At 41.5% G+C, this 60,948-nt stretch overlaps 2 long non-coding RNA genes across 2 annotated transcripts; one reads left to right on the top strand and one right to left on the bottom strand.

Moving 5' to 3' along the window:
• Nucleotides 1-23,582: 23,582 nt before the first annotated feature.
• LOC122178535 lies at nucleotides 23,583-26,789 on the bottom strand. Its single transcript, XR_006178369.1, has 3 exons — nucleotides 26,713-26,789; nucleotides 26,064-26,272; nucleotides 23,583-23,629 (listed from the first exon to the last, which is right to left on the bottom strand). It is a non-coding gene; the product is annotated as an uncharacterized LOC122178535 (long non-coding RNA).
• An 8,694-nt stretch (nucleotides 26,790-35,483) lies between these two features.
• On the top strand, nucleotides 35,484-52,891 carry LOC122179397. The gene is made up of 3 exons (XR_006178680.1): nucleotides 35,484-35,514; nucleotides 52,514-52,650; nucleotides 52,759-52,891. It is a non-coding gene; the product is annotated as an uncharacterized LOC122179397 (long non-coding RNA).
• Nucleotides 52,892-60,948: the final 8,057 nt, after the last annotated feature.

Raw genomic sequence — 60,948 nt, 5'->3', positions numbered from 1 at the left:
TTTTTGTCTTACTTTCTAGTATATTTAAAAAATACATATCTTATGTCACCTGCTTTTGTTCAGCAAGCCTTTGACTCTTGCACTACATTTGCCAGATTGTATAAATTCTTGCTAGCAAGTGTCTCCTCCTCACCTAAGTACTTCTAGACTGACTGACCAAGCCTGTTCTTTACCTTTTCTATAAAATAAGCAGAGTAACTGTTTACCTTTTTCATCACACGTTTGAATCATTTTAATGGATCTCTTTCATATACATATGGGTTTTTTACAATGACATACTGTAGGCACTGTAATACAACCCAGCATTCCATTAGCTCCTCAGTGTTAGGCATAACATAAGCATCCTTCCTATTCATTCCCCAGTTGCCAATTTCCATGCTCTTGATTGCCCTTAGCCTCAGTAATCATCAGATCACTGGCTTTCAACAGTGACCTGCAAGTTTCCAGTTCCCAGCCTCCACTGCTACTTGCAAATTCCCAGTACTCAGCTTTCACCACATTTTGTTCTTCCAACTGATGTTGGACTAAGCCCCTCACCTGCACAGTCTGTGGTCCAAGCAGACAAACATGCCAAAGGCAGCAACAAGAACAGAAGTGCAAAGTGCTTTCACCAGAGTCTTTACCATTCCAGCATTGATCACACATCTGTGTACCCACTGAGAGCAGTCCTGAGGAAAAGGACCTGGAGGTTCTGGCAGATGAAAAGCTCAACACAAACCAGTAATGTGCTCATGCATCCTGGAAAGCCAACAGCACCCTAGGCTGCATCAAAATAGGGGTAGCCAACAGGGAGAGGGAGGTGATTTTTTCCTTTCTGTTCTGCACTCATGAGGACCCATCTGGAGTACTGTGGCCAGCTCTGGGGCCTCCAGCACAGAAGAGATGTGGAACTGTTGGAGTGGGCCCAGAGGAGAGCCATGAAATGATCAGAGGACTGGAGCAGTTTTCCTGCGAAGAAAGATTAAGGTAGAGTAGCTTTTTCAGTCTGGAGAAGAGAAAGCTCCGGGAAGACCTCTTGGTGTTTCATAAAGTGAGCTTAGAAACAAGAGGGGGATCAACTTTTTGCAGTCTGACAACGATAGGACAAGAGGAAGCAGTTTTAAACTAAAAGAGGGAGATTTAGATTAGGTTATATGTTTCTTAGAGGGTGGTGAGGCAGTGGTACGGACTGCCCAGAGAAGCTGTGGGTGCCCCACCCCTGGAGGTGCTTAAGGTCAGGTTGTATAGGGCCCTGGGCAGCCTAAGCCAGTGGGTTTCATCCTGTCCATGGCAGGGGGTTGGAACTGGGTGGGCTTCAAGGTTCCTCCCAGCTCAAATCATTCTGCGATCCTCTGATTTTGTGATTCTGTGATTCTATGATTCTTGATCTGCTCTGGAGTGCTGTCTAAATCAGCGACATCCCTACCTGCTGACCACCACCCAACCATAGTGCCACAACATACTTGCCACTCGCGTGTGCTGCATTACTGGTTGTGTGAGTGCTCCCCTGCCTTTCCCAAGCAAAAGCAAAGCTCAGGCAGTAGATCATCTATAACCCAGCTCATGCTGACAGAGTTCAGCTAATAAACACTTATGCAGCTCTGGCAGCAGGTCTGGCAGACGGAAGATGATGAACAGCCAGGAGAGAGATGAAGCTCCTCTTGTCCACAGCCAGTTCAGCTGCAGCCTGGTGGACCAGTGAGGACATTCTGTGTTGGGTCTCTGGTTCTTATCTCAGCTGCAGCTTCTGCTGCCTGCACAAGCCCTGGGCATACACAGGGAATGGGGCTAGGTCAGTTCAAAAGGGTGACCGGTTCACTGAGGATCTGAATGTGGGCCCCAGCAGCTCAATCAGACTAATTGAAAAATCAATTAGTCATCTGGAGGATATAAAGGGAGGGAGAAGGCTGCAGAAATTGGTTTATTACAAATACACTGCTTCCTGCCATGATGAGCACCCAAGTTATGGCGATGTTATTGGTGATTTGACTGGACAGGATGGGGCCCTTGGTGGCACTGGTTTGTGGGGAAGTGTCTTAACCACTTGTGAAGTCAAATGCTGGCTTGATTCTCTTGTCAACCCTGATCCTGTGTTCATGAATTCACATTTAAATAACAACAAAATCCACATATGTACTGTATGCTAATGCCAGCTTTCACTTAAGCAGTGAGTTATCACTGGGTGCCTCATGAGCAAACGCATGAAGGCTTGGCAATCTCAGAAGACAGCTAAGATGAAGTGGGCAGCATCTTCTCTCCATGCTACTACTTGAAGCAAAGAAATAAGAAACAGACTGAAAGGTCTAGCAAAGCAAAAGCAGATAGTCTCTGCTCTTAATTTCTTGAGCAAATCCCTGTGTAGTGGCACAATCTGCATAAAGGCAGTGTTGGCAGTTTTGAGTATCAAAGCTCCAATGCCTTCCAAAATCCTTAGAGTGGCTTAAAGATTCTGAGACTTCTTAAAAAAAAAAAAAAGGTCAATTTCCTTTTATTTTCCTTTGGGTTTTGGGGTCTTTTGAGGAGTGTTTTTTTCCTCTTTGTTACAAAAATAAAGGTTTACCTTTTGCTGCGAATGAATGCAGAGGGCCTTATGGACTCCCCTGGTTCCAGCTTCTGAGTCTTTAAGGGAAACACGAAAAGTCATTAAGATATGCAATTAAATCATGACCGTGGCTAGCACAGCAAATATAAATGCAAACCCTGCCCTAGAGAACAAAGACCCATTCATTCTACCTAAATTGGTTTTGTAACTTGCTTGCTGCTTCTTTTTTTTTCCCCCATCCTTATTTCTTCAGAACAAGGGGGAACTTTCTTGGCTAATGCCACATCCTGGATAGTAAGAAAAGCCTGTGCTCAGCTGCCTGAGTCTGCCGTTGCTCCTGTCTGCCACCCCTCTAGAAAAGTGAGGTTACAAGCAAATATCAGCAGAGACAGAACAAAAATAAAAAGCCTTGATAACTCTGGTAAAGTCACCATTATGCAACTACAAATGATAGGAGTGGAAATATAGATGCTGAAAATGTTTAAAGGCAGCTGAGGTTGCATTTCTTATTGGAAGTAAGAGGTGAAGGAAGATCAGTCGATGGCAAGCGCTCTTACTCCATATATTGAGAAGGATTTGCCAGCAAAGGATATTAATGACCTGAGAGTGAATTGCAAGACCACAGGGGAAATCTGAACTGAAAATGGAAAAGACAGAAAGCTAGGCAGGGGGATTTGTATCGAGTTAAAGTGTCAACATTTAGAGATGGATGGATCACTGTAGCTCAGACCAGGAGGAACAAAAAAAAAGCTCAACAAAGAAACCAAAGTATACATCAAACCATACCACCGGTGTTTCCCTTTACTCCAAAATTAAAGCTCTGCCAGCCTGACCTTTAAATGTGCAACCAGATTGGTTCAGAGTGAAAAGTAGCAGTTTAAAGAGTGGGGCAGATTGCCTCTGACACCTCTCAAAAACTTTTTGTTCCTCCTCAATATCCCTCAGGCCTTCTTTTTTGTATCCCTGGAGTGTCACTGAATACCATCTCTTTGGTACTTCATTAAATTTAAATAACCCAACACACATAAATGTATGAAGGGCTTTCAGAAGGCAATGCATCCAGAAAGATTGCTGGCCAAGTATATTGAAGGACCAGTGGTGCAATATTTAGGGTTACAGTTTTTTGAAGACTACGATTTGTATTGGAGTATTCTGTTTTATAATCCCCTCTCTGTTCCTATCATGAATACATACTACAAGATGTAATCTATGAAAAGTGTCTCCCATGTTTTTCATTCTCTTATTTAAACATGAGGACCACACATTTGAGACATTATGCTCATGCTGCAATTTACAGAATGGGCTGAGGTGTTGGGTTGGTGTTATTTTCTTACCGCTTCTTAGGAATCATTTAAGTTCTAGGCATTTCCATGGCTGTTTTTGCCCTTTAATCCCCACAGACTGGCTGAGTGCTTTGGCTTAGTCTTCCTCTTCCTGAAATGAGGCATGGTCCTGTTGATCCCCTAATGTGAGCCAGAAGAGGGGTTAGGGGAGGACAGGGAGGTCTGTTCTGCCAGTATGGGGTAGGTCAAGGGAGGACCCTGCCCAGGGGTTCACAAGCCTCAGCAAGCATCAACAAATGTCAGTGGGGGTAATTTTTTCTGCATGGAGGAATATGATTCTACACCTTTGCTTCATACACACTCCCACCATTTCATCAGACACCATTTTGTCAGACTACCTCTCTACTGCCATCTATCCCAGAGCAACAAAATGTAAGAGAATATTGGCAGGAAGGTTCAATCGTACCCCCATCTGCCTCTGACATTGTGGGTCAATATAATAAAATAGGAGGCCTTACCTTCAGAGCAGCCCTCATCGTTAATGTCAGGAAATCAACAATTATGTGATTTTGGGGATGTCCAGCAAGACTCATTTGTGGAGCATTTCTTCCAACAGAACAAGAGAAGGAACAGGATATTCGTGAAGGATGGGATTCAAGATAGGATGAGTATATTTATTAGCTGGCACCATAGCAGAAAGCAGCAGGAGCAAGCATGCACAAAGGTTTTTTAGGCATTTCATTTGGATGTAGAGTTTGTATATGCTCAATTGGCTTCCAATTACTGCAAACCACTGATGGGAACTGAGAAGGGGCTGCAGCTTCTTACGTGCCTTCCAGAGTGAAGAAAGCTGTTTTCAAAAAGAGGAACCATACTGCCCAACTTCACAAGCACCTACACCTGGAGCAGGTGTTATGAAGGCAGGAGCTCTCCCAAGGCGCTTAATGTGTTGGGCTGTCACATCCAGCTGGGGCTAGGGCTCAGCTGGATAGTGTTGGCTGAGTCTCTATTGGCAATTGTTGTCCCAAAGAAGTCACCAAGACTGTTTCACGTGGTTAATTGCTAGCTGACAGAGACCTCTCAGCACGTCTCTCCCATGTTTTTGGCAGTGGTGCTTAGAGTGAAAACAAATAAATTAAACAAGAGAAAAGCAAAGCCCTCCCTCAACCCCCCAGCCAGTGTGTTCCAATGTGCTCAAAGCCTTTGACTGGCAAATATTTGGAATCTATTTTCAGAAAGAGTTCCAAAGGTTTCCCAAAACCCAGATTTGACTAGACTCTCACATTCTCAGTGCAAGGAAACAGAGTGAATAGATAGGGTGTGATACAGACTTTTCTGAAAGTTTGTTTGGATTTCAGGAAGTGAACAAGATAAGCCATACAGCCCCTTCCTGCTTTTAATTTTTTTTTCCAATACATCCTGACAAATTCCTGAAAGAGAGAAATCTCAGATGAGTTTGTCAAGTTCCTTCCACCTCACTTGTCCTTTTAAAAGCCATCCATACATTAAATTGGGAGCTAGCATGAAATCAGTCTTTACCAGCTGAGTCCTTGGGCACATATGAAAGCTGTTTCCTTCATCATTTCTGCAGCACAGAACACTATTTTCTTTCTTTTTCCATCTCTTTCAAAACTTGCAGAGATTGGGAAATAGTTCACTGTATACTATAGAATGCACCGTAGGTATGGAAAAGGGGAGAAAAGAAATAATCCTTATCATGTTGAGCACTGCAGATGTTGAAGCGCGAATGAGGCCTCTGACATCACATTGGACTTGCTGCCATAAAAGCCTGAACAAAGACCAAGCAAGACCATTCTCCAGCCTAGCTGCCCCAGGTTCAAAAAGGACGACTGCATAAAATCCAGTTACAAAAATCTGCCCTTCTCTAGGCAGATTTGTTCCTGTGCATGCTCATTTACTTGGCATAAGGTCTGGTCTTCATGGTCATTCCAATGTGCTCATGGATGTCTGGATTGCCAATATGTGTCTGACTCTGTCTTAATTCAGACAGACCTCTGAATTTTCAGATATCTGATTTTCATGCCGGGGTACCTATATAGATAAGCTGTTTTCTGAGTGTGTCCCCATCTAGGATAGAGTATTTCTAAGTGAGAGAAAAAATCAGGTATCTCAATAAAAAATAATTTTATTTCCCCCCCCCCCCCCTCTTTTTCCCAGCTCTCACTTCTCTGATACTGTACAAAAAGCAAACATTTGTTTGTGGCGCTTTTCAGAAAGCAGGCTTTTAATACTTGATCAGACAAATCTCTGGAATGCTGTATGTTACTGTAAATATGAGGCCGGGCAAACAAATTCTATTTCACTGCTGGAACATGCTGACCTTCCTTTCCTCTTGTTTGTATGATCTGAACTAATTTCTTATTTGAAATCAACAGCACCTAAAAGTATTCCCTAGAATTAATTTTTAAAAGCAACTTGCTGCACTGATTCTACATGTTGAATGGGTCAGTTAGTGCAGTAGAGATTTTTCCCCCAGTAGATGTTACCAGAGCCTAACAGGAAGATGGAGAAGGGCTACAACAGCAAGGGTATTAATGGCACTAAAGAATGTAATGGGTTAATGCATCAGATAGTATTTGAAATATACATGATAAAAGCTTAAAACAATTTTATATTTGCAGCAGTCAGGTGAGTGGCAAAGCAAATCTGTACCGTTCCTGTAATAGTTTCTGAGAATGGTTTTTTTTTTCTATTCTTTTTATAGAGGCCGTTAAGTCATATGCTGATAGTTGGTGCTGCTTTTTTTGAAGATACATTCCTGTTGTGAAACATACAAGTACTGAGAAACTCTTACTGAAGCATATAAGTATGAACATCTGCCTATTCCTACCAATGAAGCTTCTTCTCAGCTTTGGAGATCTTTTAAATGGGGGGAGATCAGTAAATTTTCCACACTGATGAAGAATTTAGCCATTTTGATGAGGCTATCAATAGGGACTATAATAATTAGACATTACATAGGGCCAAATAATACCCAGCTTTTCTGTTTCTTCCTGAATTACTTTCTATATTTGCCCCAATCAACCTAATCCTTTTCCTGTAACCTATCCCTAGTTCAACAGGCTTATTGACTCTGAATCTCTTCATCTGCAAAACAGAACTACTTTTGTGCCATAACAGTGCAATACATTCAAACAAACATTCATGTGGTATAATTTCAAAACTTCCAGATAAAATACATGCTAGCCATAATATCTCTGTAGTGCCAAGGAACCAGCTGTGTTCTGGCTGTATGTGTGCATGCATGGTGCTATTACCACTTCACTAGGAGGTATCCCATGACAGAACTGATGCCAGATCATAAATCTGTGGCCTCCTCAGCAGTGCAGTCCTCTGCAGGCTCAACCTAGGAAGCATTTCCAACAAAGTGTTTTTAAAAAACAGTATATGTGTTTCATTACTTACTCTGCTGCAGCTGGTCTTTTGGTTTTTTCTCTTATTTTTATCTCTTTCAACTCTTCATTTGTCTCCCTGTTGGGAAAAAAGATGAGACAGTAATACATGGAAACCATAAATGACCTCACTTTTAGGATATCTGAAACAAAGATGGAGATGTGATTTGGATAGAGCAGGGTGGTCTAAAGAAAGAGGATCGCAAGGAAAACTAAGAGTTGAAGGAAATGTGGGCCACTCCAGCTAACCAATTATCCAGTATTTTGGGCTGCCTAATTGCAAGTAACATACACTTGGGTCAAAATTTCAGAAGAGAAGTGCATAAAACAAGTGTTAAAATCACTGCAAAAGTATTCCTTCCACGTTTACATATCCAACTGCAAGTGCCCAGATTTGACCAGTACCTGTTGCAAATAGACATATTGAGTAAAGCTGTGACAGCTCCAGCTGTGCCTAAAATGGCTGAGGGTCCAAGGACACTCTTTTCAGTGTGGGTGGCTACACAAAACTCCAACCCATGTGGGAGGCAGTTAGACTGCAAGTCTCAATTTGTCATGCCTAATTTCACCATTTATGGCTGCAATACATTATGTTTGGAGAGGGAGTATCAGCAGCATACCATGCATCAATCCAAAGGCTGAATTCCTTAGTAGATTAAATAGCCTTCATCTCTGATAAGTGATTGCATTTCTGTTGCACATACGGTGCTGTGAAGCACATAATGCTGTTAATAGCTGGGAAAGAGTACAGCATGAGAAAGTCCCTTTCCAGACTCACTTCCTCAGGATGTCATTTGGATTTAGAAATATCTGTGGGCTGCAAAGCTTCCACCCACGTTACTAACTTCAATATTTCCTGGATGCTTGAGTTCCCTTAGGACCAACATATCATGGTATACCAAAAAATATTATACATAGCTTTGCCCTCTAGATCAGCAGTGCCCTCTGGAAGAACCCTTTGTTTTACTGGCAGCAGCAAGTACACACGTTATCCAAAGCTGCAAGATCAGCAGAAATGAAGAGCTTTTCTCTTTGACAGCAGCTGTAGTTGTCTCGGCTGAAATACCTCAGATTAGTATGACAGTTTACCACAAAATATCCCCATCCTGCCCAAAGAGCCTGCCCAAAACATGCCCTTTCTCTCCTTACCTTCCAGTCTTGGCAACGTGTGAATGCTTATTTTCCCAGTGTGTCACATAAGAGGCTTTTAAGAAATGGAACATCTCCTCAGTCATTTCTGCTAACTCCATAAAAAAAAAAATTTAAAGTGCAAGAGGACCAAACTACAGAAATCCATTTATCAAGGGAAAGGAGCAAATTGTTTCTATGCACAGAAGCAATAGAGAGCAGTCTATTACCAAAGTTCTGAGCAAAGTTCTAAAAGCAGCACTGCTTTTAGATCTGAGATAATCGCCAAAGTATTTAGCAGAACAGAATGTTGTATTTTATGGCACTCTCTCTACCTGAAAACTGCTACTTAATGGACTGAGGTGACAGTAAAAGGCGCATTTCTAAAAATTTGGACTTATACTCTGAAAAGTAAGGCATGTCTCTGTACTCTGAAAACAGAAATGAATGTGGAATTAAATTTATTGGCCTAAAAAAACCCCAAAACTTTGCTCTAGCTTCACTTTTGGATTTTTAAAAACCCACGCTAACCTCTTGATGGCTTCCAAGACATTATAATAATAAATAATGTTCTGCAGTTTGTTTTCTGTCACATCCTCCAGTTTCAGATGTAATTGAATGTGCAGTTTGGTCTTTTGCATGAATGTTGAAATTCTGTTGGCGATCTTTGTGGTTCTGTTCTGTTGCAGACAACACCAAGCTGAGTGGTGCGGTTGGCACACTGAAGGGAAGGAATGCCACCCAGAGGACTTTGGCAGCCTTGAGAGATGGGCACATGCAAACCTCATAAAGTTCAACAAAGTCAAATGCAAGGTTCTGCACATGACTCAGTGCCATCTCAAGCACAAATGCAAGGATGATCAGAGGGCTGAAATACTTTTCCTATGAGGACAGTCTGAGAGAGTTGGAGTTGTTCAGCCTGGAGAAGAGAGTACTCCAGGTAGACGTTTTGGCAGCCTTGAAGTGGCCTACAGGAAAGTTGGAGAGAGACTCTATCAGGGTGTATAGTGATAGGATAAGAAATAATGGTTTTGAAATGAACGACAGTAGATTTATATTAGATACTAAGGAATTCTTCACTACGAGGGTGGTGAGGCACTAGGAAAGCTTGCCCAGAGAAGTTGTGTAAGTGTCCAAGTCAAGACTGAATGAGCTTTGAACAATGTGGCCTAGTGGAAAGCATCTCTGTCTATGGCAGGGGGTTAGAACTGGATGATCTTTAAGATCCCTTCCAAGCCAAACCATTCTACGATTCTATGTAAGAACTGGAAGAGGCCACAGGGCATTCTTCTCAAGCTTCATGATGTCTTAGAAGTAACAGCAGGAGTAAAAAGTAGTTACAAATGATTGGCGAGACTGGATTAACTCTCCATGGTCTAGGAATTTAACATAGTCCTACTGCTCATGCAGAATCTAACTTACAGTATATCTGTGTTGCCTTGGCAACAGTGTATACTGTGCTGCTGTTTTACACGTACATTGATACAAGAACCCTCTTCAACTATCAGGCAAAAAGCTTTTGTATTGTTCTGTCCATTTTCTTCCAACAGTAAATTTCCTACCATGGATAAGTTCCCATACCAAAATATACAGTGCTTTTACTGGTTATAGGCCAGGGAGTGGAATTCTTCACTGATTCTCCCAGACATCAGCCTTCTTCAGAATCCAGGAGCAGAAGAAGGTGACCAGGATACACGTATGAGGGCTATTTTACCTGCTGTTTCTGATGGCCTCTGATTGCCATCAGCAAGGGACAAGATGCAGGATATAATAAAGATGTCCCTTAGCCTCACCTCCTTTATGTAGGGGATATGAATGAAGGAGAGGACAAAAACTTGGCTCCTTTGCTTCCCCCTGCATCTTGCTACCAAGGAAAATATTTCCATCTGGAAAGCGCAAGTGTAGTCACTGATACAACTGCATCTTGTCACTTAGTAAATAAATGAAGGCCATTGCCTGAAAATGAACATGAGGTGGTCCTCTACTACTTCAGTATCACTTGAGCACAACGTACACACATAAATATTCTTCACTTATGGCCCCCCACATGTCCTCAACCACAAAAGAGGAAAATGTGAAGAGAAGAAAAGAAGTAGAAATGTGCCAGGCCCCACTTCCTGACTCTCCCAACTGTGGCCTAAAAACACAGCTGAGATCACTGAGAATTACTCTGAATTCTCTCTCAGCTTAATTCTTGCCTCTGTTTGAGATGATCTGAATGCACACCTCTGCCTCCTGTGTAGGTGTAAGTAAGCCACAACCAGGCTATATGCAGCATTCCAGGTCGTGCCTTTCCCATCACTAAGCTGTTTTACTTTGCTAGCAATAACTCTTCACTGGACTGGAGAAGGTGAGGCCTAGAGGTCAGGGCATTTATGTGGAAAGAAGGAAGTTTGTGTCATTCGTCCCATGGGAAGGCTTTCTGTGTGGCCTCAGACACTATTACTCACTTTCTCTCTGGCACACTGGCTATTTTTGCAGGTTCAAATTACTGCAGAGGGAGGAAAGATCTGAAGCAGGGCCTACCAGGTCCTCAGTGAGTCCTGTAACTTACCGGACACTGGAGGAGACAGCAAGAGGGGACCATCTTCTTTGGCTGTGCTCTGTAGGCACCAAGCCAGTTGGCACGTCTAAGACTGACTGCCACTGAAGCAGGCATGGAACAAGTTTCTGTGAATCATAGCAAAGTCCAGATTTCAAGCCCTCTCTTTACAAGATAACATGATAAATCTGAGACAATGCTGAGACTAAAGACCCGAGCTTTAGGTGGCTAGAAGATGGCAGTGGTGGAAACACAAGTGACAAGGGATTTGACACACTTCTAGAATTAGGTGATAGCTGAGCAAGGGCTTTAGGTACTCTCAGGTGCAGCTTTTTGAAATTGAGACCAATGTGTTTTTCTCAGGCCAGACTATCAGAATCAGTGCCCCCAGACTTCACCAGGAGCTTTACCACTCAGAACTAAACCTTTAGTGCCAGCTACAATTCCAGTAGCATTCAAAATGAATGCTCCCATCTTCGTCTTCAGTCCCACACCTGCTCCACTGATGCTTGCTTTGTATTTGGAACAATGATGTTATTGGCTCTAGTGCCCACCTTTACAAAAATGGGGGAGTTTTCCAGTCATTTCTACCGCAAATGGAAGGAGAGGCTCCAGGGAACCTCATACCTTAATGAACCAAAATCCCTGGATTAGCTTCCTCCAGGCTTGTCTTCAGCAGTCATTATGTAAGTATGATAGCTACATAATGCATAGGTGAGACAAAGATCTCATAAGACAGCACAGCAGGGAGCAGAACTAGAGATAGTAAAGTATGCTTTTCAATCCTGCTGTAAAAAAAGAGGGGCACATTGACTGAGGGTCTGTCAAAAACAAATGCTGACATCAAGACTTGTGCCTCCTGCGGAGTTTGGTGCTGGCTAAGTTGTCTCTGCTGGAGTTTGGCAAGGAGTGGTACAAGTGAAGAGGCTGAAAGGATATGCTTATTTAGCACCAGCAGGTTTGTGAGTCCCTGCAGCAGAGGGTTGGCATGTAATACTCCAGCAAATCATGGCATAACATTGATGCTGCCACTTTGGCTTCAGTGGATCTCAGCAGCAGGAGTTATGCAAACACAGTTGTTAGCAGAGACCTACTGTTACTATCTATAGAAAACCAAATGTGACAGAAGCCCTGAGTATCCCAGGCATGGACTTGTTCCTTTTTAGTTGAAGTTCTTCTTAGGTTTTACTCAGACTGTGCACACCAACAGGAGGACGGGTGAGTTGCTCTCCGGAGAACACATCCTGATGTGACTAAGCATCTGAGTAAGCACACAGAAGTGTACAAAGGTTATGAAAACTGTCTTATAGCATTTACTCCATTCTCACGTATGGAAAAGCAGCAAGAGATTTTGCCAAAGTAAAGACTGAATTAATACCCAAACATTTGGTCATTACAGCCTGTTTCTTATTCATATTAATGTTCTTTTTGACAGCTGTGATATCTAAAAAGAGCCTGGCACCCAATTTACCCAGCATACAATCCATCAAAATTGTCATAAAGTAAAAAGGGCACAGCAGAAATGGAGATTTGTCCCTTTGTTGTTTCTGCTATCCTGCCTGGAAATTTGTGGTGTTGCAGAAGCAGAAAAACCCCTCTCAGCCACCACAGTATTTGGGTTAAAATCTCTCTGGGGAAAAACTAGGAGAGGATGTAGGCGCAGGATTCAGACAGAGCTAGTGAATTTCCAACCTCATGGCTACCAGGGGACAAGAACAGCAACTGCGGGTCCCTGCAGAACCAGCCCACCCATTTGGCTGTCTCTACCCCTGTGCAGTCCTTGAAGAAATCTGAGACACAGCAGGCACCTGCTCTGGCAGGGACAGAGGAGAGCCACCTCTGGAGGGCAAGGACTCAGTCCAACAAGGTAGCTGGATGGGAAAAGCAAAGGAGAAGAGCAGGCAGTGAGGGGAGGAGGTCACAGGGACACCAGGCAGATGGCTATGCAAGAGCCAGGGGCTGCAAAAGGCAAAGGCTGAAAACTAGGGACGAGGAGGCCATAAAATGCATAAGGAACAGCAGACAAAAAGGGCCAGCTCTGCAGAGTCTACCTCCAGCCCATGTTCTGGGCCCATCTGGACATTGTTAGGCCCCCTGCCCACCCACCTACCATGCCTGGAACGTGCAAGTACCTTATCTTGCATTTCTTGTAATGCAGAACACCAACTTCTTTTTATGCTTCTTGGCACAGTTTATGACCTTTTTACAACTCCTTCCCTGTCAGGATATAGGCCATAAAGATATTTTAAATGGCTTCTCTTGGTGGTGATCTATTAGTTGGAATAATGGCTCCATATGCAAAATATGAACCCATAACTACTGCAAGCTAGCCCCATACCTTCACATCGTTTGAATCCTGCCTCAGGAGCCACTCATCCTTTGAAGCTACAAGAAAATAACCAACAAAAAATTAAGTAGAAGGACTGTTGAGCATAATTTATGTAACTTTTCCCATTTTAAAGCTGCAATTACCTGTGTAAAGACTGGATGAATAGTGGGTTTTCAGTTCAGTTGCTGAGCAGAAGTATCAAACAAAAAAAACATTTGGTTTAAACCAAAGCAGAATTTTTCAGATTTTCTTGAAATGTGAAAAGGTCGGAATTATTTATTTTCTGTTTCAAATTACTTAATCCTCTTAAAATGCTTTAGAAGCTGTAGATTGCCTGTGAAGTGAAAAATGTTTCAGAGTGAAAGTCTCAATGTCCCATCAGTTTTCAAAGAGGTTTGGCTACCCTAAACTTAGTACTCTAGGAGACCATTAGCACAAGCTGCTTCAACAATTCAAAATTCTCTCATAAATTCACTGTATTTTGTCAAAAGTTGGGATTCTGAATTTATAAAAAGCCTCACCCAACATAAAAAATATATATATCATTTTTCATCTATTTTGTTGTTCAAAAGAACAAAGATCAAAAATACTGAGCTGTGTTTTCTCTTGACTGTATTTACCCTGACTTCTCTGTTTCCTTTTTTTGACTACCCTACAGTGTCACTTATTTGCATACTTTGGATGCCAGAACTTTGGGATTACGCTGGCCATGTTAGCTTGGAGTACGGCTATCCCTCTGGCTATTGCCACCACGACTGAGTAGAAAGTTGAGTTTTCCCCATGTAGAAGCATATAAGGCTGCACCCTTGTTGCAAGGAGGAATTAATAGCAGTAAAATTCCTGTGAGCAGTGTTTCTTCCCTGAATTCCTCCAGATCTTCCTCTGGCAGAAGAAGGGTGCACATGCTTGAAGCCTCAACACAGCATGCCTCAGGCGTCCCTAATCTCTCCGGTTCTTCACACTTCTTTGGTGCTGCTCACATACATATGATGCACAACACACTGGCTATCCAGAAAAATAAAATACGAATCCAGACACTGGAAGGACAAAATCTATCACATGCCTGTGGAACAGCTGAGGCAGAAAATGGCTGTTTCTGAAATCTTTTGCAGGCCTTCTTTGTCAGCATAGTACTGGTAGTAGTTTTTGGGGTGGAGAAACTGTCCAGTGGAGGGACACAAAGATGGTAAATGCCCTGAAGCATCTCCTGTATGAGGAAAAGCTGAGTAACCCAAGTCTGTGCAGCCTGGGGAAAAGAAGACTGAGAGGGGATCTGATCAATGTTTATAAGGATCTAAAGGAAGGTGGGAGACAAAAGGATGAGGCCAGGCTTTTCTCAGTAGTGTGCAGCAATAAGACAAGGAGTAACGGCCTAAAACTTTAACATAGGAAGTTCCATGCTAACGTGCAGAATAATTTCTTTACAGTAAGGGTGATGGAGCACTGGAACAGGTTGCCCAGAGAGATGGTGGAGATATTCAGGACCTGCCTGGATACTTACCTGTGTGACGTATTGTAGGTTACCTGCTTTTGCAGGGGGGCTGGACTCCATGATGTCTTGAGGACCCTTCCAAACCCTGCAATTCTGTGAATCTGTGATTTCTTCTCCTAACTTATTCATTCAGTAACCACATAAAATATGTTGCTGTATTTTCAGGAACAGACAATTGCATACTGGTATATTCATTTACATATATAGCAATGTATATATCCATTTATGTTTAAAAATCAATACAGGAGTATTGCTGTGGGTTACCTACCTTAAAGTTCAATAAGAAATGCCAATTGCAAAGGATCAGACTTAGTAACATAGGAAACAATTGGTAATAATAGGAGAAAAAATCATCAAAGCTCTCACACAGCTCAGTGGCACTAGTGAGAAAAGTGCCACAGATGGACAAGCTCTGGTCCCATGTTGTTACTGGTGTGAGAAGATATTTCAGTGAATAAGACCATGGGCGAGGTTCACAACAGGTACAGACAAATCCATACATGCATTTAAGAAAATTTGTGCCAGCGTTCACCCAGTTATATTTGAAGTGTATGTGTCTATGGGCTTAGCTCCAGTTGGATACGAGGAAAAATTTATTCTTGAAGAGACACTGGAACAGGCTGCCCGGGGACGTGGTGGAGTCACCATCCCTGGAGGTGTTCAAGAAACATGTAGATATGGCACTGAGGGATGCAGGTTAATGGGCATGGTGGAGATGGGTAGATGGTTGGACTTCATGATCTTAATGGCCTTTTCCAACTTTAATGATTCTATGATACTATGAAAACTGTTCTTAGAATTATTTATTTGAGTATTTAGAAATGCAGAGATGATAAGAAAACTTGTTAAGGATGGCTGTCTGTAAGGTTTGATACAGCAGCAGAGGAGTCCTCAGGATATCCTGCAGAGATGCACGTTTGCATGGGTTGTACAGGAGAACCAGCAATGCGCACAGCAGCACACACTGTTACAGACAGCAACGTAAAATAACCTACACAGCAATGAAGAAAAACTTGCACAGCAATATGCAGCAACTTCAGAGGGCAGATGTCCCATTTCATGACATGGAAGTGTGGTCGTGCAGTGCAGTGGATTTGAACGGGATATGGCAATTCACGTCCCAGCCAAATGGAGCAAAGTTACTGTAGCAGAAAATTTGGATGGTGACTGTAATTGTGAGAGCTGGTGAAATGCCTCTTATCACTTTATTTTCCAACCCACAAAGATAATTCCCATGCAGGGAACATTAATGACAGTCACGCACTTGAAGAGTTCCTGCACCATGCTGTAGTTGGACTTCCTTGGTGGACTTCCCTCAGCTTCTTCACCTGCTTACCTGGGAGATGAAGGGAAGCTGACTGAATAGGCAGCATCTTAAAAAACAAAGATATCCCATTATATGCCACCAGGTCTCCATCACCTGCTTGACTTTTCCAGTACCGAGAGTGGGGTCCTATCACGTCTCATGTCGCTGCAGCCTCTTTCTCCCATGGGCCCCTCACAAGGGAAGTGGTTGTGTGGTTAAAATTTAGAAAGTGGTTCTCTGCAGCTAAAAAATGTGCGGTTTCACCCGAACCATAAAATATCTCAAATCATTGGGATTAGCCATTTTCTGCTTTCCCGTGTGCCTTCAATTAGCCTCATGAAAGTGAACCCGCGGCTTTAGGACTGAAAATAGCTAGAGCGAAGTGACGCAGGCTTCGCCTGAGATGAAAGAGCGGCTTCCAGAAGCCTAATTAAAAGCAACTGAGAAATCAGCACTTGATACAGCCTTTACTCACCTGAAAAAATAAACGGAGAGCTTCAGCGTGGCTTCGGTGAGGCGTTGTGGGAAAGGGCTGGAGGGTTTCGCCCGGGTCACGGGAAGGCGCAGCTCCGCCAGAGCACAAAATCTTTCTGTTTCTCTCTGCCCCGAGTCAGGGGGAGGTCAGCCAGGCAGAGAGGCCACCAGCAGTCCTTCACACCATGGTGGGTGACAAGACAGCAGGACCCGGCCACCCTGCTCTGTTTGCCCTCTCCTCTCTCAGCATCCCAAGCGCACTTTTGCAGAGAAAACTGGCTTGAGGATGAGTTTTTCTCATTCTCCTGTTGGCTTATGTCTGTAAGCAGCCATATGCTTGTCATAAAACAGTGTACTGACATATCTTGGGCAAGCCAACAAACCACAGAAAAGCCCTTTTTCTCTTTTTAACTTCAACATCCTTGGTCATCCCGGTGAAGCTTTGTGTGAAACTCCACTAGTTTCACAGTTCTTATCGATACATTTTACATTTATTTTTTTTCTATCAAATATCTTTCTCTTAATCCACCTGCCTTCAATATTATTAGAGTGGAGGACAGTCAAAAAAGTCCTGCAGACGAGTTTAGCAACACTTGAGCAGTACTCTTGACCACTCTGCAAACTGTTGGTGCTTGGTCTGCTTTCTGCTTTTGGTGAATAATTCTGACTGGGAAAAAAGGGTCCTGACAGATTAAACATTCTCAAACTAAAACAGCTCATTTTTGGTCCTGCAAATAGAACTATTTAGAGTTTACAGAAGTTAGATGTTAACTGGCAAAAACATTGCAGGAAAGGAACTGCCCTTCTTAAAATACTTGTTTCACAATGAAATTTTTATCTTGTTTGGGAAGAAAAATATTAATTGCAGGACAAGATGAAAATAGTGAAAAAAATAGTGCATTTTTACCAACAACCTGGAGAATAAAACAGTCAGTATTGCGACTGCAAACTAACAAGGACTGCAGTGCCTGCACTAACATATTTAGGAGTGAAGAATTTGTGTCGTAATGTGAAGAAGTGAGCAGCAGTTTGCAATATGCAGTTACCACCCTATGCTGCAGGCACAGCAATGGGACAACAAGGTGTGAATAGATTTTCAATTTGGGAAGCTAAAACTGGAAGCAGCAGAAGAGAAGGAACTAAATGTTGTGCCTTTGGTTTGCTGAACATTTTCATCGATAGACGTAAAATATTTGCTTTGTTAATTCTCTCCTTTGGGGAGAAGGGCAGCATGTTGGTCTATACAGTACACTTCTGTTCCTTATGCAATTATCTGAATTAGGAGCTGAGAAGCTGTTGGGAAACCCTGCTAGAAGCAACAGCATGTGGCAAAGAAAAGCGCAGTGCTGATAACCCAAGCCTCATAGAGCATCTGATAAAGTCGACAGCAGTAACTCTGAAGCTGTCACTCAGAGCCCTGTGGAGCAGAGATCCATAGTGTCCCAAAATGGATCGTCACATGCAGCACAGAGTTTTCTTAAATTATATATCGGCACGGAGGCACTTTTTCTGTTGTAACAACACAGACCAAACAGCTCAGACAAAATTAAAACTGAAGAAGCATATTGGTGGTCTTTCTGCAGCAGACACTTTCTTTGCAGCGCTCCCTGTAAATGCTGCTCAATCTACTAGCTAAGGAGGATGGACATTTTTGGTCAACACGTTCTTGTTCCTGTGGGAACAGATGTGCGTGTGATGTCTGACTAATGGGTATATTCTGCTGTACTGATGGAGCTGTGAATTCAAAATGGAAAGAAATAGGAAACGTTTTAAAAAACGCAACTCAGAAAAAGAACCAAAGCCCAGATGAATTACAAATAAAAACAACACCACAGAAAAGCAGTGGTGAGGGTTCTGAGAAACAGTTGTGGGGTTTGCGGAGTCAGTGAAAACTCAGCAATAAAATCAGGGCTGACCGGGAGACAGGAGAATACCGGTGATTAATGCACACTGGAGAAAAGGCGGCCGTGTGGCAGTGAAGCTGACAGAAAGCACTGCTGTGTTTTACGAGGCTCTGTGAGGAACTCTTTTCCCTAGAAATCTTTGGAGTAACATACTGTCTGTTCTTGAGCTAGCTGAAGTGTGAAACGTTATCCCGAAAGCTGTTTATTTATGAGCCCTCTGCAAGGCACAGTGAATTCTCGAGGCCGAATCTCTCAATTTCTTGTAAAAATATTTGAAAAGCGTTTCAGAGGCCTTTGAATCAGCTACTGCCGGCTCTCCTGCCGCACTGACAGAGTGGAGTCATCTCTGGGGCTGCTTTGAGGAGTTACTGCAGAGGAGGACTGCTGCCGGCGTTATTCTGCGCGGCACCCCACAGAAGTGGGGCTCAGCCTGCACAGTGAAGGCTGAAATGGGCATCAAGCTTTCAGTCCCACTTTTGTGAGTGTGGGGGTCACTTCTAGAAGCATGCCTAGCAACAGAGCACAGCTGGCCCTCCGGCGAGCCTGGAAAGCAGAATTATAAAAAGGAATACACTTACAGACTTCTTGAGGCAATCAGCTTTTTCTTAGTCAGAGAAACTGTTTATTTACTGAGAGGTTTAATTGCTAATTATTTCCCTTTTTGGGAAAAGTGATCAAGAAATCACCCATAATTTAATTAGTACTCAAATGCGAAATGAAGTTTGTGTTTAGAAGTAAAAAACAAAAAACAAAAACAAACACATTTCTTTCTAAACTGCTAGGATATTTAACAGATGAAGTCAGTTAAGAGTGCATTTTTGTCCTTAGTGGGGATTTTCAAAATGCTTTTTACTCTCGACATTGGGAAAAAGCCTCTTTTGCTGTGTATATTATTTCTCCTCATCGATGTGTGAGGCGTGAGTGAGGGATTGGAATGAGGTGTGAAAGCAAAATTTTGTGTATGTAGGAGAGAGAGAAGTAAGTGGGTGAGTGCTGAGGGACGTGTTTAAAAGGCAAATTTTTGTGAGGAAGACAAAATTGCTAGTGGGTCTGTAAGGCAGAAAAGATTAGTCGTCTTTGTGCTTTAAAAGCATGTGTAAAGAAAGTTCATCACCTACGCATTGGAGTTACAAAAGAAATCACCATATCCCAACAAGCATACATTTTCAAGACGACAAATCTGGAGAGCAGTGCATGTGTGCATGCTTTACAATATAGCAGCCACGTGGGTGCTTCCCGTTCCTTTGATAGCAGCACTAATAGAAACTTATCACTGTATTTCAACTCCCAGTGTAATTCTTAATGTAATCGACATTCTCCAGCAGATTCTTTACTACATCAATCCTTCGCTGTCTTTTTACAAAGCTGTGTTGTCATGTGTGTCATTGTATGTTTTGAAGAGTAAAACTGAATCTAGGAAAAAAAGGCCCTATTCAGCGCTCCTTACATCCTCGTGAGACAAAGTTTGCATTGACCTCAGCTGAAGGGACTGATCTGAGGAAAGCAGAAATATAGGGGACCTGAAGAGGATCCAGAAAAGTGACTTGTAACAGTATACATCCCCTTCAGAATCCCATTCCTTAATGAGGAAGCAGTTGTTGTAGTGCTCTGCTCTCTTCCCTCATTCCTCCAGATGCCTGGCCCCTGCACACTCACCCTGTTTTTCAGTAATATTAAAAACCATCCATCACAGCAGTAATCAGAACAAGATTTGGGTGCTTAGGAGCATTTGCAGACTGGACACTTCCAGCTGCGCAGATCCCAATGGAATTCCATTGTTGCACTAACTTGCAACATCTAAAGGCCAGGCCTGTCTGGACGAGCAGAAGTGATACAATGATAACCAGTTGCCCATGAAATGTCTACACTGGTAGGGACTTTAATGATGGAGAAATGGTTCAATGATGGAGAAATGGACCTCCCTGGTAGTCAGATTCAGCTAACCAGTGTCCTGCAATAAGAGGCCACCAGGTCTGACTCTCACTCTAACCCATTGTAGGTGCTGTCAGGAAAGAGGGGAATGAGCTGCCTGCGCCCATGTCTACCCAACATAAATGGGGTCATGTGGCGCTGCATTTACAAAACTATAAAAAGATACCTTCACTGTTCTACTCCTCACAACTTGTTCCATTCAAAATCTTACTTATGATTACATGTCAGGGTGTTAGGATTAACCTGTGGGGTTTTTTAGCCTAGTCTTAATTCTCTGAATTAGGGTCCAAATGTGAAAGGATTAATTTTTTTTTCAGCTCACCTCTTCCTTCCTTCTTCCTCAGTGTCTTCTCCAGTTAGGAAAAACAAGAGAGAAATTTACTCCTCCCAAGAGGCAACTTATTCATTACACGCCTCAGCACAGGGAGAAAAAATGAAGGTAAAATTTAATTTTAATGTAACTAAATTAAGCCACTAAATTACCTTCCTAAAATGAGCTTGGTAATCCAAGAGGGAAAATCTCTCTCTCTCTAGGCTTAATTGAGAAAACAATTAGATCTAGATAGAGCCAGCTCTTGCCAGATGATACAGTCCAGAGCATAGTGGAAGAAACCAAACCCTTGAAAACAGAATGGAGAAAAGATCATTAGAAGGGGTGTCTTTCTGAGATAGCCCTGACATTTGTCTAGGTGGTCTTGCAACTGCTGTGTGGAGACTAATGGAAGAAGGCATAAATAGTTGGCATCTGCTTGGTGGTGGCTGGGGGCACTGGGGATTTGCTCAGGGCGATGCCCCGGGACTGTGGTCACCACAGGGATAGACACATATACCTGGTGGGCATTGCAGCTCCCAAATGTGCGCCCAAATAAATCATCTTCACTACCTGGGCAGAGAAGGCTGAAATTTCTCTGTGGTGGAGGACTGTTGAAAATAAATTATCATCAATTATCAAATTTGAATCATCAAATCATTTGAGTTGGAAGGGACCCTTGAAATTCAGCTAGTCCAGCACTTATTAGAGGTCCCCTCTCTTCTGCTGGAGGCAGGCTCAGGCTTTGGTTTGAAGGTGCGGATTTCTTTCAGGGCTGCACAAGAGTAGAAACATCAAGCAAGCACCAGAGTGGAAAATTAGTTGTGAAGGTGGGTTTTTGGTTTTTTTTTGAATGCTAAAACCTTCAATTATTCACGCTTCCTGTATGTTTGCCCAGAGTTGCCCGGCAGAGGAGCTCCCCAGGCCAGTCTGGGAGCAGGCAGTGTTGTTCCAGCTGGGCGGTCGGTCTCTGCAACAAGCGAGCAATTGTTCGGTGCTGGGGGCCCTGGGCAGCCCCCAGGCACCCAGACAGAGGTCGCAGGAGCAGGGCAGGGAGCTCCTGCAGCCTGGTCCAATGTTTCAGTCACACCATATATGCATCCTGCCTGCTCTCCCTTATGCTTGTCCTTTGTTTTTTCCCATCTGAGTAACCTCACCTTTTTATTCCCCTTTTCTTTTCTTTCTATTTTTTTTTTTTTTGAAAGTTGATTTGCTTTTATTTTTAATAAAAGGAAACGTAATAGAGTAAAAGCACCACTTTCACCTTTTCACACTGCTTTTGTCTGACAGGCTAGAAGTACAAAATAATTTGGTCTTTGTTCTTACTTTCCATACGTTTAAATGTCATTTCGTGTTTTGGTATGATATCATTTTCCAGGAAACTGTGGCTTTCCAAACTGAGTGTCCCCTTCCTAACTCCCCTCCCAAATTAGTCTTTATGAACCATAGCTGAGAAACTGTATGTGTCAGTGGATGTGTGGATGCACATGTTTGTTTGAAAGGCAGAATTTGGAGGCAGTGGGAAGATAATTAAATAACCATACATACCTACAGTGGCAAAACATGTCCATCTTAATATGCAGTCAAAATCTTTGGAGAGTGTGTGTCACTTAAATTACAACAAAACAGCAAATGTTTGTTTACTTGCAGAGACCATAGAAGACTCCTTACATTTATTCTGTGTGTTCACCAGTTAGGAAATTCTTTTTTCTTCTTGAGCTGAAGGAAGTGGTCTGCAGGGAATAAAAGGCATCTCTTTCAAGCTACGCACAGTCTAGTACGTTCTGCAAAGAAAGGTAGTTCTTCCAAAAAACACTTCATACTTTCTCATTGCCGTCTGCTGGAATGACTATTGCATAGGCCAACTGGCAACTATTCATGTGCATTCTTAATTCAGCGGGGAGTGAAACAAGGAAAACATTTTTATAAGACTGTTTAAAAATTATATGTGAGGGAAACAATTAAAAAAATGTGCAGCCATTTTCTTGATGGTGCAGAAATGCCATATCCAATGTCCAAGTCAAATGGGCCAATTTTCTCCAACTAGATTTATGTAGCAAAACCTGCCAGGCAGACAGAAAGCTAAATAGTGAAGTGTTTCATTTTAATATAATTTTAATTTAACAATAACGCCAAAAAATACCCAGACAAGTTTATAATGCGCAAGTTATGCTGTTCCACCACTTCTCTTCCGGCTGCCTCAAAATGATAATCAGGTCCTTGTACACCTCTTGAAAATAACTTGGTTTGTGGGTATCTGGTTGAAACTGGTTTGGAGTTAAAATCTTCCATACCTTCTTAATATCCATATTCACAACCTTAGCTCTGCAAATGCCATGTCTGTAAGCATACTCGGGCCACAACTGCCACTAAGAGTAAGGGCTTTTTAGTGCTTCAAATTAGGTACCTTGGTTATAGGTCTACCTATGCATAATTTTTGTAGTATTTTGACCAGAAATTGCAGCAGTACAGTGGCTTGCTCACATGAACATCAGCTATCTCTGCATATGAGATAGGGAATATACAGGGACTGTTTTCTCCCTAGCTGCAACAGTTCTGCCAGCCCTTCACAAAGCAGAGATACAAAGCTAACTAATGAAACTTCCAGGTGTGGCTTAAAGCGTGAATATCTACATCTTGCTTGACGGCTTTTCTGATGGGTTCATATCTCTGCGAGTGGAAAGATATCTCTTGCCAAATATCCAGGTAGGTAAGCTGGGAACGGTCAAAGAGAAAGTCTATAACTTTGGTTCCCTTCATGGAAAACTTCAGCACAGGTAGAAGATAGGGCATGCAAAGAAATGGGTAATAAAATACCTCAAAGCACCCAGAAGAAATACGACTGAAGTGTCGGTAGAAATTATCAACTGAGCACATTTCATCAACCCGTTGCCCATTTTTCCACGTCTTTCTCAAAGACTGTAGGTGTTTGGGATTCTTTAATTTCACTCCCATCTGCATGTCTTAATTAGTTGTAATGAGGCTCTCTGCTTTCCTGTAAAATAGAAATAGCTCAGTACCGCAACTTAACCTAGTGCAGTTTAATTTATTCATAGTCAACCAACTCTTGGCTAGTCTGCAGAATTGTTTCTCACAGCTCTACAGAGCTCTATTGTTTATGCATATATACTCACATAACTAACTAGGGAGACTAAAGTTGCTGCTCAGTTATGTCTCTGGCATAACTCATTCAAGCCAGTGGAAAAGATCAAACATTCATGAAGACCAACTGTTTTTGAGGCAAAGGCAAAATAACAAAGGTCTCCAGAACTGATAGGATGATATTTTCAATGTAATCAGCAAACAAAATCCACACTGAATCACAATCTGTATATGGGTTATTCGTGGGCTGAGAAAAGACACACGGAAAATGAAATAATCTAAAAGATGGATCCTGAAATTCCTGACCACAAGGTTGTACCTAAATATATCCATACTTAAAGAAATAAACTACTTTTTGAAATCCAATTATTTTACATTTTACAGAACATAAAATCTGTAGTAATTAAGTACTCAGTAGATTATATTCTGTCACAAAATTTTGGAATTTGCCTGTGTTCTAACTTACAAATATTAAATTAGCCATTGCCCTTTTGCTACAGAAAGAGATGCAGGGCAAACAGAGATTAATTTCATTCTAATTTGCTGGATATCTAGTATTTTACAAATGGATGACTTCCCAAAAGTATTCATGATTTACTTTGCATCCTTATAACTCACTAGAAATCTTACTTCAAGATGTAATTATGCTTGTATTTAACTTTAAAGTTCCCTTTCAAAGATGAGGAAAAAAAACTGCTGTATATTTTTTTTGGGGAAAAAAATGAAATAAAATTTCCAAGGACTTCCTGGAATTAAAACTATTATTAGCCAACAGTATAATGCTACTCACTACATGTACCTCTCAATGGAATATGTAACTATATTTGCCTTTTTTCTACTCTTGTCCCATATCCTGCCATTTCCAACATCTTTGTGACATATGAAATTCTTTTAATGAAATACTTTTTCTCTTTACCTGTTTTCAATTTCATTAAACTAAAAATATTGCATTCATAGTTACGAATGAACTGAATTTCAGATAAGAATCCTGCAATATATAAAGAGCCAAAGTCAAACAGCACAAGATTTTGCAGAGAGAAAACCTAGAAGCAATATCTCTTGGAAAAAATTCATTCCAACTTGTTTTGCTTAACTCCTACAGTTGTTAAATGTGCTTCTTCTGAAGTTTTGGCATTCTTGCTGCTTCTGTGCATTTTCTGTGGCTGTGATCTATTACAACCAGTTTAAATCCAATCTTTCTTTCTTGGCACTTTAAATATTTTGCTTTTATTGTTAGACTGTGGCTGTTGGAAAATGTTTGGTGGAAAGAAAGATGAGAAAGTTAAAAGGGAAAGCATACATCATTGTAAAGTAGGCTACTGAAAAAACAAAGAAGTACTGAGATTTGGGGTTTTAAGTGAATTCTATCATTTTATGCTACTGCACAAAGAATGGAAAGAAGTTACGAGAAATTGTTTTGAACTGTGTGTGAGTATTGGGGTGGGTTCAGAGAGAGGCCAGACAACCAACCATGCCTGATGGAGTTGTGTCAGCTGCAGCACAAAGGCTAAGAGAGTCACTCCATACTGCTCTGCTGCTGTGGGGGAAAGGGCCATTGTCTTGTTTCCAGGGCTTTGCTCTTTGCTCGTCTTCTCTACCTGCCCAAAGTGAACGATGCTTTGATAATTCCTCTTTTGCTCTTCAATTGAGAAGGTTTTGTGCTGTGACTTAGAAGACAAAAGTCTGTGAAGCTCTATGGCCTTCCCTTTGATACTTCTTTTCGCTAAAAGTCACATGGAGCCATGAAACACTGCAGATATTAATCTGAAAGTGAACTTTAATTACTTTTGCTTTGCAGCTCATGTATTAACTGTGTCCACTTAGAAAGGGCCTCACGATGTGCACGGCATAGAGAGGGCCCTGTATTCTCACAGCCTCCTTAATAAGGCCAGTGCAGGTGGAGGAAAGCATCTCACTAGTAGAAATAAAGCGTGTTTTCTTTTTTGATTGTTCCCATTCTTTGCTGTGATTTGGAGCTTCGAGAAACAATGCAAGAATGAGAAGAATTTCTGCAGTTCGGGTGCAAGAGAGGACATCAGAATTGGATGGAAGATAAGTTATGTTTGTTTAGAGTTTGGGAAAGTAGGTCCAGCAGCCTGAGGAACAATGGGGCAGAGATATTCAGGACAGCGAGTGCAGAAATCAGTGATAAATTTTATATCACCCAGTCACAAAGGCTGCTGTTATGTCTTTTGTCATTATTGTGAATGGTGCCTTACTCTGAGGAAGCGGTCCCTCAGATGTTCAAGCACTTGTTCCAGAACCAAGGGCACGGAACCAGCTGAAAAGGCTATCCAGATACTCTCTGGTTTTCCGCCTCCATTCACCTGCCTCAGAATGTGGCACTCCCATTAACTGTCTCCAGACAGGATTGGTTTTGATGGGCAGAAACAGTCCAGTTCTGGCTCCTGGATTTACAGCTGGTGGTTCTCTCAGCGTCCTTCAAATCTCTTATTGCTCAGAGCTCACTTATGTCATTACGGTCACTAGGCCGTTTTACATGCTGTGCAGAAACACTCACTCCATGCAACTCCACCTGCAAGAGCAAGGTGTGATATCTTCACTAAACAGCACTGTAAACAGAGATGACTAAAAGCCAAATTCTTCTCTAACATTGGATATGCAGACAGACAGAGCACAGAATCAGGGTACCTTCCTTGCAAACCCCAAAGAGTACACGAACTGTGTGTGTTAAATATTGACCATTAAATATTGGTGCAAGTGAGTGTCACATGGCTCGTTGCACTTTCTCCACCTCACATATAAGAAAGCAGCATTTTCCTTCTCTATAGGTTTGGGAGAGGGAAGTGGTATGGCTGGTCAATTTTTTTTTAATATGTTAACATCTAAAACATATCCTAATGGAAACTTGGTAACTTTTTTCCTCCAGGGTGATACCCTTCTTTGCAAGTAGCTATACAGATGGTTCGTATTTTTATAGCAATTTAGTTTTGGAAAATATGTAGAAATACTCACAAAAAATGCCAACAGTATCATTCTTCTTATTCCTTCAGTCGGATTTAGGTTACAGAGTTGCTTTGACATTATTTTGCAGAATCTTTGTGAGGATTATTATTATTTGAAGAGATTTGTTTTATTCATTCCGTTAAGGTGAGCATATCTACATTCAGATGGCATGACAAATATATATCACAAATATAATTTCTTAATCTCCATGGCAGATGAATCTTCTTTCAAAAGGGGACATAAGAAGCCACTGCAAGGAAAAATGCATGACAAAGTGAAGCATAATGAAATGGGAAAATGGGATGTGAAAAAAACATGCTGTATCAAACAAAAACGTTCAGTGTTTCATCCTGAAGACTCCTCAAGAAAAGCATGAAAGAATGACAGGATGAAAATCTGCAGAGAACGCTGCTATGGAATCTCCCATCCAGCAGATTTCCAGAGTGTCTGACAGAGGATCTTGCATGAGCAGAAACCACTCACTGCTGCAATGCCACCCATTTATGAGTAGTAATATATATTGCTACAGTGGATTTAATGGGAGATGTCACTGGCTGTCATTTGGGGCCAGAAACCTCTCAAATTCTTTCATCTCTAAGCTTCCCCATGAGTCTTTCTCCTAAGCAATGAAACTTGGGGCTGTGAGGATATAATAATTCACTGTTTCAGGAAATAGTGTCAGAAAACTGTGTTTCAAACTTCACAGCACCCCAGGAGCAAGTCACCCTGTCCAGCCTGGCTGTGGAGTCAGGAGAGCTCAGGAATCCACAACAGCTCTCTGCAAAAGGCCAGGTGGGGCTTTCCTTTCTAAATATAGTTTAAGTCTGGTGTTACTTCAAAGACAACCTGTAAGAACGAGATGGTGATTGACAAAAGTCACAGAATCACAGAATTGCAGTAGTTTGAAGGGACCTCTGGAGCTCATCGAGTCCAACCCCCTGCTACAGCAGGTTCCCTACAGCACGTCACACAGGAAGGTGTTCAGATCCTTCTTCTCTTCACCTCAGGCAGAAACTTACATTGCCTTTCTGAGGAGGGGGACACATTCTGGCAGCTCGCTGCAGCCAGGTCTTCTTGCCAGCCCAATGCCCAGTGTAAAGACATTGAAGAACCAGTTGCAGCCTCTCTGCAACTGATTTACAGGGACACGGGAAGATATGTGACAGGCAGGGTTGAGAAGAGTTCACCTCCCCTCTTACTTTTTTTTCCTTTTTTTTTGTTTTTAATTTTTACATCAGAACACATGTGGAGAAATATCTGATTGCACTAATAGCTTTATTACTTTTAGCATGTACTCACTTAGCCAAACAGGTGAAACTGATTTGTGCCAGGTTTTTATGAGCCCAAGGGCCGAGCAAGCAAAACGGGAGTTTTGTGTGACAGGGCCCAGCTTCTTCTGGTTCTCATCCCGGTTTGAAATTTGTGAGAAAATTCAATTTGAGCAAAGCACCCTTTTCAACTCTGAGACAAGCTCGCGGCCACCTGAATCAAAACCAGATGTACTTATCAAGCCTAAAGATAACAAATAGCGGCTTGAGATCCTGTCAGCAGAGGACCACCAGAGCAAGGGCTACGAAACTCGCTTGCCTCATGAAATTCTAGCACGATGCATATTAATGCTCACCAGATCTGGAGTCGAGACTCCTCGGCTTCTTTTTTTTCCCCCCTTTAATAAATTCTGAAGAACATCGCTGCATTGTAAACTGGTTATTTGAGACTGTTTAAGTAAAACCAAAAGCCCCCGCATCCCTCTAATTCCTTCCCCCTTCCCCCTCCCCCTTCCCTCTTCCCCCCGGCTGACAAAAGCAGGTCTTTTCAAGTATGCCCATAGTGGGAGATGGTTTGTTTTGGCAAGGGAGCAGGTGCCTTCCCCAGTGCGGAGATCTGGAGTGTCAGCAGTGACCTCGAGGTCTTGGGTGGCCAGCTTCACGCTTACACTTCCCTGTGTCAGCCGATACACCTACCACCCACACGCTGAAAGCTTCCAGCAAGCTCAGAGCTGCTTAAAAAGCGAGCTGACCTTTCTCTCCTCACCTCCCTCCTCCTCCTGCCTCCCTCCCCTGCTCTCTCCTCCTGTCCCCTTGAAGCAACCCGGGAACGTTATGAATATCAGGCCCATTTCTTATAAACAGCAAGGTAGGGGATCGCTTGAACGCTGGGGTTGTGTAACCTTAGCTTCTTGGAAATGATTAAAATATGAGCACGTAAACAAATGATGCCTTAAATCCCTGGAATATTCTGCCCTGCTCTTATCTAAAGAGAAAGAGAAGATGGGAGGATTACGTGGATATTTTTCAGGCTAATTTTATTTGGTGCTCCTAAGCCAAGGGTGTCTGTTTCAGCACTAAATAGATCAATCTTCTGTTACCTTTTAATTATTCTTTTCTATCTGCATCTTCCAAACAAAATCACTTTCCCACATGGTCTTCTAATAAGCATCAGTAGTCTTTACTATGCAAGACAGGGCTTCAAAATTACACTAAGATTTCCTTGTTTTTTAACGCTGCCAAACTGCTGCCTTTTTCTTCTTGTGTTGGCTTTCAGGGCAACAGGGGAAAGGAAATCTTCTTTGCATTCTTGCAGGACAGCAGCAATGGTCTACTGCGAAGGGGAAATCCAGGGAAATTTGGTCATTCTGTTGGCTTTCGTTTTGGTTTCACATCAGGGGGGCCTGATTTCCAGCAAATATCTGAACCTAATTTCCAATTAATAATTTGAAAAACAGACAGATCTCAGAATATGTGGTAATGCCCTTACTGGATGTCCCCTGTGTCCCAGAAGAGACACAGAGTCAGGGCACTACAGAGAGCATGCGTCAGCCCAGGGATGTGGAACATGATTGAGGAGGGAGGCAGCACAGCCAAAATGCATCAACATAATGAAATATAAAGTATGAGCTCCTTCTTTGGCTGCTCTGCACTGGCATGTAAGCCTGGCCTGGAAAAGCTCTAGCTGCCCGTGTTGAAGGATATCCATCCCATGCTGAGATGAGTACCTATTAATTGAGAAGTAAATTGACTTAAGCTGTTAATTAAACAGAACTAAAGAAAATCTCACTTTGGCTTTCCAGCATTTAATAATAAAATCACATCAATTATGAAAATAACATTTCATTATTGCTTATGGTCTGTGTGACCCTGAATGGAAATTAATGTCTAAGATACTGTAAATTTTTGTTTCAAACACACACACAAAAGCCTTTGCCTGGAAAAGATTCTCAAGACATAATTCACTAGTTCAGCTAACTATAATGGCATTAGGCTGAGCCACTGGACACCAATGGCCCAGCCTGAGCTCTCAAGCACTCTTGTGCAAACCTGTGCAACCTCCTGACAGTCCTCCATAGGAAAAAGAGGCAGATTGTGACCCAATAAGATGATGACAAATGGTTTTTGTGGGGGGAAGGAGGGAGCCTAATGTAGGAAAGTGAAGGTTCCTTGTATGTCCATTCAAGGAAAATTATGCAAGCAGTATGAGATTACATTTGATTCAGTGGTTTCTTTACCAGTTACTTAGCTTTCCAGTTAATGCTACCAATGTGGTTACTGGAGCAGAGGGAACAAAGTTCCCATGATTGTAATCAGGCAAAATAAGCCACTTCCTCTTCTAAGTGCTAATCAACATTTTCCTTTTGCCCTCCTAAGCAGTTGCAGAGGGAATATTGCCCCTTCTGTGAGGCCAAAAGAGGTAGGCAGCCAAAACACAGCCTTGCTAGATTTGCACAGCCCTCTCTGCGGCCATGGAGGGCTGGATGTAACACCCAGGGCAACTTTCTGAAACGTGCCAGCAGCCCTCAGGCTCCTGCCCAGCCTCTGCTTTCTTTCTCCTGTCACTCACCCTCATCGTGCCCTGCCCTCCTCCCCACTGCCTCCTGGTACAGGGGTCACGTTTTCCAGAGGGCTTTGGCTCATCTATCCTGTCGAGGCTTTTCCTTTGTGCTCACACTTCCCGGCTCGATTGCTGCTCCTTGATGCCCTGTGTAGGGCTCAAATCAGTGGCGGCCATTTGTGTTTTTCCCGAAGATTTCAAAGCCTGATGTTCCCTTCGCCTCCTCCTCACGTTTCTTTTTTCCTTACCTGCATCTCAGTACTGTACAAATATTTTTCAGCAGTCGGCTGGATCACTGATCTAACAGCCCGCGAGCTGCAAAGCTTCAAAAACACGGTTGGATTTGCATTCTCCAGCTCGAGCCCACGGCCATTACAAAGCCCTATTTTGTCTGCGTCATGAAAAAGCAGCGCTCCGTTCGCCGGCCCTCGTTCTGCAGCCTTCTCGCAGCCACTTGTGCTGGCAGAATCCGGCCACAGGATGGCAATGTGTGTATAGAGCCATGCAGACGTGCCCCGCTGCCCGGCCCAGAGGCGCGGGACGAGGGCTGAAGTGGAAAGGTAAGAGCGGGAAGAGGCCGCAACTTTTCCGTGTTCTGTAGTTGTTGTTTAGGTCAAATGCTGCTGCTGGAAAGTACCCCGCTCTAAGAAGAGACCAGTATTTAGCTAGTTATCCCAAACCAAAGGTTTCTGTAATTATAGCTTCTGTTTTCAAATGCGTTTGCCAGTTTGGGCTGATTGCCATTTTGTGAATAATTCTTTGTCGCAAGCTTGCTGGCAGGCTAATGTCAGTGTTTGCTTTGTGTTCAGTTTGGGCTATAAGACTGGTTCTGTCTTTTACAATGGGACATGACCCTCTGTCTTTTGGTGACTGTAATTGTTAAAGAGAACCTGCTGGAGTGGAAGAATCACGACATAGCAATTAACACTTTAATATAGACTACAGGAGACCAGAAGTTCAAGACCTTGGACTATTGCAGCCTTCCTATGCAATCTTTGGCAAAACTTGTAAAGATAGATCCAAACACTACCTAAGTGTCTGAAAGTGAGATGCTGAAAAGCTTAACTTTTGGCAGAAGTCCAGAAGGGTATATTAAAATCCATTGCTCCCAGTCCAGCATGTGGGAAGAGCCTGGCCCTTCCAAAAGGAGTTAATTCCCTCTTCCTTCTGCCCCCTGAGCCCAGGGGAAGACCTGCACCTGGTGGTAGGGTGTGGGATGGAGCAGGGCCAGCCTTCTGCCCCATTCCTTCCTTTTTGGATGCTGGGAGGTGCTGTGATGTGCTTCTACTCCACAGTCAGGAGCTTCCTCTGAAGGCAGGCATCATCACTTGTTCCTTCGAAGCAAGGTTGTTATGTTATGTGGAGAAATTTCCTCTCCACCCTGACTTTGGCTTTTGTCCTTAATCTCTCTGTGTTTGTCCTTGCCACTCAGTGATGGCATGTGGGAGCATTACATGAATGTTTCTCTTGTTGAGGATAACAAGGTACTGAGATGCTTTAATTAGCAGGGGTGGTACAAGACATTTGTGTGTTGATTTGTATTTGGAGGTGCAGCTCGTACATGTGTGATACTACAGACCTCTCATATTGTCTGTTGTGCCTTTAAAACATGTGCTTGAGTTTCACACTGGCTACAGATTCAAAGTTTGAGAGTCTTCAACTGTGGGGACTTTCACAGGAAGCCCGGGTGCAGGAGCCAAATAAAAGTACACCCAAATGCTATTTCTCAGCAGCCCTTTAGTTAAAAGCACCCACTTAACAAGGAACAATTTGTGTCCTCCCTGCCATAAGCCTTTGTAATCAGCAGAATCTGTTGTATCTTGGATGGTGCCCTTCAAGCAGCCAGCGGGACTAGGGACAGCAGGTTGGAGGCAACTCCTACTTTGTCTGCTGGCCACTTTGGAGAGAGATATGAGTGGTCTTTTTGCAAACTCTGGAATGGAGCATTAGGCAGAATCAGCTGCTGTTGGGCTCCTGCGCCTCTGCTCCATATGGATGAAGGTTAATTCAGATGTACATATTTGATACTGCAGCTTCAAGTGGCTAGTGTGGGCATGTACTTGGTGCTTGCAATGACGACTGCTTCAGCAGAAAGGCTCAGTGTTTGGGGTTTTCCCAACTGGGCAGTACTTTAAGACTTTCTACTTTCAAGAGTCTTCTCTGCTCCTACTGCTGAAACAATTCTTTTTTTTTTTTTTTGGTTCTGAAGTAACATTTCTATTCTTATGTTACTACACTCAACACTATTTAATTTTTTTCTCTTGCTACGTGATAAAGATGGGAGCATCTGGTGAATACAGGGATCCCTGAAGGACCTATGGAGGACAGCATATAACCTTCTATCGGGCTGGGAACCCCAAGGGAAAGAACAGCAGAGGTTGTTGGTATGGGCTCAAAGACTCCACTGGCTTCAGTTGGCTTTGGAAATGAAGGGTTAATGTAATTAATTTTACTGCTTATATGTCCTGTAAATAAAACATACATTTGAATTCATTCAGGATCTAGAATCGTTCCTAGGAGAGAAGGATTGTGTGATGTAGGTGTTCTAAAAATTATTTCTCAGCTAACCAGGAAACATGGCAAATTCACTAAAATATCAGTACAGTAAATACAAAATGATGACTTTCCCGTTACTGTGTTTTCATCCATAAGGAAATGGGAGCTCTCCCCTCTGTTCCATAGAGAATCAGATTCCTAGACTTTCTGGGCATTGGACTCAGTTGTTTGTAAGCTCTATTTGTGTTAATTTTATGAATATTATCTGCTGTGCTGTTTGGTATGTGCTTTATAGATGGTAACATAACAGTACATCCAGAACTTAAAATATGTATTTCTTGCCCTAATGAACTAGTCAGAGTTTTGGGAGTGGTAAAAGTTCTTGCTAGAAGTTAATAGTCAAGTAATTGGTGCATTGTGGCAGCTTTACATTACCAAACCACTGAAAATGACTCATGGGGAACCAAATTTGGATATTTGACCGTTTGTAAGCTGTAATGTTAAAGCTATGTGCTTTCTCCGTGACATTTGTGTGTCTCATCTTGAATATAATTTCCACTTTTTCCCCTTTGACAACTTCTCTGCTCTCTGACTTTCTTGTCTCGGCGAAAATTTTGTTATGGTGAAAAGTTCTTAAATCCTGCACGTACTGGAAGACCGAGTCCTCAAGGAAGAAAGTCCAATTCAGAAAGGAAAGACTCGTTTTCTCTCTCTGTTTGCTCTTTCAGCTTTCCCTGGTGTCCTTTCCTTGCAGGAAAGGCTGAGTTGGCAGTGAATCTGCCCGTCCTGTCCTGTCCAATGCACTCTCCGTATGCTGCACGAGGAAGGCAGTTTACAAAAGCTGTTGTGTAGCTCCTTCGGCAACACATGCAGTGATTGTAGGAGTTATGTGACACACTATGTGTGGGCTAAGGTAAAACTCCTGATGTTGATTAATTCAGGACAGGAAAGGGCTGAGACTTTGAAGTAGGTATCTCTGCCCCCAGCTGCTCTATGGAGGTGGCTAGGCTTTGCCACCAACACTGAACAGTAACTAAAGCTGTCAGGCTGACTCATCATAAGGAAAAAATTAAAAGTGCTGTCCCTTAGCTTGAAAATCAGAGAAAAGAAGGATTGCAGTGATTTTTTTCTTTGCTTAAGTTGAGAAGAGGAAGGAAATAAGAAGACCTTGTATGTTATAGAGAACAGGCTTCTATTTTGATTTTGTTTTGTTTTGCTTTATTTTATTTTTCCCCCACACCCACTATAACTATTATGATGTAACCACAGCAATAGATAAAACAAAATCTTTGTCCCCGTTGTTTAAGCATTATGGTGCCAAATTCTGGTTTTATGCTCTGAGGAAAGAGAGAACTGGTTGGAACAAAATCTGAACCATCTCAAAACTGACCTCTGCTCACATGTTACGAGCTTCAGTGTTGTAAGGCCTCTTCCTAATAGCCAGATTGTCTGTCTCGAGATTGAATAATGTTGATGATAAAAGGTCTGATAGGTCTGTTCTTCCAAATGGGACCTGTGTAGTCAAGGAGACAACAGTTCATTCGGAGTGTATAATACAGTGACATAAAGACAAATAAGTTGGTGAAAGAGCCCTCAGAGCGACTGTGGAATTAACTAATTGTGGGTGAATAAGAGTAGAGGTCATCAGTATCCCAGCCTCTCCTAAATTTAGATTGACAGCTGAAGAAAGGCAATAGCTTTCAAGAAAATGTAGAATGCTCTCTAACACGTTAGGTGGTGGAAAAAGCAAGGATCGTAAGGGGACTTTACATTCTACTATGTAGAACTGAAGGATAATTGGAAGCTTGTAATCCAAATATAGCAGGTTTAGAGTCCAAACAGAGACACTTCTGGAAAATCTGAGTATGGTGAATGCAAATTTACTCTTATATGTACGTACCATATAAATTGCTAAAATATGACTGGCTGCAGTTAGTTTAAATTTAGTTTGCTTGATTACGTTATGCAGATTTATTAAAACATTTGAAAGAATATTTTATAGACAATAAATGTAATTATTTAGAATTACATTTAAAAGTTCCTATTACTTTCTTCTTTTTTTCTGCCAGAATCCCTTCTCCCTCATATCAACCTTCCATGGACATTCTCTTCTTTCTTCTTATGCAGTCATTCAGTCAATTGGCTTAGTGTTTGCTGCAACTGTGAGATGGGAACTTCGTGAAACTGGGAGAAGGAGTAAGATGAAAAGGGAGAAAAGAAGCTGAAATAAATGGCTTGAGTAAAGAAAGTCTAAAATTTGTTACCAACTGTATGGGAACTGCTGAGTCACGGCCTGAACCTCTGATCACCTGAGGCGAGCAATGAGTCAGCCATGGGAGCACAGGTGAGGGCAATTCTCCTGTGCTGCTGGAAGGGGTGGAGCCTGGCTGCACCTCTCCTAGACCCATTTAAGAGCTGACTACAGGTGGGGAAGGATCTTTTCTGGAGATCCCTCCTCTGGAGTCTTGCAGCGAGCCCAGGATGTAGGTAAGCATTCTATCTATTCTCTTTTTGTTATCATAACCTGCTTAGCCAAAGTCTCGTGTTTATTTCATAATTATAACATCTTGATATCCATTGATTATACGCCAATTGACTGAAAGCATTCTCTGTCAGTAACTCTGCTTTGGGAGACTCTATACTCTTCCAGAAATCCCAGTTTCCTTGGGATCTTCTCATGTGCAATACATTAAAAGAGATTGGATTGATGAATATACAAAAGATGTCTTCTAGTGTAAAACAAATAATGATCCGTTCTTCTACTCTGATGCTGTTGTACAACATGAGCAAAACTTACTAGCTCAGCAGAAAGGTAAATTAAAAGCAAAGCAAAAGTAAATACTGTCATTCAGAGTAAATCCCTCTGTCGTGTTGGTTGGGTGCTATGCCCAGATTATTCTGCTTAAGTTGCTAATCACTTTTATGACTGGCACTGACTTCTGTGTTGATGAAGTTGGTTAGCATCAGCCAGTCTCCTGCATCATATTCCAAGGACAGACATTGCCAGGCCAGAAGGCTTCTTAGACCAACAACCATCCTTGGATGTCACTTCTTGCTTGATGCAGAGACTTTTAATGTGGGTACAGTATGAAAAGTGAGTGGTATAAAGAGATCTCCTTATCCTCTTTGCCTCTAGAACAAGAGGCACAGGGAGCAAAATAAAGCCTACAGCAAATGAGCAGTTTAGTGATGTTTCATTCACAAAAAATTACAAGCACAGGTCAGGATTTCATGATGTGAGGTAGGAGCCAGGCTGCCCCATGACATCTTCAGAGCACAGGAATGTGAACTAATCTGCCCAGGCTTGGGTTCAACGTTCGTGAGATTTGTGCACAACTGGTTTGAGAAGCACAGCTTTGAGCCAGAGCCAGTACGAGTGGCAGTGGGAGTGAACCCATGGATATTAAAGAGCTTTTGATTAGGCTTCAGGCATGTACTGTAAATAAAGTTAGTCCTGTTTAGTCCTAATGAGAGAATAACATGCCCAGACAACAAGCATGCTTCACTAGGAATTGAAAGAGTTCTGACTTTTCCTGGGGACAGGGGAAAGGGGTTAGGTTTTTTCTTCTTCTGTGTGCGTGCTTTTCTTCTCAAACTACTACACAAGGAAAAACAAGATGATGGCAAAAAAGAAAGATCTGTAAGATCTGTCCCTTGCTGCTGTCAAGATACAGAGCTGAAGTTCTGATCTTAGGTGTTTAGTATCCTTATGTGAGCTAATGAGAATGTGTGTATGTGTATCAGGGGGAATATGAGCTGGAAAAGAGAAAGTGGAGGAAACGGTAAGAAAGAAAAGGAGAAATAAATGCCAGTCAGATGCAAGTTACTTTTAGCTACAAGCTTGTTGTTGATCTATTAAACAACGGTTTAAATAGCAATGTGTAACTATTCTACAGTCTGGCTTTCAATGTTTTTTTAAAAAATACAAAACAAAATAGTGAGACAGTGCTGTGTCTCAGATGTGATTATGGCAATGAATTGTTATGGGCTAAAAAAAAAAAAAAGAGGAAAATTACATTGCATTTTGGATGCTGTAAAACTTACAGTAAGCCTGTGGTTTCAATACCAGTAAATAACTCTTATTACATTACTGAAAAACTATTCTTTGTTTGGAGACTGAAGGCAGAAATTAAGAAAAATGGTTCACATATGAAAACTTCTTTTAGATATCTCATAAGGTCATATTACTGCAGTGTAACAGCTGAGTCCAAGAAAGTTCAACAAGGATCCTATCTGAGGCTATGATGAGTGGTGTGATGGAGCAAGCTGGATGACTATATACTGCACCAAAAGCAATGAAATGTGAACCAGGTGATTTGAGATTCATTGCTCCATGCAGGCTACCTCATGACCATGACAGCAGCCCTTTGCTCATTATAAAGTTTGGGGTATGAAAAATGATCAATTTCTTAAGCTGTTACACATTGGTGCTTAGGTCCATTAAAACTTAGTATAGTCACCTTTTCTTTCCCCCAGTAACATGAGGCTATTTGTCATGCAGACCTAGGTCTGGTCTCCTAGCAGTTCTGACCAGTTTCCCAGTTGAATAGTCCTTTTCTTTCCAATGGTAGTGTAAGTGCCCAAAGGGATTATCATCTCAAAAGGTGTCCTGACATATCTTCTGCTTGGGTACAGTGATGATAGGTGACTCTGGAAAGATGTAGCGTGAGCATTCAGGAGAAAACTGACTTCTCACAATGCTCAGGTGTTGAGGTCGTTGTGGAGAAGGTGGCAACATGTTTACTGAGCATTAGATCATTTTGAAGGCCTACCGAATTACCACTCGGTGACAGAGATTGCTCAAGTCTATTCAGGAGGGACCAGATTTGGGTCACAACCAGATTGCCTGTGTGTAATCATCCTTACCCTTGTGTAATGCTACTGCAACTAGGAGTAACTGCCACTGTACCCCCAAAGGCCCCAAGGCTTGGATGTTACACTTGCTTAGCAGGAGCTTGGGTTTGATGCACCCCAAGGTACTGTGCCAGCTATTTCCTGAAAAGGTATAGGAGGGATGTGCTGAGGATCTGATGTGCATGAGGATGCCAGAGAGTGATTCAGTTTCTGCAGGGCACAACTTGAAATTATGCTCAACTGTTGCACTATGGAAACAGGGTGTGGGATTCAGCTCCAGGTTAAGAGACAGTTTCTGTGTGTAGACATGTGAATGTGAGTTAGCGTCTAAGCTCCTGTCATAAGTAATGGAAAGCTCGTCAATACAGTTAGTAGAGCATAGCAAAAGAACTGGCTTACCTTAAGGCAGACACCTGCTCTTCTTCTGAAGAGATCTTGTGGTTCTGTTGGTTATCTTTTTCATGCTGAAACACTTTACTGAAGGTGTTAACGCACTCTGTGCATCAGTTCTACTTTAGTTTACCTGAAGTGCCTTGAATTTAAAACAAATATATCACATTCTTAAAATAAAAATCAAATGGAGAAATAATCTTTTCCTCAGCTGTAACTGGCATAGTGTATAATCAGTGAATATACAAGAGAGTTTGACTAAGCAGGTTATTACACCAAAAAAGAATAGGTAGAAGGCTTACCCTTGCCCTGGGATTGATGGAAAACTCCAAAGGAGGCATCTCCAGAAAGAGATCTTTCCCCACCTGTAGTCAGCTCTTAAATGGGTCTAGGAGAGGTGCAGCCAGGCTCCATCCCTTTTGGCAGCACAGCTGAATTGCCTTCACCTGTGCTCCCATGGCTGACTCATTGCTTGCCTCAGGTGATCAATCAGAGGTTCAGGCTGTGATTCAGCAGTTCCTATACACACGGTAAGACTGAAGGTGTGTACAGTTACACTGATGAGTTACGGAGATATTTCCCGTTGGAAAGAGACCTGTGCAAAACTGCATCTGTGGTGGATGCCCAGTCGTGCTCTGGCAGTGCCTGAGGAAACATCTTGCTTGCGATGAATTGCATGACTTGTGCTTGTCTGGAGTTCTGGGAGGAGCTGGATTTATGTCCTTAGAAATTGATATCATTTGGGCTTGACAAAATGATATGGAAGGTAAGGTTGTGTATCCCTAGTATTTTTTATCATAGGCATGGAAAATAAATAGGGACTGATGCATTCTCTTCTAGATTTCCGATTGTTCCTTTTATAATTTTTCTTTAGTGGATTTGTTTATCCTCTGGAGTTATGAAAGTGTTCCTATCTGTGATATAAGCAATCAGTTGCCTTCACCTTGAAGAGTCCTCTGAAAATGTTGAATACAGATGAAGAAAGTTTGGTATCTGCAAAGAATCAGTCATTGAAGGATAAGAGACTGGTTAGTCATTTTAATTGCTATTAAGTACAGCAGAGTGTAAAAACCAACACAATCTTTTGAAGCTCTTAAGAAAAGCATTGTAAGAGATTTCTTTTCTAGATTGAATAAGAGGAGGTATTTTTCTGTCAGTTGGGGTTTTTCAGGATTGAGTCTATAGCACTTTACTAATTCTGCAAGGAAAATGTTAATTAGGCTGTTCATTATGCTTGTTTCTGAACTACTTTAGGAACACTTTGAGAACTTCAGATTCTTACAAATACAGGTACAAATATCTGTACCTGTAGCAAGCAGTGGTGCTCTTCTGTAGACTCCAGGGGGCTTCACAGAGAGGAAAAATGATGATACCTTTTCTTTTACGTTCATCTTCAAATGCACGGTGAGGAAAAACACAAAAACACAGCATAGATTGAGAATCAACTGGAGAGTTGAATAAAATATTAAAAATTAAAGAAATAACCTTGATAAGGTCACTATGAACTGTTTCTGTCTGCTGTATCATTTGCAATTGTAAAGAAGAGCTTTCTATTAAGAAAAACAGATGCCAAGGAAAAGCCCAGGCTAAAATAAGAACATATTAAGTCTTTTCCTTGGTGAGTAATGCAGAATGATTCAATTGAATGTAATGTTCTTTATTATTATTTCTTAATCTTTTTTCATGCCGGCAAGTATTTCCCTAGGGTTGTCCATCGTTAGCATGTAAAGTGCTATGCGTGGAGTCCTTCCTTTGCTTAGTTTGTTATCTTGGTACATTGCAAGCCGAGACTCTGTTAGTCAATTTTCCTGTCTTTTATTCTGAGAATTATGAAGTTAATGCTTCTCTAGTTTCCTTATAGATGGGTGAAGTCCAACGTCGATGCTGAAGCTTGTGTTGACTAAAGTGGGACTTGAATCTTTCTTAGAGGAGGAGATGGGGTAAGGGAGAGATGGAAAGATAAATATTTTCAATCAGACACTTCCAGGAAAAGTTTTTTTCTGAACGTAAGAGTAATTTTAGAGTAGGCAAGATGTATAAAACAAAATTTTTACTCAAACTGGTCTAAATAGTTTTGAATGAGAAGAATAATGGCTGATGGTCTGACAGTGACTAAGATAGCCAGCCACTTAAAAAAAATCATTACATTTTTTTGCTGTATCAAAACAACAGTGTCTTATGCCCTACCTATTTTGCTTTATCCAAATTCGCTCTTGGCAAATACTTAAAATTTTGTGTTGACAAGCTTTCATTTGTATTTTTAAAACAATGTATACAGTTTGGTCTTCATTTCTAGTACACACCCTTGAGAGGTGAACACTGGCAGGTAGGAGAAGGAAAGTGTGTTCCATGGAAAAAGAGCTGAGATATCAACAGTCTAAAAGGCATGCAGAAGAGTAATACTGTTTTCTCATGGGGGCCTGCATCTGTCACAGTATTTTATTTCATAGTATTGCACTGAAGAGAAGCATAGAAAAAGTTTCACTTGAACAGGGTAGCTGGGAGAAGTGTATATGAAGAATTATTATTACTTGCACATTTCTAACAGCAGAGTATCTAGATTATTCTGTCACTTCTATTTTTAAATGACTTTTCCCAATGCTAAGGAATACAAACTTGGCAATTCCCAACAATAATCAACTGATTAGTTTGACAGGTCTAGAAAAAGAGCAAATCTCTTGACAGCTATTACTCATTTAGTACTATTAGACTGAACAAGTCTGAACAAGAAGGTGTAAGACTGGGCAGTTTATTTTGAAAAATGTAATGTAAAATAAGAGAAGTAACAGCAGCCGTCACCCATACTGTACAGCAGATTGGCACTGTGGCACCACTGAGCAAAATTGTCCCTACAGAAGGGTCACATTGAGGTGGAAGCTGTATTACTGTCATTAAAACAACATATGTGGAATAGCGAGGGGAAAATAAAAATCCCTGCCTGGAAGAATATGGTGTTAGTTTAGAGAGTTAGATTTTAAAAAGTGGTTTGTATAGCACATCTAAATAGAAATTAGTAGAGTTTTAATAAGTTTGAGTGCTGTCCTTATTTTAACTTGCCTTAAAATATTACTGTTGAGTATCATTTATTTAAAATCACTCCAGTTCTTGAGGTGCTACAGATTCTGCAGATTCTATGATAATATTTTTCTCATTTAAAACAACAAAAAGGAACTTGTGGGAAGGAAGAGACAGTAATCGCACTGATAAACACAGAAAGAAGATGAAACTGCCCACTAGAGTGAAACCAGCTCAGCTGTTGAACGAGAATTTTCCAAAAAGCAGAAGTATTGTGAAGGTTGTTGTTTGATGCTTATCTCTTTTAGCGAGTCTTCAAATCCATCTCCCTGTTTCTTTAAAAGAATAGATTCTTTCTGCCTTCAGTGTGTGCGTTTTTCCTTGTCCTCTCCAGTGCTTTCAATCCTTGTCTTATTCGGTGTCCAAAACATTTGTGTCTCCAAGGTTTAGCACATCATCGCGTTTTATGCCAGGAGTCCACTTGAATTGACTTGAAAGGAGCCAGGACTTTGTCTTTTTTTTTTTTTTTTTCTTCTCGTAACAGCTGAAATCCTTCTTAATGGAGCCCAAAGGACATCTTATGTTTATGTAGAGCTTTCATCAACCTATGTGATTATTTCCCATGCTAATCGATGTTATCTCTTCAAAGTCTGCTTCTGAGAAAAAGGAGCAGTGGTTTTTGTTTTTTTTCCTTCCTTGCTTTTGAAGATATGCAGATAGGTCTTTGTTAATATTCTTGGGGCTAGTGACTGTCCTGCTCTTTTGGGTTGAATGGATCTTACTTTACTTCACTATTTTGCTATCCACATCCTCACAAAGAGGAAATCTTGTCAATCTTGTCTGTTAATGCTTCATCTGAAGGGGGGGAAAAAAAAAAGCTTAATAAATGCACACATAATGCAGTCCAAAAGTATGAGTTACATTCAATTTTAATATTTCCATGGCAAAACCACCACTGTATGTTTGTCTAAACAGTGTTTTTGTTTAACCTAGGAGTATTCCAAACGAGAGTACATATTAACAGTGTTGAGTGCAAAGCAAGAAAGTAGCTCTGCAAAGCAATATATACTATTCACTATTCTTACATAAATGCAAAATGTCTCGTAGAATAAAATGAAATGTCTTATAGATGAGATTTGAGAATTTCTATTAAATGAATAAATTTAATAAAGTCCATAGGTGTTAACTCTGATTTGGCTGAGACAAGATAAGCATCACATGATTTCATTAAAACAGATGAAGAACAGATGTTTCAGTTTCCAACCTGTTTGATGTACTGTTATCACAGTGTGTCTGTCTCTTGTTGGAGAAGTCTTGTGCTCGAGTTGCATACTGTAGTGAAAATGATAATGATAGGTAAATTTAATCTTGTATTAGAGTCAAATGCTTGTATTCACTGCTCACAGAGGTAAACACGTAGTGACTTGATGGATCAGTATGTGAGTGAAGGATATGTGTGATTTCTATTCTTGTACTAAGCTATGAATTTATAAGATATCAAAACATACCTGGTTGTCTGTGTTTTATGTTATGGCAGTTCTAGTACAGTGGATCACGTTGGAGTTTGTTCTTCCTCAGCTCCTTACAGTTCTAACTCAGATTGTGAAACATTGCTTTTCTTAACTGATCAGCTTTGAAGATTCACGTATTTTCCAAGGCTTGGTTTTGGGATCTTGTTTGCAAGTGTTTGCACTGAAGGACTTTGGAACTAAGGTGGTTCTTTGTGCAGCATCTGCACGTACAGTGAGTGTAACCACTGCACAGACAGGTGTACCTCCAACATTCATCTAGCTAACTTGAGCTTCTCTAATCATCAAAAAGAGGAGGACATAAGTTCACACCTTGACAAAATATTCTTTTGTATGCTTATAATCTCAGTTGTTCTGTTGGTTGGAAGTGCTCATGTGTAAAGATGTAGAAGACCAAACTCCTACTTTCCCTCCATACCACCTGCTTCTTTAAATCATGTTTATAGAGTCCTTCATACAGTGCACTGCACTCTTAAACGCTGTAAGCTAGTATCATGCAATTCCTACCTAATAACTTTGAGTTTCTGTCTCATGATTAGACACGTAGACTAAAACAGGGTGGGGCAATGTCACGGTCCTTTTGCATTTTTCTCCTATTGCAGAGAAAGTCATTTTAAGGTATAAGGAAGCCTTGGTAAAGTCAAGATCAGTGTTCTAGACTAGGAAGGACTCAAACGTTGTTGTATTTCCAGTAGTACCTACTTCTAACCCATTTAATTAACAGTTCAGCTCTCACTAGAGCGAGAGAAATGTACTATGAGTAAAGCTTTTATTTTTTCAATGTTCCCGTCCAACATTTTCCATGCATTTAAGAAATGCCAGAGGATAAAATGATGGGTATTTGATGTTAAAATCTATGTTCTATTAAAATGTTTGCTATGAATCAGTCATGTAGAGTCCACAACATTTTTGTTCTATTATAAACTGCTGTTCAGACAGCCAGTCTGTGCACTTTTAATCCTGCTGTCATTAGTGATTGGATTTCACTCTGGCAGCTTTTTGGATGGGAACTGAAAACTTCTGACAATCTCCATAAAGACATGAATTTGGCAAAGAGACTTTTCTGGCAATTAAAACATTTCATTCTGCAGTTTCCATCAGGGGCCAACTAGGACAGACCTAGTTCATTTTTCAGTCTGATTTTTTTTTTTTTTTTTCCCCCAAACATTCAATGAAAAAGATCAACTATTCTGGTAATTGTACCTCATATGCTTAGAAATGAAATGCCCACATATTAATTGAAAGAAGAGCCCTTTGTAAGAAATAAAAACGGACCTGGAGGCAGAAAGAGTTACAACTGGTGTAAACTCTGCTACTCCAGTGGATGCCTTATGGTGACTTAGCCACCTGCTTTGTAACAGTGATTCCAAAATAGGAGGTGCATTGCCAGCGGTTAAGAGTAAGATGATGAGTTTGACTGAGAAAATCAACTTAATCAGCTGTTCACGTATTTGGAAAAAATAAATAATGTGTCAGTCTACAATATGGTTACAAGGCCCAAGCCATTTGTTCTCAAAGCATGGATGCCTTTCCTAGAGGACAGGTATTTTAGACTTGACACCTTCCCTCTACCCTCTTTCTCTAGTGTTCTGAGAGCCAGAGGAGCTCTAACGTATTTTCTGCAGCGCCTTGCTGCTGTGAGATCAAGGTCTCTGACAGGCTTGTTTGGGTGATTCAGGGACTAGGTCATTCTAATAAGAAATGTAGAACGTGGGGCAGTGTTTCCTCAGCTGTGCTGCAGACTCAGTTTGCTCTGTTCTGTGTAAGTCCCTCTTGGCCAACATTTAACACTGTGGCTGGCACAGCAGAAATTGCTCCAAAGCCTGGTTCACACACATTTGCTGTGTAGGAACAGCTGGACTCCTCTTTTGTGCTACTAATAAAAATTCTGCATGCTTAAATTGATCTTGCTCTCAGAAATGATTTAAATGCTCTGTAATAAAGTGCAATTTGAAACTCATGGGGTTTTTAAATCTGCATTTATAGAGAGAGCGTGTGTAATAATACACAAAATACCCAAAGGGAAATTTAGAGTGACATAGTTACAAGTGCTTCTAGGGTCTTTCATGATTTATGATGTCAGTGAGACTCAGCAGTAATTCTCTACATCTTCATAGCTTTTTTTTTTTTTTTTTTTTAATTTGTCATATATGAGTTTTGTTACAAATAAAAATTAAAAAGAGTTGGCTATGGTATAGAGGTTTGAACTTTAAAATAATAATAAAAAATAATAAATGCTTCATGTAAAGGTTAACGTTCTGTCTTGATACTTAAGGTTGTTTCTCACCCGTTGGAAGGGAAGGAGGAAGAAGTGGGATTTTGAAGTGGGACCATCCCTTTCACTTGCAGTACTACTTCCTTTTGTCTTCATCCCTAGTTATTTTGTCATGTTCTTACATGAGGTCCATACTCTGTTGCAGGCTCCTTAATATGCCATTCAGTGGCTCTACTTGAGGGCAACCATCTGGCTGAAAACTTGGTGCAGACACTGTATATGAGCCCTGAGAGGAGTGCAATTATGGGGAGATGCCCCAAAGAGTGAAACTCCTCTGTTATGTGTTGGCAGTGTTGGTCTTCTCATGTAGGACAGCAATGGAAAGCATTTTTCAAGGTGGGTGCTGAGGGTCACTTTAGCACCTACTGACAGAGAGCTTCAGAAAGACCACCAGTCTGCAAGGTTGTCTTCTGACATACCACTGTAAATGTAGCCTACTGCACTGAAGTACATTTACTTAGATTAAGCTCAGCTTCTTTTTCAATCAAATTTCTAAACCACAGTCTACATTTCAAAACAAAACCGAGAACTTCAGTGTAGGGTTAACGGAGTAGATGAGCTCAAAGGACACACAACTGTTTTTTCAGCCATAACAAGGTTACTGCTAGTACAAGAGCATATTACCACCTGGAGCACGAGAGCCATCTTTACTCATGTGAGAGTCTGTGGCCAAGAATGCGAAGAACAAAATGTCAGAAGTATTTTTCTACTCACAGCTGATCCCGTCATGTTTCTCTTCATTCCCCTACACATCTCCCTTCTGTTTAAAAGCCTTCTTTGCAGGCAGTTCAAGCACAGATATTATGTTTCCTTATCGCTTACAGTACTGACTTCGTTGTTTATTCCTTTTGCTCCCCTTTTATGACTCATAAAGAATGCAGTAGGTGAAATAGCCATATTTCAAATGGTACGGGTTATTTTGGAGCTTATCTTACAGTTTTGAATATAAATATTTTTGCGTTGAAGTTTTCTTCTAAAATAATTTTGTAGGGCCTTAAATTTACCAATTCTTCTGAACTGTATGAAATAAAGCATGGATGAAAATCAGATGAATGCAGCAGTGTAATCCCAACAGATGCATTGCTCACTCAGGTGGGATACTGGTTGGATACAGCATTGGAGACAATGAGAGTACAAATAATTTGAGGTTTGGATGGTTTGGTGCTTTGACCAACTGGAGAAAAAGAAACAAATGATTTTGGACCAACCTAAAAATGAATTTACATTTTTTGAATTGTTGGCAAAATAGACAGTAAAAATTTGAGTTATTATCTACGTCCAAAGCAGTGGGCTGTAATTACTCATCAGGGAAGCAGGAGGAACGATGTTCATATCACCTCTTTGACTTCTGCAAAGGAGAGATTGTGCCTTGAGAAATGTTACAGTGAATTCTTAAGTGGCTTCTCTGTCTTGGCCTGCTGAAGCTATGCCAGATTATATGACTGAAAGGAAAAAAGAGAGAAGTATACTCTGCTGACGACTCTCACATTGGACCAAGGGATAGATACTGTTTTTATTCAAATTCCCTTGTTTACTGTAGTAGTATCTATTTAACTGGATCTACCCAGAAATTGTGCGTAGCCTGCCCTGGCTTTGTGGCCTGAGCTAGGGTGCTCTTGGAATCCAGTTATGTTAGTTAAAATATTTGAAAACTAGTAAAATAACATGCTAGCACTTCCAAAACCAGTTATTTTCTAACTTATTTTTATTCATCTTCCAAAACCAACCAAGATTAAGTGGCTTTTAGTAAGTAGATTTTAAATGTAAACTTCTTTATTATTCTTCTGTTTCCTCATCCCTCCCGCTGTCCCGTACAAGAAGGCCACTCCAGCCTGGGAACATTAAATATTTGCTATCTTCACTATGTATTTTCTGTGCTAAACACAATTTAAGCAGTGCAAAGTGAAGAAAGCTCCTCCTTGCTTCCTACTGGCTTCCTAGTGGTAGAGCTGCGGAGTGGTGGAAGTAATGCCATGACTTCATTCATGTGATGATTTCTACCCTCATTCTCAACCTTTTTTAACTTGCTGGAGTTGAATGTTAGAGAACTTGGCAGCTTAAACCTGCCTACTCCCCCCAGCCTTTCCTTTTCCCTCTTTTTTTCCTCTACTCGCCATGCCAGCTATTGGCCAGTTAAGATGCAGTGCTTCTAAACATGCTGTTTTTCGTTTGAAATGCTGCAAAGGTTTCTACAGGAGTGTTCACTATATTTCTGCTACCACATCTCGGTCAGTAACTTGGCTAGGATTAATGCGAGTTGTTACTGAGAGGGCAGTAGTGGGGGAATTGCTCCTATCTTTGTTGAAGTAGCTGGTGTAGACAAGAACAAGATGGTAAAAGACAGACTTCCTCAGGTGCTTTGAATATTGTACGTCATTCAGGCGTACAACTCTCTCCTGAGAATGTTTAAAGTTATTATTTGCTGCCCAAAAATCCTCTAGAAACCATTACCTTATATGAAATGCAAAGCCAATGAATTCTTTCCTAATGACAGTCATTCAAAATGGATGGGTTAGAAGAGTTATAGCTAGCTTCATGCCAGGGAGTTTTTGTGGTGAAACAAGACTTTAGCAGTACCTCTCTTAAGTATACCTTTCAATCAGCATAGCAAAAACTGCCTCACACTAGTGGGAGGGAGAATTACACTGGAGAAAGACGATGATTTTCTTCTCTCCCTTTGCCTAAAGGTATCTATATTAACCATCCTTTGCTGAAGTAGAAGAAATTGGAAAATGGGGCACGTTGACTTTACAAAGAGAGGCTTTTGTAGCCAAATTCTTTGTGTTATGGCTAGCTTTACCAAATGTGAATTTAACAGATGATAAAGACGTGAATGATTGCACACGGACTTTATTTGTGTTAAATGTTTGGGCCATGACTGCTTTAAATTAGTGCTAGCATGTTTGAAATGTGTTTTTTGTCTATTCACTGTTTTCGCACTTGTTTCTTCCTTGCAATCCTGTTTAAATGTGTGCACACACATGACTAGAAGTGTTTAGTTACTCAGCCAGGAATCAGAAACAATATTATGGGACCTAAGTGATGAATTACACAGCAGAAATGGGGCGTAGAGAAAGTAGTTCCCTTGTGAACAACTTGCAGGCAAAAAATGGTTGACTCACACTACTTGAACACTTATAAGTAATTAATCCAGTCACAAACATCTGGATTTTTTTTTTTTTATGTTGATGTGAATTTTACGACTATTTAAGGCTATGTACCTTTATAGATTGCTTCAGATTTAAGGCCTTCCTCGATATCCCACAGCTAGTGGGAAATGTAGATGTTAAACTTGCATTAGACTGGCACTGAGGCGGCTTCTCTTCTACATGAAATGTTCTTAACCTGGAACCAGAGCAGGTGTCAGCATCTTTCCTTTCTAAGCCCACATGGAAGATCAGTCCATTCCCTTGGAGCTCATGTCATCATAGGAACCAACCTGATGAATTTAGTTTGCCACATACACATGCTCCCTCTCTCCAAAGTGTGACAGGGTCCAGAAAGCCTTTCTGCCAGGCCATCCAGGATTTTGTCAGATGCATCTGATTGGTTCATTTGCATAAAGTGAAAGCTGAGGTGCTTTCAAAGCCAAACATAACACACACTGGCTAACAAGAGTACCTATAACACATGGTTTTAACAGTTCAAAGTTTATTAGTGAACTTTTACTGAACAGCCTCTGGTGCTTAGGTTTGTTTTCCAATGGTGAGGGAGTGTAAAAGTAGCTGCCAGGCACAACTTTCACAAACCTGCATATTTTCAGGTTGTTTAGCAAATAATGTCTGCATCTGGCCAGGTCTTTCTTGGGCAGCTTTGAAGCCTGAGCCTGAACAAGGCACATGATTGGGGAGATGAAGGATACAAAAGTAGAGTACATCCCTGCCTGTCTCAGAAGACATAGAAATCAGGTATTTCATGCTAAAACGAGTATAAGGTGATTCCTGTGCATAAAGTTTGACACAGTCTTCCTTACTGCATTTCAAGTACTTTCTCTTATTACTTCAAACACAATGAAATGGTTTATGACAGAGTTAAATTGTTTATTCTCTCTCACCGACAAGCAGAAGCAGTGGTAAGCTATCAGCCAGCCCAGTGTCACACGTGGCCTCTGATGGTCTCCTGTATTTTCATGACATTTAGTCAGAACACCTCTACAGTTTTCAGAAGGTCCTGAAATGCCTATCAATTCCTATAAAACAAGGGCACGAGCAGAAAGGTTATCTGGTCAGCATCTTGTCAGTGTTTATCTCTGGAATTGGAGGACCGTGCTTAGCAAGACTTCTAAATCCACATTAGAGAAAGGAATGAAAGACCTTATTCTCAAAAGCTGTGCTTACATATTTAGTTTTCAGAGTGGGCTGCTGAAATTCTAACTTCTTTAAGTACTGTAAGTACTGATTTAAGTACTGAAATGTGCATGTAAGGGTTCACCCTGCCTCTCCTAAGAACATCCACTTAGGCACAGTACTGCTTACCACAATTCTGTAAGATCCCCATGGGAGCCACAGGGGAAAGACGGACACAGGGCAGCAAGGCCATTAACTTTTGGTATCCTCAGTTGCTCCCAAGGTTAACATCGTGCCTTTTTTATCTGTATTATGATCTGTTGAGTTGCAAGGAATAGCTTGGCAGGACAACCATAACCAGGCTTAGTCGGCAGTGTCTTGGTGGGATTAGCTCCTGTGAAAATAAATGGCCTCAGACTCTGATGTTTGTGAGAAGCTCTTGTAGCATTATTAGCATGAGACGCCTCACCTGCTTCATCCTGTACTTGTGGAAACAATTCAAGGGTCATACCCGAGCGAGGGAGCACCACTGTCCTCCCCACACATGCCCTTCAGAAGAGTGCAGATAACCCAGTCATTTGTTCTCTGGAAGGGAAAAAAAAACCCACTGTGTCTTGTGGTCATAATAATTAATTATTCTGTTCTTTCCTTCCCATATTTTTCTTATATCTAATGCCTCAAAGAAAAAACTTATCTAAAGATAATTTTTAAAAATTGTCATTCCTATTTTTTCTCATGAAGAACATTTCCTAAATCTCCACCACTTAGAAGTCTGGAGTAAGACACATGACTTCCTTGATTGTTATCTCCCATTCACAGCACACTGATTCACTTTAGTGTTTCAGACGTCTGACGTGGGAGTGCTTAGTTGTTGCTGTTAAGGGCTGAAGGGAACAGTAAGCTGTTTATTTCCATCTCTGAGTGCTGCAAGTGGCAGTGTTCTGAAGAACCAGCATGCATGATTGCAACAGCAGTTACTGAGGGCAGTATACCAGCCAGTCTAAGGGCAGAGGTAGTATCTTTTATTAGGCCACATTTTTTATTTTATGAGCTTAAAATAAGGCATTACCTGTCCCTAGTAGCCTTGTCTCACCTCACCCTTAAAGAAAAGTTACTAAAACTTCATTTCTTTCTTCCTCCCATCACAGTCTTCAAAAGCATGAAGAGTGATAAGGAACAGGAGGAATTACTGCCAGATCGACATACTGGCATTATGTGCAAGCTTTTCCAAGCCAGCTGCATCATTAATCCTCTTCTGCAGCAGCCTTACCTTTTCCACTGAGAAGTCAATTTAAAATGCATTGCAGATGATAAAATGTGAAGGGGTTGTGTGATATGGGCTGTTACTCACCGGACAATAGAAATTTGAGGCCACCGAGTTCACTTGAAGGTCTAAAGAATCATCAAGACATATTATCTCCACTAGATTATGTACTGGTCTTCCAACAAATGCAGCAGCCCAGTGATTGCTGGTAAGGTAATTGCACACAGCAAAGAATACATCAGCACAGAGGACAGATTCTGCTTGTCATTGCAATATAATTTATTGGCCCATGAGATTCAGCATTGCTCTATTTCTCTTCCCCAAGACAGATAGCTATGGAAAGGAGGATGGCCTTGTGGTTAAGGATTTGGATGCTGAAGATATGGTCTGAGTTTCCAGCTCTCTCTCAAACTTCCTGTGTGGCCTCAGACAAACCACTAATGCTTTTGTGCTTTTCTTCCCTGTCAGTAAGATGATGATTTTACTAGCAGGAAAGACATGAAGTGGACTGAACCCAATTCTTTTTTTTTTTTTTTCTTCTCAAATCTGTAGTGCCCTTACAGCTTTGATATTCCTTGGTTTTATACTGATAGTTCTCTGACAAAGATGCCTAATCAAATTACAGAGGAATAATGGCGCTTCATTTAGAGTATCTTTTTTATTGAGTTCCTAAGGAAAGCAGACAATCCAAATGTCCTCTGTACTATAGTTAATGCCATGTGCTGAGCATCTTGCTTGCTTTGTGGAGGTCTGCACCTCTCTCTCCAGTGGCTGCACTGACTGGAATGACAGCTCTGCAGACTCGATGGGAGGAGGAAGGCAAGCAATTGGCTTGTTGTTGTGGCAGATCTGCCAGGGATGGAGGAAGGCCCTCTCTCCCAGCACTGCTGTAGACTTAGAGATGTTTCACGGGAGCTTGTTGTGCTCAGCAAAGTTTTCTGTGATGCTCTGCAACCAGTTCTCTGCATAGAAGCACTCTGCATGAAAAGAAAAACAGCCTGTTAAATAATAAGCTGGATGACTCTGTCCACTCTGTTTTTTCTACTCACTGGAAAAGGCTGCGGGAGTTTTAGGGTTTTGGATAGAACAACGACCCTGCTTCCTATTAATAATTATCTTCCTTTTCCATTGTGACACAAACAATAGTTTATTCTCTTTGCATTACATGAACTCACTCCAAACCTCTAATTATTCATGCTCGATGTGAGGAAAATTGCAAACCAGATCTACATCTGAGCTTTTTGTAGCTCCTATTTGAAGCAGTTGAACCAAGCTCCCCATCTGAAGACCCATGAACTCTGACAGACTCAACAAATTCTGGGTCTGAGTCCAAGCTTAGTATCTTGGTCTTATCTCTCTGGTATCAGTCAAATCAGCCATAGGAAGAGCTTCAAACATAATCCCTCTTTTCTCATGCCCCTTCTTCATTCCTGCAACATCATCCAGTGCTGAGGATATCTTGACAAGCTGCCAGTTGTAAGACTGTAATGAATGGTGAACTCAGCCCATGCTTGTGACCTCCTAGCAGCATAGAGTGTGAGTGGCAGAAGAGATGTGCAAGTGATGGAGACTGTATTGTATGCCCTCTGTCTCTTGCAAGTCTTTGCAGTCAATCCTCAGAGGGCAGCTTCTTTTACAGGTTTGGTATAAGGTGGAGAATGTCATGAAGAGGGCTCCTTGCTCCTCCCATGCACACACCAATGCCTATGTGCCTGTTAACAGCACTAAGATGCTGAAATTTCACTTTTTTCCCTGAAATGAGTTGAAAGACTTTCGTTGAGATCATAGCAAAGATGGTTTTGTTTTGTCTTTAAAGTCCTTTTGTGTTTCTATATCTTTGTCTTTTATTTCCCCTCTTACTTCCACATAGCAGGGTGCCATCATCTGGGTCTCCCTGCTGGCAACGGCATGATAGATGGCGACACATCTTATGTTTGCAGCAAAGGCTGCTTTGGCTTACGACTGTCCGGCTAGCAAAACAGAGCAAGCTGCCAAAAACAACAGTCCAAGGTATGAAAGTTAACAGTTAGCAATAACTGCGGTGTGAAACATTCCCATGAAATCCAGACATCAAGGATGCTGCTTGGAATAGCTTGAATGTCCTGCATTCTTTTGCAGTGAAAACAGAGTAATAACACCAGCAGCGTGGGAGACAGCAGCCAAGGAGGAACACACGAGCCCCAGAGAACAGGCCATCAATTTTCTTGCTGTGGCTGGCTGAAGGAAACTGAAATGTATATTGCAGTGGCTTCTGACGCCAGCCACTGCTTTATGCTCCATGCTTCAGACTCAAAATACGTTACCCTAAAAACGAAGCAAAAAATTCCCCAACCTATTAATAGATTTGTATAAAGAAATCCCTTATAGTTTTTAATCATTTACATCTGGGACTGAGAAACCAACCATAAAATGTCAGTATGGCTATTACATGGGTCACTGGAACAGGTTTATGTTAGCTAATATGCTGAAACAGTAGATTAGGAAGAGGATAGTTTATGGTCTTTAGTTCATTTGTTGACAGGAAGAATCAGGAGCAGATTTGTTTTATGCCTGAACCCATCACGGAACAACTAGGAACAGAGCAGTGATTAAAATCCAGGCAACAGAAATAGGATAACGACTAGGCTACATATATATTTCTGTGGGTGAGCTAGATGTTTGTGAAGGGAAGGAGCTAATGAGATCACAGAAATCAGCAGAGCAGAGCAGAGTGCTCCTGTGCAGCCCTCTGAAGTGACTCAGCAAAGAACAACTGCTTGGCATCCCATTGCAGAGCTGGTAAATACCACAGCCCCTCATGAGATACAGCACTCACAAAGGAAAGAACTTCCACAGACCTGCAGAAATCAAATGTGTTCTTAGAAGAAATGTATTAACCTATATGCAGTGTTCTAGCAGGTCCCTAGAAGTAGCTAGAGCTTTCCAAAGTGCAGGCACTCTAACACATTTGAAAGCCTCGTTAAATCATCCCATGCTGTCTTTGATTATTAATTTTGTAATTCCTCGCTCAGAGATGACTTTTCCTCTTGCCTGCTGTTCCTTTTGTGCTTATTGTAGATTTATGGGTAATTCTTCTGTGAGAAACTGAGCATCTTTGAAAACTGAAACCATATATATCCATCAGGTCTTCTAACATTTAATTAGAACATCATGAAAGTTAAGAACATTATGATCAGTTAAGAAGACTTTGGTGACTTGTCATATAAATATGTGTCTGAATCTTGTAAGTATTGCAAAAATGTTCCAATAATTGTGGTCTAATTCATCTTGCCTGGAACCAGGCCAAAACTGAAGCTGGAATTTTCTGTGTACTCTTAATGCAGCTCTTACAGTTTGGCTCCTCCAAAGCAGAATGGAAGGGCAATGCTGTGATTCTTACCTGAGGTCCAGCATTGTAGCAGCTTCCCTCATCCTCCACGTACCTGTATTTTCTGATATATTCTGCATGCTATTTTGGCTGAAGTCCTATAAGCTGTGTGGAAACTACTTCAAAGACAGTGCCTTCAATAGGCTTTCCTAGTCCACGTCAAGGAGGCAGCAGGGAGCAACCTTCTCCTGTGGCTTGCAAAGAGCAGCAGATGTGTCCTCTTGTTTGTGAAGATCTGGCCAGGACAGAAGGTTTCAGTGGTCGGTTTTCTCCCAGCATGTACTTAAAGTCTTCCAGTCAAAATGTCAGTACTCAAAAGGGAAGAGAAATCCTGTAGAGCATGAATGGTGCTGAGAAACGAACCCTGCAGTGGGACAGGCATGACACCTACCTTGGAGATATGTCTAGCCACAAGCAGATTTTCTTTTTTTCTGTCCACCATGAGTTTTACACTTCTGATTTTTTTTCAAGTGGTAGAAAGCTTTCCAGCTCCATCTGTTGAGATGGGGCAGTACGTCTCTTATCACACAATCTGCCACTGTCAAAAAAAGGAGAACATATGACTGAGAAAAAATGCACCAACGTTTGTAAGTACTTTTCTAGATGGTTGTTAAGATGGAGCATCCTGATCTCCATCTCTCATGGAGAATGATTTCTACTGTTATTTTTCCTTACACATTCCTCTTGGAATCCAAGCTTTCACAGAACTCTCAGGAGTGGAAAGTTTATGTCTAGTTTTTATTGATTCATTTGAAAAAGTAAGCAAATGAATTAGTTACAAGTTTTATTTCTTGTAGGATGTGGTAACTTTCAGCTCCATCCCCAAGAAAACTTTAATCTCTCTTCAACCACAGCTCAGTTTCACGTCTTAGCTTCAGACCGAACAAGTTCTTCTCCCATGGGCATCCTAATGGAGCATCTAGCTTGGTATCCCATATCTTCAGAAGCGTTAGGCTCCCAGATCAGCTTACACAGCATTTCAACCTCAATGGGCAGATGAGAAGTCTGCCCTTGCACCCTCATTTCTTTTATTAGGAGATTGTGGCACTTTTCCTTTCACTTTCTTTTGTATATTCTTGACCCTCACGTTGTTCATATTTTTGGTACCTTTTCTGAGATGGAAAAAATTATTTTTGACATCTTCTCATTTCAGAAATAAAGTTTTCTTCTCCGGAAGAGATTACGCTGGTTCTCCAAATGATTACTTTCATGATTCCTGTCATTCTGCAGCAAATTTTCAGTGTTCACCTTGAAAACTGACCCTTTGTCTTATCCCACAATGCTATGCAGGTTGAACAAATAACCAAAAAGTAATTCAACTGTTATACTTGTTTTTTATAAAGGGGAAGATTAAATATACAAGTATTTAGATCACTTTATCCTCACATTCTGACAGATGTCCAACTATGCCAAAGCTGTCTGTTCTTGAACAGTGTTGAACTTTATTGGGGAGCTGTTTTCAGTAATTCAGGATTTGTGATCTCCCCCAGATTGTTTTGACCTCACTGAGTAGATTAGAGAATTTATGCAACAACACAGCTCCAGTGTGTGCCTGAGCCCTCCAGCAGCAGGAAGCCAAGTGGATGCTCAGTGGCATCTCAGACTGCAGGCTTCTGGGCAGCTAAGCTGAGACCAGGGTATTTCACTTCACCAAAATCAGTCAAAAGGGGAAACTATGTACAGGGCTTGAATAAAGAAAGGTAACTTTTCCAGACAGAAAAGGCTTATTCAGATCAACTGATTAAAAAAAAAAATCTGCAGAGGAAAAAAAGAATTAGGAAGTGTCAATGAAAAGTGGATTACCTATGTGACTGTTTCAAGAAACTGGTAGCATTGATTAAAAAGTGATTTATTCTCACCATTTCACTGCTTCTTCCAAGGAAGGTTAATACGAGGATAGCAGTCATAACCATGCACTTTTATTGATTCTCTTACTGAGGTTGTACTAGCTTTTAATACCTTGCTGCAAACATTTTTACAGAAATTTCTCACAAGATGGATTGTTTTATACTGTCTCTTTCATACAGGTTTCTTTTCTTTAAAACCCACCTAATTAAACTGACAGTTTTAATTCAGGATCTCAGTTAGTTAGAAACAATACTTCTGTCCTTCCTGAAGGAGTTAAGAAGGCTTTTCCTTTTAATTTTGTTATGGAGAGACAGAAAATCACAGGTGGTAGCAGAGGTGTTGTTGAAGATTGAGGTTCATTCCTCTACATGAAACTTTCCATAGACATTGTTTGTCAAATGAGATATTTCTAATATGTAAGTGACATATTTTGTTTAGCAGCCTCACTCTGAATGTTGGAAAGAGTAAAGTTTCTTCCATGGAGCAAGGAAAAGCTCTCCATTATAGTGTTTTTGTCGCTCAGAAAAGTAAGTTCAAATTCTTTCTGGACACCGTATTTCAAGCCTGAAGAATGACAACCATGCCCCAGTCTAAGAGAAGACAGGGACATTTCTAAAAGAGGTGTATTTGCACCACAGGAAGAAACAGGGAGAACCATGGGGGAAAAAAAAAAGGAAAATAGATTTTATATCTCTAACAATCTTTTCTCAAGATATCTTTGTGCATCTGCAATATATTTGGACTGTTTTACTAGCAGCTTTCTGTTTAACCAGGTGAGTGACTTCACCTATGGAAAAGACAACAAAGGCCTGTGAGGGGCATTTCTTATGATGACAAAACTTAGAGTAAAAATATAATTAGATTAAGAAACACTGTGGATATTGTTGAAGCTGTCTTTCTTTGTTCCCCTTTTTATTGAAGAGCCCTGTGGTTTGGAGGCACTTGGCATTCTCTTAGCTGGTTCTACTTCACTCTACATCTTTCCTCCTACAAATTTCCCTCTAGGATTAGACAGCAGTACAAATATTATTACACTCTGCAGGCTTTGCCTCCTGACCTACTCCACAGAGACTTATGTGATGGCATTAGTGCTGCTGAATAGAAAATGTCTTTCTTAACACTGTGATGCTGGAGCATTGCCAAGGTCCAGTAGTTCATAAAGAGACCGAGCTGGCTGTGCTCATGAAGGACTCCGAAAGAGCCCTGAATATTTAAAGAAAAGAGTCAGTGAAAAAAAGAACTATAGTATGGAGGAGCAGGGAGAGGAAGGGGTGGGAAAGAAGGGGGTGAGGGTTTGCTAAGAGTATGAGCTGAGGATGGAGTCCCTCAGTGGTGGGACAAGTGCTTCTGCAGGAGCTGCTCCTGTTGGCTTTGCGGACCAGCCAAGTTTCTTTTGCTGTTAGCAGGCAGGATTTTTGAAGCCCTTGTGTGCATACGTATGAGTGTGTTAAGCGTGTTTTCCCAGGAGAGACTTCTTGGGAACGAGTTGGACCAGCCAGAAGTGTGGGTGGATGGGAGGGCTTTCGCTGCCTGCTGCTCAGTGGAAGCAGCTTTCCCGCTGTGCTTTGCTGTTCAGCTCTGGCTGGGCAAGAACCTCATATACGTGGTTTCCCTGTCATCGCTAAAACCCTGACCTCCGACTGCACCAGACACTGTGGTGTATTCACGCTGTGCGTGTGCAAATGACGTGGACGAAGCTTCTCTGGAGAGAATCTGGTCTAGACCACCATTGCCATTCTTCCCTTTGACCTTGGCCAGAGTTTGGGGTTCAGCTGCCAGCGGGTGGAAATCTGTGCCAAGGTGTTGGGCTGTGCTGGTGCGCTGCCATGCTGTACTGTGGGCTGGAAGTGCTGGGAAGGGATCGGCCCAGACAAAAGTCAACAAGAATCTTCCCACCCGAGTGTAACCCAATCCAAATTCAGATGTTCCTGAGCACTGCAAGTCTTGTTGGTGCTTCTTGATTTTTGTTTAGCTTTTCTCAGTAACTCCCCATTCCCTGTTTCCATCAAGAGGCTGATGTAAAAATACTAATGGACCGTGGAGCGACTCAACTTCTATTTACCCAAAGTCAAAAGCATATTAAAGTAAGCCTCTCCAGAGACTAGGCTGGTCCTTAGCATTTCGTTAAAATTACAAATTATGTTTTCAGGAATGGCCAGAAAAATTCTACTTCACATGCCACTGAGAAAGTGACAAGACATTTTCTCAAGGGCTTGTTTGATGTGTAGGCTAATTTGTACATCAAAAGGACTTAGTTCACAGGGTAAACTCTTTTTGTCTTTCCATGATTTATTTTTTTCCGGCACTGCATTAATGAGTTTTGAAGCTCCACTTCAGTGGGTGTTACATTTTCTGGATAGAAGTGATGTGCTTTTATAGAAGCTTCTTTTGGTTTTGCTCTAAGGTACGTGGTCTTGGCTGTCATTCTAAGAGGCAAGTCAGGCATTGGGTCATGGAAAGGAGGGAGATTTTCTTGAATTTAAGCCAAAGCGTTAATTGCCATCTTCCCCTAGTGAAATGCTGGATGGTAAACACTAGCTGTGTGTGGCTCATTCACACTGCGAAGGCAAGGTATGCAGAAACCACAAGAAAAGAACATGCTCTGGATAAACAGAAGCGGATGATCACATATAGCTAATTTGTATCCTCATTATTTGGGAGTTATACAGTCGGTTTCAATTTGAAGGACATACTGCAGACCTCAGTACTCCTTTCCATGGGGAATAACCTTTGTTTTCAATTATCAGACTTTAAGAGCTTGTGCCATAATTTTGGTGTTAGCATTTATCTGTTGAAAGAAAAAAAGGCACAGCCTATAAATCCTTCTTCTTCTTCGTACACAGCCAACAATAGTCTTTTGTGGTCTGAACTACCATAGTTCTCTGCACTTACAGAAAAAAAAAGAATGCAAATCTTGCAGCAAGCATGATATGGGGCAGAAGAAGCACGAGTGGAAATTGCTCATTGAAGTCCCTTCGTTGTATGCAGATGATGTAATGCAGTGTCATGGGCACTGAGTGAAAAACTGCATCTCTATGAAGAGTGGCTTCTGCTTCCTGCATCAACACTTTTCATAGAGCCAGTGATGGGACTGACATTCAGCAAATTGACATTAATTGTATTTTTTTGCTTAGCTTGCCTGCTTGTTGAAAAGCTGTGTTTCATTTACCATTGATATTATTTGAGAGGCAAGGTTCCAACTTTATCAGTTTATAACTCTGACAAATGGGGCTCCTCATTTTCCTTCTGAGATTTCACAGCTAGCTTTCCTGGCAAGTTACAGCTTATACTGAAGGCTCTCCTCCATGGATCAACTGGATGAGTTCTTACTGAAACTAAACAGAGACAATTCCTGTCTGCTGAGGAAGCATACCAAAGCCCTGAGCTGTGCCTGTCTTTATCTACCACTGTGTCTCTGCTTTTGACATTGGCCAAGCCAGCAAGCCAACACTCACCTTCACTTCTTGCCATGACAGTTCAATACCCTTGGCCAGAAAGTCTCTTCTTGGTTGGCCTTGGGTAATCTCAGTAGAGGATGCTGTGTTCTCTTGACATCTCCTCTTTTCTTCTATGACTGTAAAGGACATGGAAAGACAGTGGAGAAGGTGACAGCGGAGCTACATTGGCAGATGGCTGAGGTCACACAGCACGGAAGTGCAAGGGACTGTCAGTAAGTGCTCTCCTCCTAAATATGGACGGGAAAGGAATGCCAGAGATGATATTTTTTGAATGCTGTAGCTGTTTTTTTCCCTTCTGAAGGCTTTTACAACCCCATAATTTGCAAGCCTAATGTGCATACATGAGAGGAGAAAAGAGGTAAAACCAAAAAGCATTAAGAGGATCGGCAAATGAAGACACAAAAACAGGAATGTTTGTGCATCGTGAAAATTGTTTTATCTGCTATTTCACTACCTCTCTTATTAGAGGAAACCATGAGGAAACCTCAATGTCTTAAGCTAAAATCTAAGTTTTAACCACTGTGGAAACATGTAAGTTGTCTTCCATCCCAGTAACTCATTGTTGGCTTGTTCTTGAAATGTTATCCTCTAGCTATGGAAGAAAAGGCTGAGGGTTTTAATGGATCTCAAAGCACTTACAGCAAAGCAGGGTCTGGCTGAATTTGCCTCACACATAATTCTTTTTTGTAGTACTTCATGGGAAGATGGCAGACCTGTGCTCTTTGTTTGAGCCTTTAAACTGGATCTAGTATGCTTAGACTTTTAAATTTGAATGGTTGCACTTTTTAAGGGGTGTCATCTTGACATCTCTGTGGGCTGGGAAGTAGCTAGTGCTTCTTCTTCCTGCTTGCCATAACAGAATGACATTTTTAGGCAGGGAGCGAAATGATGTTGCTTGCGTTGCTGAAGAACTAATGAGGTTAACTCCATCTGCACTTCTTTTCGTTGCTTTTCCCTCCCATCAGGTTTTCGGTTTTAAATATTCAACCTCTACCTCCTCCCAGTGGCTGCCTTTCAGTAAGAAAACGGCAGAGAGGTTTTTGTCCCCACAGTATGTTCATTGCAGTGTGCAGGTAAAACTGCCTCTACAACGTGCATCGCTGCTGAAGCTGTGCTCAAGTGGGGTCAGAAAATCAGCTAGCAGCTTCTATCAATGCAAATAGCTGAAGGGGTTTTCTGCTCAGGCAGGAGTGTTCTCTAGCTGCATCTTTCCTTTTCTTCTTACACTGCCTAAAAAAGACATGTTGTTGAGCCTAGGTGCAGACCCTGAAGCCTCCCTAAAGCCTGAGGCCCTTGCAGATAACCTGAGCTTCTTGTTCTAGACTAGAAAATGTCATCCTTGAGCCTCAGTTCAGAGCTGGGTCACTTGGACTCCCTGCAGCCACCAGGCTTAAGGAGAGCCCCATGTTTATCTTCTCATCCATGCTTGTTTCCAGCTCCCCTTGTACTTGTGTGTGCAAACATACCATGAGATACAAGAAGCTCTGTCTCTCTGTAAGAGCCTTGGTGCGTGCCTGTCTGTGGTGCAGGTGAGGTGTGGAGGAAGAATAGGACACGCACATGAGAATATTGTTTCCAGGCTTGCCTGTAATTTTTGTTAGGCTGCTCAAATTTGCAGTCGCTACAACCAGGACT

Source organism: Lagopus leucura, unplaced genomic scaffold (genome assembly GCF_019238085.1).
Source record: "Lagopus leucura isolate 7727_CA_CO unplaced genomic scaffold, USGS_WTPT01 Super-Scaffold_100002, whole genome shotgun sequence".
In the NCBI taxonomy this organism is placed as follows: domain Eukaryota; kingdom Metazoa; phylum Chordata; class Aves; order Galliformes; family Phasianidae; genus Lagopus; species Lagopus leucura.
This window is presented reverse-complemented; position numbering and strand designations above follow the sequence as displayed.